Source organism: Chrysemys picta, chromosome 10, assembly GCF_011386835.1.
Source record: "Chrysemys picta bellii isolate R12L10 chromosome 10, ASM1138683v2, whole genome shotgun sequence".
Lineage (NCBI taxonomy): Eukaryota > Metazoa > Chordata > Testudines > Emydidae > Chrysemys > Chrysemys picta.
This window is the reverse complement of record NC_088800.1, coordinates 39555637-39623873: the sequence shown is the minus strand read 5'-3', so window position 1 is coordinate 39623873 and position 68237 is coordinate 39555637. Positions and strand designations below refer to the sequence as shown.

General features: G+C 48.9%; 2 protein-coding genes across 3 annotated transcripts; one reads left to right on the top strand and one right to left on the bottom strand.

Moving 5' to 3' along the window:
• Positions 1-3151: 3151 nt before the first annotated feature.
• Positions 3152-13814, bottom strand: LOC101948352 (cytochrome P450 1A5). Its single transcript, XM_005309233.4, has 7 exons — positions 13672-13814; positions 9243-10107; positions 8549-8675; positions 7922-8011; positions 7709-7832; positions 6852-6938; positions 3152-4944 (listed from the first exon to the last, which is right to left on the bottom strand). The coding sequence occupies exons 2-7, from the start codon at positions 10086-10088 to the stop codon at positions 4638-4640; spliced, it is 1581 nt and encodes a 526-aa protein (XP_005309290.3). The 5' UTR covers positions 10089-10107; positions 13672-13814; the 3' UTR covers positions 3152-4637.
• A 25399-nt stretch (positions 13815-39213) lies between these two features.
• LOC101945508 (cytochrome P450 1A5-like) lies at positions 39214-54211 on the top strand. Of its 2 annotated transcripts, none has more exons than XM_005309223.4 (7): positions 39214-39863; positions 45566-46430; positions 47295-47421; positions 47986-48075; positions 48167-48290; positions 48539-48625; positions 50491-54211. In XM_005309223.4, the coding sequence occupies exons 2-7, from the start codon at positions 45585-45587 to the stop codon at positions 50795-50797; spliced, it is 1581 nt and encodes a 526-aa protein (XP_005309280.1). In that variant the 5' UTR covers positions 39214-39863; positions 45566-45584; the 3' UTR covers positions 50798-54211. The 2 variants fall into 2 exon arrangements, with proteins under 2 accessions (XP_005309280.1, XP_042699640.1); XM_042843706.2 differs by having other exon boundaries at positions 39679-39818.
• Positions 54212-68237: the final 14026 nt, after the last annotated feature.

The following is a 68237-nucleotide window of genomic DNA, read 5'->3' as shown; positions in this document are numbered from 1 at the left end:
CCCTTTTGGATCAAGACCCCCAATATGAGAAATACTGGTCTCCCCTGTGAAATCTGTATAGTATAGGGTAAAAGCACACAAAAAAACAGATTTCAGTCTATTACATGTTTTTCATGGCTGTGAATTTGGTAGGGCCTTACTTATTAGTACATATGTGAGTTCTTTTATTGTTTTTAGTGTGCTCTCTGTAATGCTTTTTACTTTAAGAATAAAGTAGGCTTGCTTAGAAAGAGTTGGATGGCAACTTATATTTGCAGCAGTCGCGCTGTTTCTGTCTCTGAAGAGAAAGTAAGCAGGCCTGTTTTAGGCAGCCTGTCTTTGCTGGGAAATATACAGTGAAGGCAGGGAACTGTTCAGCTTGACATACCCTGGTCAGAAGGGAGAGAGTCGCAGGTCTCCACCCAAGAGAGGTAATATCTAAGGAACCAGGGGCCTAAGAGTGGAGACCCTTGCTGGACCACTGCAGGGAAATACAGGTGAAGTTGCTCGGAACTGTAACAGTCATGATAGTTTATTCAACTCTTAAGCATTTTATTAAGTTAGTCCAATAAAAGCTATCGCCTCCCCCACCTTGCCTCTCTAATATCCAACTAAAACTACACTGCATACAGCCATGGAAGTCAAAGGAAAAATTTTCAACAGCGGTGCAATTCACCCTGGACAGAGGGCACCAGCACAAGGCTTATGCACCACCTCAGTTCTCAAAGTAGGGCTTATTTGGGACCTGAGGTGATACATAGACTTTGAACAGACCATCTATCCAGAGGAAAACTTCACCTTATTGGAATAATGTACTTTTGGAATGAATTTTCAGTTGAGGAATCAACTGTGCTGAAATTCATGGATTTTTGGGGTTTGTACACAGTTTTGGGACTAGCTGGGGGTCATTTGAATATTGCTGACTAACAAGGGCTTGCCTCTTCAGCAAGAGAGGCCAGTTTAGCACTTTTCTTCACTACAGTGTTCAACTATTTTTTACTATTCAACTTGCTCTGGAGTTGATAGACTAAAGCATAGTAAGTGTGCTTGAGGGTGTCCAGTAGTGGTTTTTGGTGTCACTGCTTGGATGTGTTTAAGTATATACAGGGTCCCCATTCTTCCTTGGGTTAATACAAGTAACTTCCATTATTTACACTGAAGGTGTTGTATTACCTGTTTAAGGAACAGGTAGCTTCATTAAAGCAGAGTCTCATGTAACAACTGCGTGGCTTTGAGTTATCCTAGAACCCACATGGCTCTGAACAAGTACAATCTGTATGGACATTTTCATAGCATCAAGGGCTAGGTTTTGAGAAGGTGGCATATGTAATTATAGCCACAAAAAGTATGTGTACACACATTTCTAGTAGGATGTCCATGTACAAGTTAGATGCCACTGTGTATGTGCAGTTTTCTGAGAAATCTCTCATATACTATGACTCCTTGGGGCCTGGTGCAGTCTATATTTATGGCCAAGTTTCAGTCACTCTTGTGAGTTGCCTGTTTTGAGAAGGAAGTTATGCAGGGAGTAGGAAGTAATACATAGAGAAAGGGAAGTGCAGAGCAGTAGTTGCAAACCAGATTGTATCCCCTGAACCATGCAGATGTATCCCTTGGATTGTTACGCATCAGGGACAGTGTAGACAAGTATCTAAGAGGGAACACACAGAAGGATGAAGCATTCTGTGAAAGTCAATCATTCATAAACTATGGTCTTTGTTCCATTTTATACTAGGGTTACCATATTTCAACAAGCAAAAAAGAGGACAGGAGGAGCCCCGCCCTAGCCCCGCCCCTGCCCCTCCCACTTCCCGCCCCCCCAGAACCCCCAACCCTCCCCCCGTTCCTTGTCCCCTGACTGCCCCCTCCTGGGACCCCTGCCCCTAACTGCCCCCCAGGACTCCACTCCCTATCTAAGCCTCCTTGCCTCTTGTCCCCTGACTGCCCCAACCCTTATCCACACCCCCACCCCCAGACAGACCCCTGGGACTCCCACGCCCCATCCAACCACTTCCCACCCCCTGAGAGCCCCCCCCAGAACTCCCAACCCATCTAAACCCCTCTGCTCCCTGTCCCCTGACTGCTCCGATCCCTCTCCCCACTCCTGCCCCCTGACAGCTCCCCCCCAGAACTCCCAGCCCCCTACCCCCCCGCTCCTTGTCCCCTGACTGCTCCGATCCCTCTCCCCACTCCTGCCCCCTGACAGCTCCCCCCCAGAACTCCCAGCCCCCCACCCCTTGTCCCCTAACTGCCCCCTCCTAAGACCCCCCCCAACTGCCCCCCAGGACCCTACCCCCTACCTGTACCCTGACTGCCCAAAACTTTCTCCACTCCCCCCAAAAAGCCCCCCCCCCGTTTCTTGACTGCCACCTCCAGAACCTTCCTGCCCCCTGGCCCCCTTACCCTGCTGCTCAGAACAGGGTGTTGGGCTCTGTGCCAGCCGGACACATGGGTGAGCTCCCCAGCACAACAAAACCCGGTCCCTGGCCCTGCACAACAAAACCCGGTCCCTGGCCCTGCACAGGGCTGCGGGACCGGGCTGCAGGAGGAGGAGCTGCTGCCGGCTCAGAATGCAGGGAGGGGGGGTGGGAGGAGGAAGCTGCTCCGGAGTCCAGGCCGGGACTTTCCTGCAGCCCTCCCAGCCACTCGCTCTGCTCTGCCGGGGGAGGGGCGAAATCCCGGACATTGTGAGTGCTTTACAAATTCCCCCCCCGGACGCTATTTTTAGAACAAAAAGGAGGACATGTCCGGGTAAATCCGGACGAATGGTAACCCTATTTATACTAGTGGAACAGTATTGATCTCAGTAGGGTTAGGCCTGACTTTCAGTGAAAGCAGGAGCTGAACTGGCTTTATAGCTCATGGTACATAGAGTCAAAAATTCCCCACTGACCTCAATAAGTATTGGATTAGGCCTGAATATAGCTACATTCTCTGTATGCAGAGAAAAGGCCTGATCTAGTCTCAGTGAGGACTGCAAAATTCTCATTGTCTTTATTGGCAGGACTGTTCCTACAGTGAGGTAACAGCTGGTTGATATCAGAACAGAGAAGCTGGATGCAAAAGTGCCTAAATCAGGCCCCTGAAAATGAGGAAGAGATCAGTAACATGCGATTGAGTTTGTTGAAGTTACCTATGGCACACAGACTTTCAGGCAACAATCAAGAGCATCTCATGTTAATGATTATTATTTCAGAGATTTTCTACATGTAATTCTTAGATATTTTATCAGTTAAATGAAACTATTACATACAGATCACATTTCAGCCAGGTACAAAATAAGCAAGCTGTGGGCATGGACATAAGCTTCCTTTATTTGTAATGAAGACATCTACTCTGGATGGACATATGGAATGCAGCAGAGATTGTCAGTATAAGATAGAGTCCCACTTACTGTCCCTCCTCCCCTTTTACTAGACTGAATATATAACTCTATTACCAATTCTCTCTAAAAACTAGTTTTAAGAACAGCAATACACAGTTTGAAGGCAAATAATGTCTTTGGTTTCCCCTCGCACTGTCTGTCCTTTGTTTTCACCCATTTTAACTTGTGACTTTGAAAAAGGTATTTGTTAGATGAATAGACCTGGTCTAGTAAGACCGCTGAATTAATATTATTTTTGTGTACAACAGTATCAAGTTGTTTGCTAGGAGTTATTTACAAGTATCCAGACAATTGCCAAGTATTAAAGGAAATGCTCACAAATCCCAACAGTTTTATGAATTTTCTTACAAGATAAGCATGTTTCACTATTCTCCTCTTTAAAATATTTCAGGGAGAAGGATACCATGTGATTTAGCTGACCAGCCACACAGCAGGTGACATTCCTCTCTGCAACACTTAAGTTCACACAAGCTTTCTAAATAAGACTTAAGTAGTGCATGGGTATTGAGCTAGCTCTCTGCCAAAAGATGCATTTCAGCCAGCACAAATAGATTGGAAATTTCACAAATGACTCCTAATCTGAAAATTATTCATCCCAGCCATTTAGGAGAAGGCTGGTTATGTTTCTCCTCAAAACCTTTAGACAACTGAGATGAGCCAATGATATTAGAAATAATGGCTGCAAAAATGTGTTCTGTTTACATGTTATACATCTGATTCTATATTCAATATATTTCACAGCCATAGCCAGCTGGTTACATATCAGAGATAATCTTAGGCTAAAGTCGCTTATTCTAAACTAAGACACACACAAAAACCTGGGTGCCTGTCATAAAAAGACTACACCTCAGGGATGTTAAGGGAAGTTCAGCAGAGAACTCAAGATACTCAGTGTAAAACCTCTCAAGATCAGCTGCATGATCAAAGCATGTTGCCCGATTCTGTTGTTTCTACAGGTAAGAATGATGGAGTTGGCTAATTGAAGTGTCAGATGTCACTATAGGGCATGCTCCTCAGGGTATACTTGGCAGGCTTTGCCAATTTTTGAGTCATTTGTAATACAGTCTTTGAATGCCAATAGACAGCAGCAGATAGAGTACATTTACGTCAGAACCTCCACTATGTCAGTACAGATGCAAAGTCAACATGGCTTGTATTATCTTATGCTCTAGAGCATGTCAGCCTTCAAAGCAGTCTGGGTGGTAGTTTCCAAAAGCCAAAATATTGTGATGTTGCATTTCCCCTCCGTGTCCTAGCAATGAGAATCTGCAGCTCACCCAGATTTCTTTACTTCAAAGCGCTGTTTAATCTGGAAGTGCTCACACCTCTTGTGCTTCATGGTCAGTCCATACTGAGGTGTTATGTCTGCCTTCTCACCATCACATACGCTGAATTCCAGTTGCTGGAGCAGGGTGGTCAAGAAGAGGAAGACCTCCCACCTGCCAATGGACTCACCAATGCACTTCCTCTTCCCCAAGCCAAACATCATCACTTTCTCACTCTCTGCCCTGTTTACTTCAGTCCCTTCAGCATTGAGGAAACGCTCTGGGTTGAAGGTAGATGGATCTTTCCAAAGCTTCCTGAAATGGAAAGAGAAGACAGTAGTTGTACCATCATCTGAAGGATTACTAGGAAAGCAGGCATTTCAGCATGAATAGCATCAGAACAGACTCATGTGAAACATGGCAATAGTTTTCAACCTCACATCCCACTACTTTTACTATTCATTCGTGCTCTTACTTTTAGCACTGCAACAACAAAATCCTCTGTGCCAAATTCAGCTCTGGTGTTGCTTACTTGAAAGTTTATGAAGTTACACCAGGGATGAATTTAACCCATTATGTTAGTGACCAAAGGCAATATAGTTTCAGCTGAGGGGAAAACAAGTCATTAATGGGCTCAAATTTTTTTTTTTAAATGATGATTTGAGGTTTCATAATTTGAAATTTTCCTGGGAAAGCCAATTGAATATCAGACCATCCATAATGGACCTATCCATCACAAATCTATCCAGTTTTTTTTTAAAACTCAGTTATACTTTTGGCCATCACAACATCCAATGGCAATGAGTTCCACAGGTTAGTTGTACGTTGTGTGAAAATGTACTTCCACTTGTTGGTGTTAAACCTGCTGTCTATTCATTTCATTGGGAGACCCTTTGTTTTTGTGTTGCGTAAAAGGATAAACAACATTTCCCTATTCAGTTTCTCCACACCATTCATGATTTTATAGACCTGTCATATCCTCCCCCATTAACCATCTCTTTTCTAAGCAGAACCGCCTTAATATTTTTAGTCTTTTCTGGTATGGAAGTCATTCCATACCCTTTTGTCATCTTTATTGCCCCTCTCTGAAGCTTTTCCAGTTCTACTATAGCCTTTTTGAGATGGGGCAACCACAAATGGACACAGTATTCAAGGAGTGAGTGCACCATGGATTTATACAGCGGCATTATGATATTTTCCGTCTTATTTTTTATCCCTTCCTGAATAGTCTCTAACATACTGTTAGTCTTTTTGATCATTGCTGTGCATTGAATGGAAGTTTTCAGAGAACTATCTGTGGTGGCACCTAGATCTTTGTTTGGTGGTAACATCTAATTTGGGGGGGGGGGGGAGATTTTCCCATATGCATTACTGTGCACTTATCAACCTTGGATTTTATTTGCCATTTTGTTGCCCACTCATCCAGTTTTGTGAGATACCTCTAACTCTTTGCATTCAGCTTTGGCTATATCTTGAATAATTTTGTATTGTCTGCAAAATTGCCACTTCGCCCCCTTTTCCAGAAAAATATGTTGAATAGCACAAATCCCAGTAAAAATTCTTGGGTGACCCGCTGTTCACCTCTCCATTGTGAAAACTGACCAATTATTCCTACCCTTTCACCAGTTTCTGATCCTTGAGAGGACCTTCCCTCTTAGCCCAAGGAAACTAAGTAGCCCTAAGTGCCTTTGGTGAGGAACCTTCTCAAAAGCTCTGAAAATCCAAGGTTACAATATCGACTGGATCACCCTTATCCAAATGTTTGTTGAGTCCCTGAAAGAACTGTAAGATTGGTGAGGCATGGCTTTCCTTAAACTAGGTTAGTATAGCAGGCCCAGTATGAACAACATTAGTTACTGTGGCATATGGGTATGGGGAAAGGCTCAAACATTAGTATCTAAAAGCCACACAGGTCCCAGTTCTCCTCTCACAAGGTTGAAAGTCAGAACTCTATTCGAATCCATGGAATTCTACTAGTGTAAGTGAAAAGAATAAGACCCATTGTTTACCAGTCATACAGTAAATCCTCAGTGAGATCGCTCCTCCCCCCCCCAACCAGAAACTTCAACCTGTTTACAGGGTTTCTATTGAAATAATTTCTGCAGCATATTCCCAATAATCCAGAACAGTCATTTAGGACTCATCTAGATTTGGCTTATTGATATAAAGGCATTGGAACAATTTTAGCACCAACCCATCTTATTTGGTCTGACTGAACTTACTCATCATGATTGACTTGCCACTGGTTGACAAACACACAGAGGTCCTTCGGGATGAAGTAGCCATTCAGAACTGTGTCTCTCGTTGTGCTGAAAGAAACAGGGGTTGTCTTAAGTTTAAAAAGCTGCAAGGCCCCTTTCAGGTGAATCAAAGTGAGGTGACAGTTCTAGAGAAGTGTCCGGTTTTGTACATCTTATTTGCATTCCTCAGACTTGTGTTAGTTGATAGCCCATCCTTGTTTGTACTTGCAGAGTTAATTGTGAACATTTCTGGAAAATGGAGGAGAACTTCCAAACCCATGTTACTAGAAAAGAAAGTTCCTGTCACAGGAAATAAATGCCTGTTGAAGTGATCAGGTCACATGGTTTCTCCCAAGGAAGAGAAGAAAACATTAAGACACTATGCGATAGCTCTTAATGGCCCTGCATCAGGTGAATTGCAGGGTTTTAAGTGAAACTAACTGTACTTGGGATTCAGCAGCTTGCAATCAACAACCAGTGCAGCTACACAGATACAAACCCCAACTAAAGCCACCCTTTGCATCAATACAGCCACATCAGTTGCTGGATTGGAGTTAATCCCATGTATAGGTACGGCCACAGGAAGGGTTTGAATAACTAATTCAAATGTGCTGCCAAGTATTTCCCCCCCTATTCATCTTAAGGAGGGAGGGTGCCTTTTGCACTATTCCCACAGAGGAGTATGGTTTACTTGGCTTCATATTGGGAGGTGGTTAAGGTGAACAGGGTAAAGAATTCGGTGTTAGTCTGCACAGGAAGGGGGCTGAGTCAGAAGACCAGTCTCACCGAGCAGCACCAAAAAAAGGGCACAAACCAGCCTTGACAGTTACAGGACTTACCAGTGAGGAATGGTGAAGGGCAGGAAAGAGGAATGTCTGAACATCTCTAAGATAAAAGCTTCTGTATAAAGCAGCATGGGCCGGTCTGACAGTCTGGGTCTCCTCTCTCTGCCAATCGTCTGATCTACAGGTTAGAGTGGAGGAAGAAGTTGTTTGGAACCCAGCCTTTGAGACACAGACCTTGAAACTGTATATAACAAAACATGAACCTACCTAATTCTTCATGAATCTTCTTCTGAATTTCTGGATATGTCACAAGATACATGAGACTCCAGGACAACGCAGTTGTCACAGTGTCAAAACCTGGACAGACACAAAGGAAAAGCATTTAGTCATCATGTGAAGACAAGTCAAAGGAAATTTACAACCCCATGACTTTAGATTTTCATCATTTCTTGGCCAATTTTGCAAGTTGTTAATGTTAGTATCAGTGCGCTTTTTTTGTCAGCTCTGTAAGATTAATCAAAAATGTGGATGTGCCACAACTTAAACTCAAGGGTATTTGAACCCAAAATTTTAGTTCAGATCCATCTCTAGTAGCTTTATCATCCCAACTCTGGATTGTCAACACTAAACAGCAGTACACAACTGTCTCTTGAGAACTTGTTTCATGGTTACAGTTCCTACAAAGTTCTTCAGGGGGACTGAATTGCCAAAGACTCTTGATTCAAGAACTTCTAAGCTTTCCGTTTGTAAAAATTTAACTGCTCTGCTCCTAACAGTAGCCAACTGAAGTATCCTTTATGCCTCAGAATGAGAGTTGCATGAATCAAAGGCCTGGAGATAAATTGGAACAGAAAAATCTGGGATTGCTTTGGATTTGAATGCAAGTATTTTTACCAGCTCCAAAAAGGTCATTGACAATGTTGACAATCTTCTGATCAGAGAGTTGAATGTTGGCAGGTTCATCCACTTTCTTCTCCTGACAATGCTCAATCAGGGAGTCGGTGATGTCTCGAATATTGTCCTGAAATAGGAAAGTCCATAGGTTGTAAAGGGTACCAAATTCCAAAACACTAAGGCAGTTAAACAAGAACAGTCCACTGCTGGAGGGAGGAAAGTCTAGTGCCTCATTGCCACAGGTGTGTGAACTCCAAAGCATGATTACACTGCAGGTTCAGACATGCAAATAATCTTTTCTCCCCTGCAGTTATTAGCTAACAGATAATGCTATTTGTCCCAAGTTATGATAATAGAGAGGACTATATTGCTTCCTACAGAAGCTATGAAACTTAGATTAAAAAAAGAGTTATAATCAATTGAAAACATTTAATAGCAAAATATAGCAATCAATGCCTCTAAATAGTCTGTTTGTAAGAAGTAACTGGGTTTTAATTTGTAAGGTTTCGGTGGGGGAAATGCTATTTGGCTAGAGAGAAGAAGATGTTGCATGATCTCCACTACCTCTTCTCTAACCTCTGCTTCAACTGATATTTGTTTATGAGCCAGAAAGCAAAAGAGAAAAGACAATGAGCAGATAATGAAGGACAGAGCAGGAAAATGGATGCAAATGAATCACCTTCAAGCCTGTTACCTTATCAAAGCTGCTGTAGTGCTCCTTAACAATCTTCTGCACAAAGGAGTCAAACTTCTTATTGAGATCCTTGAAAATTTTCATGGCGCGGCTAGGGAGATACTGGAGCACTGGAATGAAATCTGCAGGGTTGCCAGAGGCAGCCACCTCCCCAAATTCATTGCTCAGGTTTACCATACTGAGCAGCTCCTGGTCATCATGGTTGTAACGCTTGCCAAAGCACATGGCACAGATTACATTGGTCACAGAGACCACCATGTACCGATAGGGGTCAAACCTCTTCTCTTCCTCCATCAGTTGCAGAAACTTTCTTACTAGGTAGTCAGCTTCTTTGGAGACATGCTCCTCGAGGAGGCAGGTGGACGAAGAGTTGGGGCTGGGCGAGACAGAAAAGGTCTTCAGGGCATTCTGGGCCAACTTCCTGCGAGCTCTCCACACCTCCCCTGAATCAGTGCTGAAAGTCAAGCTCTGGCCATCTCCAATATTGCGAAAGCTGTAGAGATCAGGGCGCCCCATGAAGACCTCCCCTTGCTTCACCAGGGCTTGTTTGATGGTGTCCAACCCACTCAGCACCAGCACAGGTCTGGTGCCGATCTGTATCTGCATCACATCTCCATACTTCTGGCTCATCCGAGTCAAGGTCAGGTGTGGATTGCTCCCCAGCTCCAGCACATTGCCAATCAGGGGGTAACCCCTTGGTCCTGAGAGCCTCTTCAGCCCCTTGGGGATCTGCTGCCGGAAGGATCTGATGACCATGAACGTCAGACAGAAGACAGCAGAGGCAATAAGGATCTCGGTGACTGAGATAATGCCCTGGCTTCCCACCAGTGACATTGCAGCCTTCATCTTCAAGGGACTAAGAACCCTAAAATTAAACAAAAGAAGGTACGAGGTAAAGTCCAGAAGGCATCTCAGGTTATAAGGCAGTGTTATCTGATGGTTACTTCATAAAGCTAGCAGTCAGGAAACCTGCATTCTAATCTTGGTTGGGGCACTTGCTTTATGACCTTGCGCTAGTTACTTGGGGTTACGTTATGATGCCCTGTACTCAGACTGAGTAATACTTTTCTGTGAGTTGTCCCATTGATTTTCCCACTTTGCAGTTGTGGGGTTTATTCAGTCACTGAGTTTGTGGACATCACTGCCTTTTAAACACCCCCACAAGATATATAAATGTATGTGCAGCAAAATAATCCTCCTTGATCTTTACCAAAGAGGAGATAGGATAGGACATTTAAGTGTTGCTTTCTAAACATTATGTGCTACATGTTGTACAGTCAGGTTCCCAGAGACAGTGCTTTTGTAGCTTCACCAAGTCAGTGGCATTAAAACAATTTTTATAGTGGGGGGGGGGTGCTGAAAGCCACTGAACAAAACGGTAAGCCCTGTATATGATGGAAATTACTTCAAGCCAAGGGGTTCCGTTTCCCCCCCGCCCAAGTTCCAGCACCTCTGCACTAAGTGACAATATTCATTGCCTTAACTCTAATTTACACAGTGTTCTTATCAAGATGCAGTTGCAAATTTCATTACAACATCTATTTCCCAGAGACTATTTCTACTTGAACCACATTACTTTAAATGACCATAGTGAAAAAACTTGCCACACTGATTTTATTCCTAAATGATCCCAGGACCAGAGATCTTGCTCCTTTCATCCCAAGAGTTATAATACCTTACATTTATATAGAAGCCTTTAAAGGGATCCTAAAACATTTTACATACTACATGCCTATGACAGTGTGCCATTAAACAGCTATAAACAGACCTTGTTGGAAGCTAGCTCCCTGGTCGCTAGGTTATGTCTACACAGGGATAAAAGCTGCAGCTGGTCCAGGTCAGCTGACTTGGACTCAGGCTTGTGGGGCTAAAACATGCTGTGTAGACATTCAGACTCGGGCTAGAGCCTGAGCTTTGGGATCATCCACCCTTGAAGGGTCCCAGAGCTCAGACTCCAGCCTGAACCCAAACATCTACACAGCAAGTGTTTAGCTCTGGAACCAGAGCCCTGAGAACCTGAGTCAGCTGAGCGAGGCCGCCTGTGGGTTTTCTATCCCTGTGTAGACAATACCCTTAGATAGAGCACCCAGGGAACGGGCTGTAGAGGAGGAGGGAGTTAGGTAGTTTGAGCAGGTTTGGAAGGTTAGAAGAGATCGCTTGGATCTGTAGAGAACCTGATGAGTTAATGAGGTAACTAGCTCATCAGCTGGATAGCCGGGAGAAGAAGGCAAGCCGTATACAAGATTGAACCAGGGCGCAGGAGGGGGACTCCTAGCTGCTGCTATATTCAGTTGGTGTTACACTTGGCACACAAGGGAGAAATAATACAGATGCTCTGATGGATTATGTATGCTGTTTAATTCACCCAGGCAGGGTTTCCAGGAACTGAAAGGGACCTGCTTACAGGGCCAAATTCTCCTCATCTTATTCATATGGTTAGTGAGTCCTATTGATTTTCTAGGGGTCACCAGCCCTGTAGCATTCCACCCCAGCTCATCTAAAGAATGCATGCAGGGTTTTCCTTAGAATAGCCAAGAAGAACTTCATTGCTGAAATGTTGCCATTTCTGGAGTGGAACATCATGGTTCCCTAAAAGGCTGTGGCAGTATTATACCAGCATTTACTAGGGGAATGAAGAGAAGGTGCCTTAATGACTTGGAGCTACCAAGGGGAAATTCTGGAGTATAGAAGGTAGTTACCCAAGTTAAAATTTGGCCCTAACACTGGGTCTGCTAGCTCTAGTCTTGCTGAGAGTATCACAGGATGCAGGTCTTTAGTGTTTGATCTCAGTTTAAGATCACCAGGAATATGCACATGTAGAAGGGAGAGATGGGGCTATCAAGATCTCTGTAAAATTCTTAGTATGACCACACCACATTTCTTTATGCCGGGGGGGTGGGGGTGGGGGAGTGTAATCTAAAGGCAAAGCCTAGTTCAGCTTTAGTCAAGAGTCTCCGTTATAACTAGTGTGTGCCTCTCTCCAGAAGGGTCTATTGAATGAGCAGCAGTCTCTCTACTTACAGCACCAGTACATAGTAGCGCACAGATTAGACACTGATTCCTTTCATGTGTTTGTTTCTGACACACTAGATCTTATCAGTTCCAAAGAGCACAGTATGGTTGTTAGTGTCACTATTCACCCATTAAAGATTGACATAGGGGAGGGAGTGCCTCTCATTTCCACGAAGGGAGAGATATAAGCTAGTGAGTGAGGAAATCAGTCCAGATTTTTCCATCTCCTAGTTGACACTGAAGGAAGAGAGTCTGCTCATTCACTGAGAACAAGGAGATGATGTGTAGACTCTTTAAAAGGGGTCAGTTCTCCTGGGTGGGGGGTGCTTTTTTTAAGTCACCAGGAAACCCAGACTGGACTTTTGTGCCCATCACTGAATGGACATTTGCTTATTTCATGCAAAAACAGGAACAGTCTTCCTAATTATTTAGTGAAAGGAAATAATTAGAGACTAGGAAAACATTAAGCGGTGGATTTCCACCCCTACAAGGAAGCCAGACAATTCCCAAGGAAGACACTGCTTCCCTGCAGAAGCGAGGCACAGTGGGCAGAGGTGGATCTGAAAATAAGGGTCTCTCATAAGATGTCCTCCTTTCTAAATGTCCTATCTTTGGGGACACTTAAATCAGACCATCTGAATTGATCTAAAGCAAATTTGTGGGGTTTAGAACAGTTTTGCCAGACACTATTTACTTCCCTTTGTCTACATTTCTTGTTCCTTCTATAGGAGATGTCTAGGTTTTGAGTCATCCCCCCCAACAAGCATCCTATATTGCTTACTCATCCAAATCTTAAGGAAGAGAGGTCAGAGCCTTAATATGGGAACCCTTTGGAAAACTCCTCTTGTACACCCACACATACAAACCCAGCTTGGCTAGAGTGCTCTTAACTGATGAGATTCCCATCCAGACAAATAAGTCAGTGGCAGAAGATTTAGGGCTCCATCCTTTTGCTGTTGAATGGAAGTTTTGCTAATAATTTTGACAGGAGCAAGACCTGGCCTTTAATTATTGCCAAAGATATATCAGTGCAGGATGTTGGAGATGACTGTTTGCATGACTTCTTGCTTGTGAATGTGGGAGACAGAGTTATAACTGACCCCATGGTATTTCATCTGCAAGCTACATGCTCAGGGGGATAGGGTATCATTCCAGCTATTAGGTTCCACTCTGATTTTCTGCAAACAGTTTTTAGCTTGACCTGATAATGCATCACACGATAGCTCAGGACTCCAGGTAATTTGAGCGCCTAAGAAGTTCTATCACTAGTGGGGGAGCGGGGAAGACTTTTCTACATTATATGTGCAAAGCCACCAGACAGACACATTTATCAGCCCCCGCCCAGCGTTTACACTGCGGCTGGATCTGCAGAGAAGCACTGCAGAGACGGGGAACGGGGGAAAGCAGCCTGCGGTACCTGTGCGTCCCAGATGCTTGGCGCAGCTTGCCGTGGAGACCTCTTCTAAGGAGTCGGGTGCTCCTGGGTGCAGCTTGGAGATGCCCGTGGTCTGCGGCTTGTGTGTGTGTGTGGAGAGATACAAGGTGCTCCTCCCCAGCAACTTGACTGAAGTGACACTTTCTGCCAGCTTTATATGCGCCTCCTTGCACCCTGATTGGCCGATCATCCTCCCGTCACGTGTCAAAAGTGTGCACAAAGCTTCCAACTGCAAAGTAATGACTAGCAGCTCCATCCCCATCATAACAACCGCTGTGGTTTGCAATGGACAGGATCCCCGGAGAGCGCCAGGGATTCGCTCCGAGCAGCAGCACAGACAGATGTCAGTGCAGTGCCAGAAGCACTAAGCAGGGGCTCTCCAGCGCTGAGGCCGCTGCGCCTGCTGGAGGAAGCGCGGGAGAAGGGGCGGTTGGCTCAGTCCATGCAAGAGCGCGACTCCTCCATCCTGCTTCTGGAAACCCGAATCCCCGGGTCTCGGCTGTTGCTCGTCCTTGAGCTCACTAGCGCTGGGGAGTCTTTATTGGCAGAGGGGGAGGCGGTCGGGTCGGGTGGGCATCTCTGTGCCCGGAGTCGTGAGGGCTTCAGGAGCTCAGCTCAGAGTGTTTCCGAGAATGCTGAATGCGCCTGGTGGCTTTGGTGCGCAAAATACCCAACCAGTCCTAACCCTCCACCCCAAGAACCCTGTACAGCAACACATCAGTATCCAGGGCAGAGGCTGGCGACAGCGGTGCCCGACAGCTTCTATTGCCCGGCGCAGCCCTGGGGGATGGGGGGGGGGAGTCACTAGCCTAACCCCCCACACCCCCCATGGCGCGGGGGTGCCATTCTAGCGGCTGTCACTGTGATCTGTGAGAGAAAGAGGTGGTGGTGGTAACCTTTTTATTGGACCAACTTCTTCTGGTGAAAGAGACAAGCTTTGGAGTTTACACGGAGCTCTTCTTCGGGCGATCTCTGTGCAGACACCCTTCCCCTTAGCACAGACAGCTTAGCGCTTCGCTTCTCGTCCTCCCCCGCCAGTGGCCCCAGAAGTATCCTCCTCTCCTGAAGTTACTGACCGGCTGCTCTGCTCCAAGGGACATTCTCCCCACAGGGCATTGGCCCCCAGTGAATAGGAGAAACCTCGTTGTTCTTTGATTTCTCTCGGAAGGGGCCAAATATTCATACCATTGCAACTGTAAAGAGAATCGACCCGGGTTGCCTTTGCGGAGCGCGGAGGGTGTTGAGCAAAAAGCCGACGTGAAAATGCCTTTTATTATTAGAAAAGCGGGGGCCTGATAGCCAGGCCAAAGGATTCCTAAAATCCCGAGGGCTGGGGCATACCCACTAATTAGCCACTGAGCCGATTAGGGGCAGAGCCACATCCCGTGTGTTTCTATAGCGTCTGTAACATGCCCGGGCGAAGACAGTAACCCTGGAAAGTGGGGTTCGTACTTGGAAAGTTTCATAGCGGGGGTATGGAAGGAAAGTCCCATTTACACACCTTCCCCCCACCCCCATCTCACCCTGGAGGGGACCCGCTGCTCTGTTCCTCTTTCGTTTGCCCCAGGCACTGCTCCATTTCATCCCAGGGCTGCAGAGTAGGGGTGTCATCCCTGATCACTGGGGAGCAAAGTTTTCCTGGCCCTGGAGCGAGGGTTCCGGGGAGTTGGGGGCCGGGGAAAGAGGGGCCGGATTGTGCGCCCAACGCAGGGGGTTAACGTTGTTCAGGCAGCAGCTTTCTGCCCCTGAGCCGGGCGAAGTTAAAGATTGGTGAGGTTCGCGTGAGAAGCGCTTTGGCTCCGTTTCACCACTTTCCCCGGGCAAACAAGCCGGGAGAGATTGGGGAGCAGAAGGGGAGGGGGAGCTGCAGGGGGATGAGGCGGTGGAGCAGGGGGAGGGGAGGTCACTGTTCCAAAGGCACCTTTTGCAACGTGGCAGGAGGGCGCAAGGGCAGATTAGCAGGAGCAGGGGACTGCACGAATGGGCAACCTGTGGGAAGCCCCCGATCCTCACGGAAAGCTCCCAGCAGCCACAGCAGCTCTGATCACGCGTGGGGGGGGGGGGGAGGAGATGACAGCACAGCCAGGTGCTGCTTCCACACTAGCCAGGTCTCTCTTAATTTGCAGTTAAATCGAGTGGGCAATGAAAGAGAGACAACGTACAGTAGGCGCGTCTGCAATATCGTCAGCTAATGCAGGGTCCGATCCGGATCCCCCTGAAGTCATTGGGTAAAAACACCCCGCGGGAGGCAGGATCGGGCCCACGGAGTATTCACTCCAATAGGCTCAGCCGAAGTCCCGGCACCAAACCGGTTAAAGAGGGGGAGAGGCTGGAGGGTGGCGGATGCGCTGCGCTAATGGAAAGTAACCTGGCTGGCTCCCTTGAGAACTCTAGTCCTGCTCCCTTTTAAGTCGATTGCAAAACTCCCTTGACTTTCCTTGGGAGCAGGATCGGGCCCCTGGGCAGCAGGGCTGGAGTCCTGCCCCCCTGACGGGTGCGGGTAGCCTGGAGGGAGGGCTGAGCTGCCTTGCCTCGCTCCCTATCCCCCCCCCCCGGGTTGTGCTGGGGAGGGGACAAGGGGGCAGCCTTCTGATGCAGCCACTGAGCTCCGGGGGATCGCGTGAGAAGGGGCCTCGAATAATTAAACTCTCCGGACAAACCTGTAACGCCCTGGTCACTCAGTCACGCTATGGGAGGACTCTTAAAGGGACAGCGCCCTGTTACAGTGTGTTCTTTATTCTCCCCAACTGTTTGTCCATGGATGGCTTTGGGGCAGGATGCTGGAGGGGGCGGGAAGGGGGAGGGTTGTAAAGAGCTAACGCATGTTCGCATGCAGAGCCAGGTGCTCACAAGAAAACAGCGGCGGAGGGGGGGGGGGGGTTACAGTCCCTGTGTATCAATATCCTGTCAACACCCCTTGAGCTAATTTCCCGCACGCAGGCACCTGCCAAATCACACTCCAGCCGCGACCCTTGATGGGGAACAATTACCCAACGCCCAAACTGCCGCTTAGCATGCAAGGAACATATAACCTGATGCCAGTGCTGATAGCCGCCACGCCACCCCCTGGGGGCTCGCTGGCTGTGCGAGGGCTGAGACATAGGCAGGCTGCAGCAGAACGAGCTCGGGCACCCTCTCCGGGCACTGCAGGAGCCCTCCAGGGCTGCAGAGTCAGTAAGGCAGAAAGGCCCAGCAGAAGCGTTTGTTTCTTGAAGAGACAGGCGCAGGGTCTCAGGCTGAAGACTGGCTCAGGGTGAGGGTGTGTTCAGGTGCGTGAGGCTCTGCTGAAGGTGCCTGGCACGCAAGGCTGATTCTTTGAACTTGTCCTCATTAACCCCGGCAGCCAGGAGCCACTCAGCTCTGTCTGGGCTTGGCAGAAGCTGTGAGCTGCAGCTAGCAGGAGGGAGCTGCTGATACTTCTTTGGAGTGGAATTAGGGCCGTGTGGGGGCAGTTTATCTCATTCCCCCCAAGACCCATATAAACTAGTGCTCTCCCATGCTGGAGAGCTGACAGTCCTGGCTAATCAGTCTGTGGCCTTCAGAAACCGTGTCTCCTCCAGCAGCAGTTCTCAACCAGGAGTCCGGGGCCCCTGTGGGGTGGGGGCAGCAAGCAGGTTTCAGGGCATCCGCCAAGCACGGCGGGTGTTAGACTTGCTAGGGCCCAAGGCAGAAAGCCTAAGCCCTGGTGCTGAAGCCTGGGGCCCCACCACTGCCACCCTTGTCTGAAGCTGAAGCCTAAGCAACTTAGCTTCACAGGGCCTCTGTGGCATGGGACCCCAGGCAATTGTCCTGCTTGCTACTCCCCCACACCCCAGCCCTGGCTTTTATATGCAGAAAAACAGTTGTGGCACAGGTGAGCCATGGAGTTTTGATGGTGCGGGGAGGGCCTCAGAAAGAAAAAGATTGAGAATCCCTGTCCTCCAACACTTTACCTCCTGCAGAAGGTTCGTTCTGCAGAGTAAGTGTCATTAATTCAAAGCATAGTTCTGACTGGCCTTGTGAGTAGTTAAAAACTACACAAAGTTACACATGCAGACATCACCACCTGAAAACTCTCACACTGATGCCTATCTTTGTTCAGCGCCAGTGTGTTCATCTCAGCCATTTCACACCTGCATGAATCACAATTTATTTGTACAGGGACAACAGTTTGGAACAGGTATGGAAACAAGATCTCCGATTCAAAGAGCTTTACTGTCTAAATGCAGCAACCCCAACAAATCTTTTTAGCTAACAAGACGCACAGATATTTGTGCCTGTACAAGTGACTTCATCTGCCATCGGTTACTATGACTACCATGGAGTGTAATAACTATCTTATATATTGGCCATGAATCCCATATTTGAATAACATTACATTTAGAATACTGACACACAACAATTTATGTAACTATATAGACATATTTCTACTAAATGCAGGAAGTAAGTGCATAGTAGAATTTGAGTTTCAAACACACACGTCAGGCAGAACACAGCCATGTAACCTTATCTGATCACCTTGATCCCATGAGGCAGTATACAGTAAAAGACAATGAATGCCCCAAAACAAAAAAAGAGAGAGATGTACTTTCTAAAATGCAATCTACAATCCATTCTTTTGTTACATGTACGATGCATATCAAATTGAGCATTTAGAAGTTACAGCTGCAAAATTCAAGTTTAAGATTGACTTGAGGGCTAAGGCCTAGATCTGTCTTTAAAAACCATGTAAGCATTGGCTGAGCAAATGGATGCATTTTTGGGTCAGTTAATCCAAGCAGGATCTGGAAGTGGCTCATATTTTTCCCAAACAGACTGATCTATTTGTTATAATACAGCTGAAAGTACTAAACCTGGTTTTCAAACATGGTTATAGCTGGGGTGATTTAAGTGTCTATTGTGGCCAGGGAATTATTTTAAACAAACACATTGGACCCAAACATGGTCTTAACATGGTTCTAACTCAATTTGGTATGATTTACTTCAACCACAAGTTGTTGGCCTAGAAGCAGAAACCACTAGAGGATGTTCTATGGTCTGTATCAAACAGGAGGTCATAATTGTCCCTTCTGGCCTTAAAATGTATGAACACATTGTAACCCTATTGAATGTGAAGGCCCTAAAATCTTGTGTGCACATGGTTGCAAACCTCGGGTAGTTACAGTGCAAGCTCTAATGTGCACAGGGTCTCTTCAGTCTTTTCCCCCTTTTGACTTAAAATTAACTTCATTCCTGAAAAGAAACCAGCAAGTGAACATAAAGGCTGGTAAAACAGATAGAAGAAGCTGCTTTGCTCTATTTCCATTCTGGTTCACTGGCTTCTGGAGCTGAGTTTGGTTTTGTCTGTTTCTCTTATGTCATTCATTTGTAAAGTCACACAAGCAATTAGTAACAGAAGAACTGATTATATGTATGTGCTGGGTTTCTCTCAGGGCCGGCTCCAGGCACCAGCTTGGCAAGCAGGTGCTTGGGGCGGCCTCTCTGGAGAGGGGCGGCAAGTCGAGCTATTCGGCAGCAATTTGGCGGACGGTCCCTCACTCCCGCTCGGAGCAAAGGACCTCCCGCAGAATTGCCGCCGCAGATCGCGATCGCGGCTTTTGGCAAAAACCCTGGAGCCGGCCCTGGTTTCTCTGTACCTCATCCCAGAAACTATATTATTAGATCCCACATCCCATGAACTATGTTATTATCTCATCCTCATCTTCCACAGGCCAAATCATCCAGGCCAATGGGATTGTACTTGATGTGCAGAAATGTTTTCATATATTGTGCGCATTCCTGGATTTAAAAAACATTCCATATTGCACCTATTTACTACAGTGCTGGGGGTTCCAACGAATGACTATCACAACACTTAACCGGTTGATTAAGAACTGCTGACTCCTAACTCTAATGTGATGCATTCTTCTGAAAGACCTGGAGATAAACAAGTGGGGGATCCAACTCTCAAAAGATGAACTAGACCAGAGGTTCTCAAACTGTGGTCCGTGGACCACCAGTGGTCCACGAGCGCCATTCAGGTGGTCCATGGATAGTTCTCTCTAAGGTGCGTGCCTGGGTGGCTGCACATGAGACAATAAAGGGCCACCCACCTAATTATTGGAGCTGCGTAGAGGGTGGGGAGAATTTGGGATGTGTAGGGCTGTAGCAGCCAGAGAGAAAGAGGTGACTTTCCCCAGCTCCAGGGCTATGGCTGCCAGGGAGAGACAGCCCTCCTTTCCAGCCCCAGCTTGGGGGCTGCCACAGCAGGGGAGAGAGGGCACATCCATCGCATTAGAAAGGTAAGACTACTGATATTAAAATATGAGTAGTGTGCTTTTAGCTGTAGAATAGAAAATGTTAATTATTATTATTTTTTTTATATAGCACTTTTATCCAAAGTGCTTTGCAATACTTAGCTAATGGTACAAACAACATTTGGAAAGATCATTAAGTGGTCTGCCGAGACCCTCAACAATTTTCAAGTGGTCTGCAGAAAAAAAAAAGTTTGAGAACCACTGAACTAGGCCATTAGCTCTTCCAGGATTCCATGCAAAGACATTGACCTCTCCAGCAGCAAAGGAGCTGTGGCAACTCTGTTTCTTAATGTGGTGTAGGCCCAGGCTGACATCTGACTGAGGATGAGGGGTGGATTCAGGCAGAAATTCTCCTTCAATGGGGAATGAATCAGGACCCTACAGTTCCTCTGTTTACTCTCTCCCCACTTCCCCCCACCCTTCAAATATCCCTTCCCAAAGTTTTTATCAGGACAGGCCTCTCTGCTGCCAAGGGGAGATACTGCTGCTAGCAGGGAGTGTTAGAATGTGCCCTTGCTTGGAAATGGCCAAATCACATTTGCAGCTGTGGCGAATTTACAGCCAGATTACTGCTCAAGTTGCGCTGTGGGTAAAAGAACAGGAGAGCAGCATGAGAACTACATTAGCACAGGGAGAGGTGGAATTCAGTCAGGTGGGGGGGGAAAGAGTTTATCGTGTTACCTATCCAGAATTCTGGGGCAGTGTCAGACAACATCTGCAGCAGCATTTTCATAGAAATCACACACACCTGCAGAGCCGGTGCAAGGAAGTTTCGTGCCCTAGGCGAAACTTCCACCTTGCGCCCCCACCCCCCCCCGCCCTGAGGCGCCCCCCCATGGGAGCTCCACCCTGCGGCAGCTCCCCCCCCCCAGCCATGCGGCAGCTCCCCACCCCAGCTCACATCTGCTCCGCCCCCTCCCCGAGCACGTGGCCCCCGCTCTAATTTTCCCACCTCCCAGGCTTGTGGCGCCAATCAGCTGTTTGGCACTACAAGCCTGGGAGGGGAGGAGAATTAGAGCTGGGGAGGCGTGCTTGGGGAGGGGGCGGAGCAGAGGTGAGCTGGGGTGGGGAGCTGTGGCACGGCTCCCTGAGCTGGAGGGGGTGGGGAGCTGCCGCGGGGGTGTGTGTGCCTCAGGGCGGGGGATGGGAACTGCCACAGGACTCCCCACCCCAACTCACCTCTGCTATGCCCCCTCCCGGAGCACGCTGCCCCCGCCGGCAATGACAATAATTGCATGGAGCAGCCGCTGTGCTGAGAGAGGGAGTCTGAGCATGTGTCAGTGCATCACTGGCAGCCCAGCCCAGGAATGCTGTAAAAAAAATTGGGGGCACCGCTTTTTGGCACCCCCAAATCTTGGCGCCCTAGGCAACCGCCTAGTTTGCCTTAATGGTAGCACTGGCCCTGCACACATGTACCACTGGTGGAATCTTTCTTACAGCATTTCACCCTGCCAGATTTGGGGTGGGAGCAGGCACCTCAGGAAAAGGGAATGTCCCCTGTCACATGTAACTCCAGATCGCATAAACTCGGGGTCCCCCTGCGGGCAGGACTGAGTGAAACTGACCAGAGATCCCCATGGCTAAATATGCACTGGTTTCTACGGACTATAGGCGAGTGTTTGTGAAACAAAAGGTTTCAGAGTAGCAGCCGTGTTAGTCTGTATCCGCAAAAAGAAGAACAGGAGGACTTGTGGCACCTTAGAGACTAACAAATTTATTAGAGCATAAGCTTTCGTGGACTACAGCCCACTTCTTCGGATGCATATAGAATGTATAGAGCTTATGCTCTAATAAATTTGTTAGTCTCTAAGGTGCCACAAGTCCTCCTGTTCTTCTTTTTGTGAAACAAAAATAACCAGGGCAGCAAAACTCTCTCTAAAGCACTAATCTCCGCTTGTGAAACGCTCGTCCCATTGAAGACCATTTCAAAACTCCCCATTGATTTCAGTGGGGCCAGGGTTTTTTCACCCCCTCTGTCTATAACGTCCGCAGAGAAACCGCACTCAAAAGAAGCAGTTGGAAATGGTGAGGGAGATCCCCGGGCATAGTCCCAGGGGCTGCCCTTCCTCCCCTGGCTTGTGTCCCTTTCTCACCCCCGCCCCCCCCGTGACTCCGGTGTCAGAGGCTGGGGGTGTGGGGGAGGCCCGGAAGGACAGAGGGACAGGATTGAAGGGCAGAGGGATGGAGTGGAGGGGAAAGCAGAGGGATGCGCAGGTACCACAGCAGCAGGTTAAAGTTTATCAGGTAGCAGCGCTTTCTGCCCCTGCCCTCGCTCGGGTTAACGATTGCCCAGGTTCGCGTGCGAAGTCGTTTGGCTGCGTTTCCCCGCTTTTCCCGTGCAGACACAAACAGGACCAAGGCGCTGCGTGTGGGGGAGACAAGTCAAAGGCAGCTGAGGGGCAGAGGACAAGGGAGGTCACTGCTCCAGACTTGGAGGCACTTTCTGAAACGTTGGCAGGACGGGGCATGGCGTGAGAAGGGAGATGGGCAGCGGCAGAAGGCCGCGCTGCAGGAAGGGCGATGCCAATGTGCAACCTGCTGGGAAGCCCTGGCTCCCCCCCCCCCCCCCGAGAACCCTCCACCCCCCACCACACACACACCGGACCCTGACACTCCCGGGGCTCCGCTCACACCCTGGGGGGTTCAGCTGAGCTCGGCAGGCAAGGGGCGAGCGCTGACCCCCTAGCCGTGCGATCCGTGTTCTCCCAACGTGAATGGGGACACGCGCCACGCGTGTCTGAAATGTATCCAGTTAGCAGCGCTGGACACGTGGGAGCCGAGCAGGGGAGACAGGAGAGGGCACCGGGCCGGCTCCGGGGGAGGTGCCGCGGCAGCTTTGGCTGCAGCCACTTGGCTCCGAGGGATCGCGTGAGAAGGGGCCGGGATGCCCGCACTCCCCGGGCAAACCTGTAATTCATGCCCTGGTCACTCAGTCGGGCGCTGAGCGCTCTTAAAGGGACAGCGCACTTTGCAGTGGCCTCTCAGGCACGTCCAGAACTCAGGCCGAGGCCCAGACGCCCCCAGAGGAGGCCAGCACCTACACTTTGGCGGCTGGACTACTGATCTCGCAGCCCATCGAGCCTGGGTTATAGAGGGAGCGGCCCAGGACAGAGCTAACAAAGGCAGAGGGCGAGTTACAACATGTTGGGGCAAGGGAAGGGCTATTTACAAGCCCTTGCTCCAGTCCAAACACCTTCTGTGGGCACCTCTTGGGTAGAGCTCAGCTGCACCACAGCCACAAATTAAAGGCCAGGTTGTTTATAGCAGGGGGTGGGAGCAATTTCATAAGGCTCAGGCAGCTGATTGGCATGCTCTGTAATCTTCTGCTGTTTCGAACAGTCACGCAAAGGTCTCCCTGCCCTGCATTGGCTGACAGACCCATTCCTTCTCTTCTGTTTAGGGACCGCGGTTAGCTGGGGCCTATTTCTTTAATACTAGAAAGGCCGGCTGCCTGAGGAGTCCCCCTCTGAGATAGCCCCTCTTGGAGGAAGCATGTTAACTCTAGAACTTAGAGCAAACCACTGGGATTCAAGAGATCTGGCATCTGTTCTCTACTCTGCCACATATTTCCTTTGTGACCCTGGCCACTTCTTCCAATCTCTCTGTGCCTTAGTTTCCCCCACTGTAAAATGGAGATTATAGTATGGGAGGGGGGAGCAGGGAATTGTATTTAATTAAGGTCTGTTGAAGAGCTTTTAAATCTTCATATGGAAGGGGAAATAAAAGCTCAAAGTATTGGTCTTGAGAGGCTTTGTTAAAATAATGGAAAAGAAAAGGGGCAGCATGGCCATGAGCAGTAGTTCTCAGCCTTTTGGGGGCTCAGGAGCCGTTTGTAAACTGCCAAGGCCGGTTGCTACCCAGTAAATAGCTTTAGTGCAAAACTATCTGGCTTACTGACTATTGCTTCCCCAGGATATATGCTATACATATTAACATAATAAGCACCAAATAAGGACACGGTATGTCCCATAGTGGCAGCTCCTGTTTTACAGGGCTGGCTGGGCTCAGCTCCCCACTCCAGGTGTTGCTTCCTCCAGTGTTGCAGCACCTCTTGGGTTTGTCCTGGACCCCTTGATGGCCAAATTTGTATGAGTGGCGTTGCAGTCTTGTGTATGGGGTTGCAGTGCCACTCACTCAAATTTGGCCTGATCCCTGTCATCCCAATGGAGGGCATCTGGGCCAAAACTCAGTTTTACAGTAAACCTGTGCACCAGGTCACAGTGCCTGGAGTGGGGAGCCAAACCTAGCCGGCCTCATGGCACCGGAGCTGCAGAAGCTGCTGCAGCTGCAGGATAGAGTTTGGGGCAAGCTCTGCAACCCCCCCCCCCCCACACACACACACACCCCAGGGGCAGGACTTGCCCCCTTCCCTTGAACTAAGAACCACTTAATGCCAACTGGTAAAGGGGTTACAAGACTATTCTGATTCTGGTATGTACATTCTGATTCATTAAGGAATGTCAGGTGAGGTCTTAAATGAAAGCCAGGTCACACTGATCATTGTGAAATGTATGCACAGATGCTATGTAAGGAGTTGTGTATGTCTACTGAAAATATGGTCTTAAATTGTCTAACACACAGCAGAGGTGGAGAAACAGGTTTTCTGTCAGACAAGAGATGTTTATTCAGTTGTCTCTCCACTGGATGTGAAGTAAGCATTATAAGCTAGCACAATGGATGCCCATTTCCATAGGAAATTACCAAAAGTTGTGAAGTCAACAGGAAAGCAGCACTCAGGAAAAATGACCCATGTGGGGGTTCATGTAGCCTCTGACTACAGACAATGCATTTGGGAGATATAGTAGGAGGCAAAGAAGCCACCCCCTTATCCTGCCTCTAAGATGTAAACAGGCAGTGCATTTACATTCATGTAAACAGGGTCATCACCAACCTTGGTTGAAGAAACTGTGGAAAACTTTGGGTGAGATAAGCTTCTTTAGACAGCAGAGTATGTTGTAAATTAAGTTTAGTCTCTAGAAAGCTGTTATGATTTTGTTTTGTATGTAACCTTTTGTTTCCCATTTCCTTACTCACGATCACCTGAATGTTGAATCTTTAATAATAAATGTATTGTTGTTTTAATTATAAATATATCTCAGTGCTGTGATAATAAACAAGGTACTAATCCTGAATTGAATCATTCAAGCTGGTGTGAACACTGTTCTTTTGGGTCAGCAGACCTGGTATTCCTGTGAGCGTTCAATGGATAATGGGCTGAGCACTACAGGGGATGCTTCAAAAGGAACTTGGGGACTGGCATGCACCTATTGTAACCTGCAAGACATAGCCCAGAGGAGAGTTCTTGAACGGCTAATGTGCTGATGATGTCAGAGACTTGATACCCAGTTAAGCACAAGCAAACATCCCTCACACTGGAGGCGGGGAGGGAGGAGGGGTAACAAGATGACTCCCACTACTGGGTACCCCAAGAACAACACTCCCCCCCCAGGCCTCCTATGTGATTTTTTTAATATAATTCTGATGTCACCAATTTGGATGGTGCTCAATGGGTTGAGAACCATGTTCTAGAGATCAGATCAGGAGGCTGGGAATCAGGAACTGCTGAATCCTGGCTCTGATAAATTTCTTATTTGGTCTTGGGCTGCTCACATCCTTTCAAAAAATGATCACTTATCTGGTTGTTTCAGCATTGCCCTTGCCAATCTGAGACACTTTGGCTCAGAATCTCAGAGGCTTTGATCTCCTGCCATTCCTTTTGCCTTCTGATGGAGTTGTGAGTACTCGGCACTTTTCTGAAAATCAGATCCATGGTGTCTTGAATTGGGCATCTAAATACAGAGGCAACCAAAATCGAGACCCAGCTGTTGAAAATTCTGGCCCTAACCTCTTTGTGGGCCAGATCCTGAACTTTGGTGAAAATCTCCACTCCACTGAAGTACGTATGGATTTACACCAGTATTGCCTGTGCTGTGTCTGTACTTATCAAACATATAATAAAGGTGAGGACCTTTAAAGTGTCCTTCAGCTGATTGTCTCTTATAGCAGTCACTTCACTGTATGCAGTGAGATCAGTAAAGGGGCTTTTGGAAAACAGGTGTTCTGTCACCTGGGCCAGGTCCCAGGATGGAGAATGACTCCTGGTGATATGCCTTTAACACAGGGGTGGGCAAAATATGGCCCAGGGGCCACATCCAGCCCTTCAAACATTTTAATCCAGCCCTCAAGCTCCTGACAGGGAGTGGGTTCGGGGGCTTGCTCCGTGCAGCTCCCAGAAGCAGCGGCACCTCCGCCCTCTGGCTCCTACATGTGGGGGCAGCCAGGGGGTTTTGCACGCTGCCCCAGCCCCAAGCACTACCCCTGCAGCTCCCATTGGCCAGCAAACAGGGCCAATGGGAGCTGCAGGGGTAGCACCTGAAGATGGCACAGTGCACAAAGCCACCTGGCCATGCCTCCACATAGGAGCCAGGGGGAGATGTGACATTGCTTCCAAACTCCTCAGTCCCACCCTCCTACACCCCACAGCCCGCATCCCCAGCCTGAGCCCTCATCCCCCCCACCCCTGACCCAGCCTGGGGCCCCCTTCCACACCCTGAACCAGGGCCGGCTCTAGCGTTTTTGCCGCCCCAAGCACACACACACACACACACACAAAAGCCGCGTTCGCGATCGGTGGCAATTTGGCGGCAGGTCCTTCGCTCCGAGAGGGAGTGACGGCCCTGCCGCCGAATTGCCACTGAACGGCCGGATGTGCCGCCCCTCTCTTCATTGGCCACCCCAGGCACCTGCTTGCTACGCTGGAGCCTGGAGTTGGCCCTGCCCTGAACTCCTCATTTCTGGCTCCACCCCAGAGCCCTCACCTCCAGCCGGAGCCCTCACCCCCTCCCACACCCCCAACCCCCAATTTCGTGAGCATTCATGGCCACCATACAATTTCCATACCCAGATGTGGCCCTTGGGCCAAAAAGTTTGCCCACTGCTGCTTTAACAACTGCTGCTCTGGAGTATGAAATTTACCTAAGAGTACCTGACAGTGGAACTAAGTCTGATTCCTAATGCCTGTCCTCCGCCTTTTTTCAGGTAACCAAGATTGGAATCATGTTCAGGGCGGTTACATTGGCAGATCTGTCTGAAGGAAGGAAACGTCTATATCCACTTGGCACGAACCAGTTTCCAGTCTGTGCTCAGCAGTGGCTTGACACTGGAAGAGCAGGGTGTGCTGCCGCACAAAATTCAGCTGCATGAGTAGAGCTCTGTGTGTCAGGACTTTAATCATTCTTGGCAGGTTGTAGCTAATATTACTGAGTCCCTCTTTCTCCTGAAATTCACCGGTTACCTGACCTCTCCAAATAACGTGGCAGACGGGTCCAGCATAACATTCGAAATCTCCCTCAGTCTTATCCTTTGCAAAAAGAAGAGTGTGTGTGGGGCGGAGTTTGTAGTTACACACCTGCAGCAAAACCTATGTCTTGGCAACCACAGTGGGGAATTTAGAATTTTTTTTAAAAACCTATCTACCTATACTGAAATGTCCAGAAAAAAAATCTAGAGTTGGGTAATTTGCTCTATATTGACACAATAGCAGATTACATTCAATTTGCTTTGAGTTCAGTGACGGTACACGTGCGCAGAGTGGGAACTAATAATTTTAACATCTGTTGTTACCCTGGCTTTCCTGCTGGCACCCCTTCTTGGGGCGCTGTGTGTGGAGGAGATGTACACCAGGAGTAATTGTTCTCTCACTGTCCTTTTGAGCTCAGATGGCTTTTTGTTCTGGAGGCTCTCAGCTCCCTGCGTGTTAGGGGATCACAGGAGGCTGAGATCCCTCCTGCATACAGCAGGGGTCATATTTTAATGTATACGGTGCCTTTCATCGCAAGCGGATTGACAAAGTACATGTAGCCTCCAACCGAAATGCAGCTGTCTCTGCGGTGGAGCAGCCTGGAGTAGGCATCTGAGCAAACGGCAAGGATGCGATGAGGGAGTTTGGCTAGGGCCCGGGGCCCTGATCCATTGCACGGGGAGTCGCCGCTGATTTCAATGGGCTTTGAACGGTCCTTGGGAAGCCTGTTCCTACTGTGTCTAGAGGAAAGAATTCAGATCTGTTAGGAGAAACGATTTCTCCTGGTTGTTGTACATTATTTTGCCTCTGGTTGCTCTTCTGGAATTAACCCGCTAATGCTGGGAAATACCCCTAACCCCCTGGTTACTAGCCGGCCCCCTGCTCCAGAGAAGGACCGATGGATCCCTGAGCAGAGTCGTCTGAGCTGTTTCGGAAAAGCCCGACAGGGGCCGATCCCGTGCGGGGCTGAGCGCCACTTCCCCTGACTTCTCGGGGGCTCAGCACCGTCAGCAGGATCGGGCTCAGCAGCCCCGGACACGCGGGGGTCTCCGCGGAATGAACAGCCACCAAGGGGTTGGGCGAACCACGGGCAGGCTTTATGGCTGGTACCGCGGGTGTGCTGGAGACGATATTTTGGCTTGGAAAGTCACCAGCACGAGGCCACTTTTGATCCTGTTTCTTCACCCAGAGTCCGCCCGAGTGCAACTGAACGCGAGGAGAAAGTGCTGCCAGCCCAGAGCAGAGCAGAGCAGAGGGGGGTCCCCACTCCGCCCCGGGCAATGCCCGGCCCAGGTGCAGCGCGCACAGGTGTCCCGTGTCCCCTAGGGGACTGGGGCGTCGCTAGTTAGGAGGTTTGGTAACAGCACCTTCACATTTCGTTTCGTGGGGCGGGTCTTCCACGAGTAAACCCTTCCCCGCGCGTTTCTGCTGGGGAGGGAAGTGGGTTTCGTTGAGGGTTTGAATCAAAGAGGCGGATAATCAATGGAGCGAAACGGGGCAGGTTGGGTAGTGGAGGGGAAAGAGATGTTAAAATAAAACCTGCCGTTAGACGAAGAAGGAAACACACACACACACTGCGATCGGTCCCTTGCACCAACACACACACAGCGGTCAGCCCCCACCCCCCACACCGATATACACACACAGTAACACACACACACACCGTGCGATCACACTAACACACACACGTACACAGTGATACATACACACACTGCGATCTCACACACACACACAGTAACACACACACACTGCAATCACACTGACACACGTACACAGTGATACACACACACACATTGCAATCTCCCCCCACGCTGACACACACACTAACACACACACAGTACAATCACACTGACACACACACATACACAGTGATACACACACACACACTGCGATCACCCCCACACACCAACACGCACACACACACAGTGACACACACACACTGTGAGCGGTCCCTCACACACACACTACTCCTGAGGGCATTCTGCATCAAAAAAATTAAAATTCTGTGCACAATATTTTAAAAAATCTGCAAATTGTATTTGTCAAATAAATATGAAGGCTCCAACATGGCATTGGGGTGCATAGGCCACTGGCTGCACAGAGGTGGGAGATCACTGTGCAGCGCCCCCACCCCCAGACACACTACCCTTAGCAGACCATCCCAGCTTTGTGATATAACCTGGGAGAGGGGACCCGCAGAAGAAAGGAGAACCCCAGAGAAGGATGGAATGTGCTGTGCAACAAAAGTGTCTCTTCAAGGGGCGGTGTTTCCATTTGAAGTCTGCCTCAAGGGGAGGAGATAGTCACGCAACCAAGGCTCAGGGCATGCAGGTCTGATCCTTGTCTCTCCCCCCATAAACCTCAGCAGCCTGGCCTATCTGGGCTTGGCAGAGATTCCCTGCAGCAGCTGACACAAAGGAGCGAAGAGTACAGCTGTTGGGGTGACTGTGATGGGGCGGGCAGAGCAGGGGATATGCCTGGTGATCCTTTACAATCATGCATCCACATTCACTGGAGAGAGAGGTTTATACCCCCCCACATCCTGTCTCACACAGCCTGCCTGCAGACACAATTCCATACATACCCATCTGCACCAACCTGAAGCCCCCCCCTTCAGACCTCTCTCTCCCCTTGGACTCCACTTGGACATGATTAAGAGGCCTCAGCTGTATTTTCAGCCCTTGACAGCCCTAGTATCTGACCATTTGTTTCCTTTAGTTTTACTTTTCTCTCTACCTTTAGAATAAACAAATCAACCAAGGAAATTCCATGCCAAGAAATCTATGTTAATGTTAAGTAATGGCTGCACAATTATTCACACAAACTCCTCGAAATGCAGTTAATGTGGAAATGCAGCTTCAACTTGGTCCCCTTGGTCCTGTGCATTACAATACAATCTCTAATTGTGTGAACACATCCCTTTCTCAAATAATGAAAAATACATTTCCCCCTACAGTGTTAGATATACAGATGTGCTGTATTTGTCTTTCTGTGCAATACTGTGCGTGCATTATGACCAAAAAAGAAAATGCACATAATTTTTATAAAAAGATGATGGTAAAATGCACTTAGAGTGCACTACAGCAGTGGTTCTCAGCCAGAGGTTTGAGTACGCCTGGGGGTAGGCAGAAGTCTTGCAGGGGGTACATCAACTTATCTAGATATTTGCCTAGTTTTACAACAGGCTACAGAAAAAGCACTAGCAAAGTCAGTACAAACTAAAATGTCATACAGACAATGACTTGTTTATACTGCTCTAGATACTGTACACTGAAATGGAAGTACAATATTTATATTGCAATTGATTTATTTTATAATTGTATGGTAAAAATGAGAAAGTCAACAATTTTTCAGTAACAGTGTGCTGTGACATTTTTGAATTTTTATGTCTGATTTTGTAAGCAAGTAGATTTTAAGTGAAGTGTAACTTGCGGGTACACAAGACAAATCAGACTCCTGAAAGGGGAACAGTAGTCAGGAAAAGTTGAGAGACATTGCATTATAGCACACTAATGTGAAAGAGAGTTTGTCAAAATAAGATCAATATCACTATAAGATAAATTATTTCTTTTTATGTAAATCAATCTATGTATGACTAAGATTATAGGAAAAAATCTCTTGTGATAAAGTATGATTTGCAAAACATTGTGAACCCAGTTTCTCCTGTCACTTACGTAGGTGTAGGTTTGTTTGAGTCAATGAACATATTCTGGACTGAGATTGGTTTAACTGAGATCAAACTCTAGTCCCATGTGCCTTTAAAATGAAAGACTGTACATTTGTAATTTATAGGCACAACGTTGTTTAGTTAACCATTAACACTTAACAAAGTAGTTGCTGGCTCTGTCTGCTTTAAGGGCAAGATCCTGATCCCAGTTAAGTAAATGAGCAAACTTGCATTGACTTCAGTGGGATCAGGATTGGGCTCTAACTGTGCAAACTTTAATGTTATGGTTACTTCTTATTTGTGTTGTTGTTATTGTTTTACTTTTGCACTGCAGACTCTGTGCCAGCTATTCAGCAGGTGTAATGTGGCATAATTCTGTGGCCCTATGTCTTTTGTCTAGATGGGGATAAAAGCTGTGTTGTTAGAATATGCTAGCTAACAAATGCTAGCTAACATGTTTGAAAAGTCTCATGTAGACAAGGGACACTGCTTTAAACATGTGCTACCATGGCCAAGTCAAAGCTTAGGGTTTAACTCAACCATTTTAGCGTATATTAAGCTGTACACTGCCTTGTCTGCACTCGACTTTAACTCCTATTCTAGACAAGAAGTCATAGTCTGGTGTTACAGAGTGACATGTGCCATGAGGTTATACAACTGTACATATGTTAATTAACTCTTTAGGCCTTGTGATTGTTCCCATCAGCAGGTAACTATTGTGTAATGCACAAAGAATTAATCCAAGAATTGTCCTAAGTCTGATCATAATACAGTGTTACCTGTCTGTCCCTCTCCTTGATCCTGAAGTCCTTACTCATCTGAGTAGTTCAATGGACTTTGTGGGACTTCTTAGGTGAGTAAAGGCTGCAGATCTGGGCCCATTGTCCCTTGCCTCCTCTTTTGAAGTTTCTGTCTCTGATTTTTGGATCATTTTTGGCTTTTCAGTTAGTTTGGTTTACCCTTAAGAGCCCATTGGCCCTTTAAGATCTCTCCAACAGCATAAATAATCGGGAGGATATTGCAGGTTTGTCCGGAGAGTTAAATCATCTCCGCCATTTCTCACACTGTCCTCCAATGCCAGGTAGGTACACTAAGAAGCTGCCCTTTCACCTCCCAAGGAGCTGACAGCTGGCCCTGCAAATCCCCGAGGGCCATGAGAGGCAAAGGCACTGGAATACACACCTCTTTCCAGCTCCTTGCTTGTGCCCCTTCCAGACTCTCCAGTTAACTAGTTATTCACTTTTTCTCTCTTGGGAAGTAACAGCTGTCATTCTCCCACCTCTCTCCTTGTTTTATTGCTTTCATTCTTCCTGTGGGCCTGGTGCCATCTATCTACCTTGCTTAAAAATACACCCCCTGCCTGGGGATCTGCTGTGTGGAATCCCAGCAGGCTGTGCTAGTAAATCCCAATGCAGGATCAGGGCCACATTTTGCAGCTAGATCAAATGAAAATATTTCTATTGAAATAGTGCATTGAATTTCTCTCTGTTTTTTCTCTCCTTTCAATTCTTCCTTTGTCTTCACGAAATCACAGGTGCCAACTCATGTATTCATTGGTATTAATTATCATTATTAGGCCAGATCTGTAGCCAGTTTTTAGTCGGCCCTCACTCAGGCAAATTCTCACTTATTTCACTGGATTTGTCATGAGCCCCTCGTATCTGGGGCAGGGACTGGAGGAGCAGGCCCCACAGATGAAAGCGGATCCCAGGTACACAGAGCTGCATGGAAACAAGAGGGTGTTTGGAACAAATGGGATTTTAAAAATGTGATTAGAATCTGAAAAGTCCAAGCCCCACCTGCCTCCTGTAATTCCTTCACTAAGGGAAATGAAAACGACAGAATGTTCGTCTGCTGTTCTGTGCATGGGGTGGGAAATCCAGGCCTTAGAGTTTTGCCATTGACTTCAGGAGGGCCAGAATTTCCCCCAGAATTTCACTGTGCTTGAGCAAGGGAAATCCAGCCCTGGTGGAAGCCCACTGAAGACATGGAGAGATTAATAGTGCTAACCAAGAGCGACGGTGGGGGATGGTCAAGGGCTTTCTGCAGGCTGTACATTGTCCTGGGCTTCCCCTCTGGGTAGCTGCTGCTAATCTGTCCCTGCTCCCTTCTCACCCACTGGCCAGCCCTACCACATTTCAGGCAGGGTTGTTGGAGGAATGAACTCTTCTGCTCTCTCCCTGTACTGCCCCTTTCACCTCCCCTATCTCTCCAGCTCACCTCCTGCTGCTCCTCCTCCCCTCCACACACACCCTTTGCCAGGGAACAGGTCGGGAAACTCCGCCAAACAGCTTCTCACGCAAACCAGGGCAATCGTTAACCTGAGTCTGAGCTGGGGCCTGGGCAGAAAGTGAACTGAGGTCTCTGAGAAGCTTTGACCCCCTGTGGCAGGTTTCACTCAGAGGCCAGCTGGCCTGGGGGGCAGGCTCTGGCCCATCAATTCCCAGTGCTCCAGAGTTCTCCTGTACGGAAAGGGAGGTAGGTCCCTCTCCCTTCTCTCTCCACTGGGTCTCAGCCCAGGGCCCAAGCAGGAGAGGCCTGGAGTGCCTTGGTCACTGCAGCTGACCACCAGCCTGGGCCATTTCCTACCTCCCTGCTCTCTCTTCAGTCTGAGGAGTGGTCAGAGCCTGCTATCCCCACACCTAGACTTTCCAGCAGCTCAGTCCATCAAACAAGCATTCCCCAGCTCTCTTCCTATGCCCTGACATCCTCCCTCAGCAGGGAGTGGGGGACGGGAAAAGGGGCAGACCCCTACTCTCCTGGTTGGGTCTTACCCATGGTCCAGACCCTCTCCTGGGGATTGCTTTGTCCCCAGAAGCTGCAAACTGGCTTCCTCTCTTCGACCAGCCTCTCCACCCTCCTTCCCTGCTTGATTGTCAGAGAGCCCCCCTTTGGAGCAGCTGAGGGGCCCAGCACTGCTTCTTCCCTCCCTCAGTCACTGTGTGGAATCGGGAAACCCCATCACACACACACATCTCTGCCCTTGACATGGACAAGAGAGGGGCCATGTGAAAGTTTTCCTCGCACTGGCTGCTCAGGCAATTCTGCTCTGATTCCCATTGCAGACCTGGTTACCTGTTACCTTAGGTGCTGCTGCTGAGGCCTGGCATGAACATCACACATTTGAGCAGCAACCCCTTAAGCCCCTATGGGCACCAAATCATTCTTCGCCCTTGGGCTCTGTTTCCTTCACATCCAAAAAGAGCTCTCCAACCTGGAGACTTTCATAAACAACCAACCCGCCACACAAATGGACTTTACTAAAATAAGACAGGAGATCTACATTACACACTTCACCTCTCTACAAAGGAAAAAGGACCGTAAGCTGTCTAAAATCCTACCTGCCACATGGGGCCACAACAGTGGTACCCCTAACTCACCCAGCAATATCGTCAATTTATCCAGCTACACACTCAACCCAGCAGAAGAATCTGTCCTATCTTGGGGACTCTCTTTTTGTCCCAGCACCCCCACGAACATGATACAGTTCTGCGGTGATCTGGAAGCCTACTTTCGCTGCCTCCTACTCAAAGAATACTTTCAAGATAACACTGACCAGTGCACTGATACACAGATACCCTCCCTCCAACAACACAGGAAGAAGAACTCCACATGGACTCCTCCTGAGGGTCGAAATGACAGTCTGGACCTATACAGAGAATGCTTCCGCCGACGTGCACAGGCAGAAATTGTGGAAAAACAACATCGCTTGCCTCATAACCTAAGTCATGCAGAACGCAATGCCATCCACAGCCTCAGAAACAACCCTGACATTATAATCAAAGAGGCTGATAAAGGAGATGCTGTTGTCATCATGAACAGATCTGACTACCAGAAGGAGGCTGCCAGACAACTCTCCAATATCAAATTGTACAGGCCACTTTCCTCAGATCCCACTGCACCATCTACTCAGGACACTCCCTACACTAACATAGGAACAAATCAACATACCCTTAGAGCCCCGACCGGGGTTATTCTATCTACTACCCAAGATCCACAAACCTGGAAATCCTGGACGCCCCATCATCTCTGGAATTGGCACACTCACTGAAGGACTATCCGGATATGTAGACTCTCTGCTCAGACCCTATGCCACCAGCACTCCCAGCTATCTCCGTGACACCACTGATTTCCTGAGAAAACTACAATACATTGGTGATCTCCCAGAAAACACCATCCTAGCCACCATGGATGTGGAGGCTCTCTACACAAACATCCCACAAACAGATGGAATACAAGCTGTCAGGAACAGTATCCCTGATGATGACACAGCACAACTTGTTGCTGAGCTCTGTGACTTTATCTTCACGCACAATTATTTCAAATTTGGTGACAATATATACCTCCAGACCAGTGGCACCGCCATGGGCACCCACATGGCTCCACAATATACCAACATTTTTATGGCTGACCTGGAACAACGCTTCCTCAGCTCTCGTCCACTCACGCCCCTTCTCTACCTATGCTACATTGATGACATCTTCATTATCTGGACCCATGGGAAGGAGACTCTGGAAGAATTCCACCACGATTTCAACAGCTTCCACCCCACCATCAACCTCAGCCTGGACCAATCTACATGGGAGGTCCACTTCCTAGACACCACAGTACAAATAAGTGATGGTCATGTTAACACCACCCTATACTAAAAACCCACCGACCACTATGCCTACCTTCATGCCTCCAGCTTCCATCCCGGACACACCACATGATCCATTGTCTAAAGCCAAGCGCTGAGGTACAACCGCATCTGCTCCAACCCTTCAGACAGAGACCAACACCTACAAGATCTTCACCAAGCATGCTCAAAATTACAATATCCGCACAAGGAAATAAGGAAACAAATCAACAGAGCCAGATGTGTACCCAGAAGCCTCCTGCTACAAGACAAGCCCAAGAAAGAAACCAACAGAACTCCACTGGCCATCACCTACAGTCCTCACCTTAAACCTCTCCAACGCATTATCGGAGATCTACAACCCATCCTGGACAATGATCCCTCGCTTTTACAGACCTTGGGAGGCAGGCCAGTCCTCACCCACAGATAACCCGCCAACCTTAAGCATATTCTCACCAGCAACCACACACCGCACCATAACAACTCTAACTCAGAAACCAATCCAAGCAACAAACCTCAATGCCCACTCTGCCCACATATCTACACCAGCAACACCATCACAGGACCTAACCAGATCAGCTACAACATCACCGGCTCATTCACCTGCACGTCCACCAATGTTATATATGCCATCATGTGCCAGCAATGCCCCTCTGCTATGTACATTGGCCAAACTGGACAGTCACTACATAAAAGGATAAATGGACACAAGTCAGATATCAGGAATGGCAATATACAAAAACCTGTAGGAGAACACTTCAACCTCCCTGGCCACACAATAGCAGATGTAAAGGTAAAGCCATCTTACAGCAAAAAAACTTCAGGACCAGACTCCAGAGAGAAACTGCTAAACTTCAGTTCATCTGCAAATTTGACACCATCAGATCAGGATTAAACAAAGACTGTGAATGGCTAGCCAACTACAAAAGCAGTTTCTCCTCCCTTGGTGTTTACACCTCAACTGCTAGCAGAGGACCTCACTCTCCCTGATTGAACTAACCTCATTATCTCCAGTCTGATTCTTGCCTGCATATTTATACCTGCCTCTGGAAATTTCTATTACATGTGTCTGATGAAGTAGGTGTTCACCCACGAAAGCTTATGCTCCAATACATCTGTTAGTCTTAAAGGTGCCACAGGACTCTCTGTTGCTTTTTACAGATCCAGACTAACACGGCTACCCCTCTGATACTTGACTATAGTCCGGTGATCTCTGTAGAAGATCATCTGTTGGAGCCTCGATCTCCATGTTACTCAGACTCCTTTCCTCCCTGGGGGTAAGCGCAAACATCAGAACATCGACTTGGGTTCCTGACTGCACAGGGGTGCCCTGGCTAGACCTGACTAGGGGGCTGGGCAGCGCCTGTGGTCAGGAGATATATAAGGAGGCTTGGAAGCCAGGGAGAAGGAGAGTCAGGCCAGGAACAGGGAGGCCTGGGTGTTGGAGACTCAGGCCAGAGAAAGGGCCAGGGGGTGCCGCTATCCTGTATAAGGAGCAGACAACTGGGAGAGAACAGAGGCTGAAGGCAGCTAAGGGGCTGCACAGTGGTAGTGAGGGCATTTCCTGCCAATCTCTAGGAGTGCCTGGGTGAAGGCCCAGGAGAGCGGCCATCTGGCCATTGTCCCAGGAGTCGGGAGATGAACCCAGGAGGGATATGAGACTTGAATTAGGCTCATGGTGGGTGGATGTGGTTTGCATTACTGCTGCCTTTGAGTTCTTGAAGGGGATATAGGGGTACACACAGGAGCCCTTCATTTGAAAGAACATTGGGGTCTGGAGAAGAGTCTAAAGTGACGGACGGTGGCAGAGCCAGCAGTGTTCTCAGTTGCAATGGGGGACTTTCACCTGTGAGATTCTCAGCCTGAGAGAGTATGGGAGGAGTGTTTGGCAGGACCCTTGGGAGTGTGTGTGGGGGGGAAAGGACTGTGGCAGGGTGCCTGAGGGACATATGTCTGCTATGGGGGGCACTTGAGTTGGGCCTGATCTGTACCACTTGGAAAAGCTCACTCAGTGAGATATAACCAAGCAGAAACCTTAAACAACCATCTGATTTTGTAAGACATCTTGGGTCAGATTTCCCCCCAAAAGAGCTGAATTGGAGTCATTTGAGCTGCCAGGGATCAGCATTGTATTGCGGTAGCACCTAGGAGTCCCAATCTAGACTTTGACCCCTCCACCCCCGTGCTAGGCGCTGTACAAACTCAGACAGTCCCTGCCCCAAACCACTTACACCAGTGGTCCCCAAACATTTTTACTCATGCACCCCCCTTACCTTGTCCCTTGGAACTGCGGTCGGGAGCCAGGGCTGGATGTGGGGCCAAAGCCACGGTAAGGAGTTGGGGCCAGGGCTAGAGCGTGGTCAGGAGACAGGGACTGGGAGCGGGGCCATGGCCAGGAACCAGGAGCTGGGAACTGGGAGCCGCGTCTGGGAAGCAGAAGCCAGGAGCCACGGACAGGAGCGGGGCCATGGTCGGGGCCAGGAGCAGAGCTGGGGGCAGAGCAGGGCTGGGGGGCATTCCCTCCCCACCCCCTGTGGGGGCTGGTCTGGGCACCACCGTGCCTCCATTAATGTTCCTCCTACAGTTTGGGGACCACTGCCTTACACTCTACCTCTGAACAAATCAATCACAAGATGGCTCAAGCTGAGCACCCAAAATATGGAGATGTTCAAAGCCAGAGGCTGCTCCCGAGAAATTTGACTCACAGGCTGCAGTTCTCACATCTGTGTTTCCTCTAAGTTCTCCATCAAATAAAATCAATATTCGTTCTCCCCTCTGCTGGCCTTTCCCCAGCTGATTCCAGGTCCCAAAACAGCACATGGCCCAATCAATTTTTAGAAGCCCAGGAGTGGAAGCTAGTTTTTGGAGACCTATCCACAGGGTTTACAAGTATCTTATATCTAACAGGCAAGGGAAATCTCCCCTCTCTGTCCCCACATTACATCTACCCATTTACATGGGGGCTGTATCCGTGTAGCCATATCAGACAAAGTGGGCGAGTCAGCCCAGAGACTGGGGCTGAAAACCTGCCCCTCTATGGAGCTGGAGGCTGCAAAGTCACCTCCCCTGTGCTCTGGGGGAATTTCTTCTCCTATAAGGAATGTGTCAGGTAGGCGTCTTCTGCTTCTGTGTCTGCAGTGGGTTTTCACTCCATGTGTGAGAGGCATGGACGAGTCAGGGTCTTTCTGCTGGTTGCACATTGCCCTGGACTTTCCCAAAGTGCAGTTCTTGCTTATCTGCCCCTGCTGCCTTCTCACGCAATATCACATCCTGCCATATGTCAAAGGTGCTTGCAGAGGAACGAATGCCTCTGCTCTCTCCCCCACCTCCCAGTCACCCTTGAACTCTCCCCCCTCTGTTCCCAAACTCACCCTGTTTGGCTGCAGGGGAAACAGTGGTGAAATTCAGCCAAATGGCTTCTCACGCGAACCTGGGCAATCTTTAACCTGATACTGAGCCGGGGGCAGGGGAGGGCTGCCTCTGAATGGGCTCCTGATACGCTACACTCTCCAGTCCTGATTGCAGACCACAAACCCCTCTGCACCGTCCTGTCCTCTGTCTCTGCCATCCTGACCTCACCACCCCCCCTCGCTGCCGCCCCCACCATGCTCACTCTGCCCTCCAGCACCACAGCCACTAGAGTTGTGTTGGGAGAGAGCAAACTCTTCATGAATCAGTTCAAAAAACCATATCCAGAGAATATGGTCTTTTAATGAAGTTCTTTACTGAAAAGAACTGCCTGGCTGGGCAATGGGCAGGTGGCCATATGCCTGAGACAGGGGACATCCTGCCAGGGCAAAGGAGCATGTTCTGGTCCTCTCGACCACAGTGCCACGTGCACCCTAGTCTCTGCCATCCAGCCTTTGCTGCTGAGGGTGAAATATGCATTGGTCAGCTGGAGGCTGGCCATGGCCCCTGCCCATGCAGACTAAGGGTCTGCCCCACAGCTCACTGAAGTCAATGGAAAGATGCCCAGCTGACTTCTCTGGTGGGCTCTGGATCAGGTCCAGCACAAGGAGGAGACTCTATTAATTATTTTGTAGCTAATCATTCTGGAGTTCCAAGACAAGTGGCTTGGAGGATACTTTTGCAGTGCAACAGGAGGAGGGTTGACCAACCAGGTTTCAGGGGAGGTGCATAGAAAGCTGTCTGAAAGTGATCCATCAAGCTGCCTGGGAAGGAGAACGTAGTTCACTGTCCAGAAGAGCGAGTTCCAGACACATTGGGGAGAGACTCCTCATGCCATCACCAAAGAACTTCTAGCCACAGGTGGGAATTCCAACCTAAGCACCATCCCTCCTTTGGGACACACAGGTACTGTAGGCTGCTTCACACAGCTCCTTATCTTTGCAATATATTAAAAAACAAGGGTTAGTTTAAATGCTTGTGGGGGACGGTGGGAAGTGGCTGTCCAGGGTGGGTCTCTCTCAGATGTGTTGTATGTGTGCATCGCTGGCCCAGGTATTCCAAAGCAATTTTGGGGTCTTCCATTTTACAGGAGCCCAATTTGAGACTTCTTAAAAGGGGGTCTGATGTTCAGAAAGTGCTGAGCACCCACGCTCTGAAAACCAGCCCTCCAGGGCACCCAAAACCAGAGTCCACCAAAACCACTAGTCACTTTGGAAAAGCTTAGCCAGTATTCTGATAACAAGAGTCCAAATAACACTAACCGTTCAGCTCAAAGAATGTATGTGAAGGCTGTAATTATGCAATAGCCTAAATAACTGGGGCTCTTTCAAGACAGAAAATTTACTCAGAACTCAGCAGACCTGTCTTTATGCAAATCCCTATAGAATTTAACAGGGAAAAAACTAATAGGATTCTATAGCAATCTAAGAGAGTTCAATAAAAATCCTTGTAAAAACCAACAGAATTTAAGAGAGAGAGCTTTTCTATAGGTTTTTGGGACTGCCCCCCATACAATTCTCTAGCAGAGATCTCATTTTGGATTAAATTCTAGAGGATGATCCAAAACCAATGGGAAGGAGATCATTTGATAATAGAGTCGACAGGATCTTTCCATAAGCGAGGTAAAATAGGTTTTACTTTTAGTCCTGTGTTAGACAGCAGGAAATCAATCCTAGAACAGTCAATACAGTTCAATGCACTACTCTGCGCAACAAAACATCACTTTTCATGGGATTGGCTCATCGGTCACCCAGGCGTTTCTCCACTCTTCCCACAAATATCATTGCAATTCCTTCCAGGCACAAAACACCCTCCCTGAACTGAGTCACAATCCTTTCCTCCTTCACCCTCTCAGCCCGGGCCACCTTCAAGAAACTAGCCAATTTTAGATGGCTTGGGGTCATTGACATTCATGGAGCCCTGAGATTATAGAGCTCAAACAAATCAGCTTGCTGAAAAATTTCAACGGCTTCAAAATGTTGACCAAAAGCGGAGAACATTTTCTTGGATTTATTTGTTTAATTTGATTTGCAATTTCCCTCCCTCCTCCATTTTTCAACCAACGCACCTTGTTTATAACTCAGGTAAGAACTATCTGGTCTATGTAATGGTGTGATCTTCTCATTGCTCCACTAATGCTTCCTCCCCAATTCCCTCATCTGGTTACTTTCACATCTTGTTTCAAACTAGTGAACTCTTTAAGGCAGGGGCTGTGTCTTTCTGTACTAGAGCAATAGGAACGTGATCCTGACGACAGCTGTTGGGTGCTCCAGCAATGCAAATAATAAATCATTAGCATTAATTCTGATAGTGAAATACACGCCCAATTTGGGCACAGAAAACACTTGGATTAAGATCCCTTTGAACTCAACAGTATAGTGGCCACCTTCAATATTGGTTCTATTGGCTCTGCAAAAGGGGTGGGGTAGAGTTACAGTTTCAGTAGGGTGATGGTATCCGAAGCGCTCTCGGTTTCCTAGAGCAGTGGTTTTCAAACTTCGGGTTGCGACTCAGTACTGGGTCGTGGAATGGAAGACACTGGGTCGCAGCGGCTCTGGTCAGCACCGCCAACTGGGCCGTTAAAAGTCCCATCGGCAGTGCTGCCCGGCTAAGGCAGGCTATTCTCTACCTGTTCCGCACTGTGCCCCGGAGGCCCCTTCCTGCACCCCAAACCCTCATCCCTGGCCCCACCCCAGAGCCTGCACCCCCAGCCCTGAGCCCTGACCCCCTCGCACACCCCAGCTCCCTTCCACACTCTGAACCACTCATTCCCAGCCCCACCCCACAGCCCTCACCCCAACCCTCTGCCCCAGCCCTGAGCCCCTCCCACACCCCAAACCCTCATCCCCAGCTCTGTTGGATCCTGGACATTAACAATTTTCTTCAGCTACGTCGCCAGAAAAAAAGTTTGAAAACCGTGTCTTTGAGGACTGTTAGTTATCAAGGGAGGTGTGTTTTCCCAGCTAGAGAGAGTGTGTATATCAATGAGTGTCAGTGCAAATACTTCATCTCAGCTGTGTCTCTTGTGGGCCATATCAGGAGATCAGGGCAGGCAGTAGGTGGATTTGGTTCCAATTCTCCCTCTTTATTGGATCCTCCTTCCCAGGTAAGACCAAGGTACAGTTTCCTCTTCTCTGTCAAGGGCTCCTCAGTGGATTTCACCAGGATCCCGGCACCTGCAGTCCCTTGAGTTCAGAGGTAGCTTCATTTGGTTGAGGGGGATCTGGCTATGGAACAAAACTTCCAGGGAAGAGCAGGCAAATCGGAGTCTGATCACCTATAGGGAAGGCTAGGATTTTGTCAGGGATGTTTTTAGTAAAAGTCATGGACAGGTCACTGCAATAAACAAAAATTCAGGGAAGCCCTGCCCTGTCCCTGACTTTACTAAGAACATCCCTGACAGAATGGGGAGGGAAGAGGGTCCAGCTCCCAGCCCCCCCTGCAATGGCTGGGAGCTGCGGGGAGCCCCCTGCCAGCTCTGAGCAGCTCCGGGGTCCCTCTGCCTCCGGCGGGGGAGGCTGGGAGCTGCGGGGGCTGCTAGCTGCAGCGGGGGAGCTCCCTCCCCCCCCGCTAAGCAGTTCCGGGATCCCTCTGCCACCGCAGGCTGGGAGCTGGGGGGTGGGGGCTACCAGCGATGGTGGCTAGGCAGCTTAGGGGTCGCCCCGGATGGCGGTGGCCGGTCAGTTGCGGGGGTCCCGCCACCCGCCACTGCTGGACAGCGGCGGGAGGGTCCCCTGCCGCCCGCGCAGGCTCGGAAGTCGCTGGAAGTCACGACTGCGGCGGCAGAGGGACCCTGGAGCTGCTCAGCGCTGGCAGGGGGCTCCCCGCAGCGCCCAGCCCCGCAGATCAGCAGGGGACTCCCAGCCACTGGGCAATGGGGCCCCTGCAGCTCTCAGCCACAGCGGGGGGTGGGGGTGGGGGGGTGATAGACCTTCCCCATTTTGTCAGGGATGTTTCTAGTAAAGTCAGGGACAGGGCAGGGCTTTCCCGTGTTTTGTTCATTGCAGTGACCGATCCAGGACTTTTATTAAAAACATCCCTGACCAAATCTTAGCCTGCCCTTACCTATAGGAAATGTTGCAAAACCTTCCTCTCTGAAAATGCCTTTCCGCCCTCGGAGTGACCTGCATTCTGAAATCCCCTTCTGCCGCCAAACTCCTGCCAAAAATAGACACCACAACTTACCCCAAGCAGAGTTTTTACTCTGTAAAGAGAGAAGTGCCAGAGACGCCATCAAATCCACTGGAGACTTTGCTACTGCTAGTGACTTTATGGCGTTCAGATACTACAGTAACAGGGGGCAGCATAAAACCCAAGGGCCCCTGACTGAGCTCTGGGTTTTCACTCAGCAAGCAGCCCCCTGTCAGGTGTCCCCCTCCCAGCTGGGAGAGGGATAAAGAGACCAGTTAGTGAGACTCCAGGCCAGGATCACCAGTTTCAGGAGTGCAGCGCTATGTCAAAGCCACCAGTTGCACCCTGGCTCTAAGGAATAACTGTTGTATCTCCTGTAGCACTGGGGGTAAATGTTAGGGGCAGATCCTGGGCTAGCTCCATTAAATCAATTAAGCTGAACTGATTTATCCTAGTTGAGGATCTGGCCCCAACTCTTTAAGGGCAATCAATGGAAGGATCTGAGTGTTCTGCTGTAGAGAGTCTAGGACCTAGGCCCGGGGAGGCCCTGGCTTACAGACACTGCTGCATTACCACCACAGGAGACAGACAGACAAAGGAGCCCCTTACTGCTCCTGCAAAGTCAGGCCCCACAGGAAGTCCTAGAGGGACTCCCAGGACAGACCCTGGATCACCTGATTGGCTCACATCCACTACTTAAGCCAGGCAGTATAAGCGACACATGTGGGTGGTGGTGGGGCATGTGAGGTCAAATTGTGTCCCCTCCTCCCCCCACCCAGATTTCTGCTCGGCCTGCCGGGGGAGAGGGGCTCTGTTCTTCTCCTGCTGTGCCTGTCCCCTGGCATGCTCGGCCCCTGTTCCTGGCAGCTGGGCCCAGACGGGGAGTGGAAGGGGTGGGATGGAGTCAATTATCACACTGTCTGAAGGTGGTGGCTCTGGGTCACTGCTCTGTCCAGTGCGGTGGCTGCCTGCGAGAACCCAGCTGGGGACTTGGCAGCGGCCCATCCCTTCTACTCTCCACCCAGGCCCGGTTGCCAGGGAGAGTGGCTGAGTGAGCCCTAAACTTGCCAGTGGGAGGTGCAGTGGAAGGACAGAGCCTCTCGCCCCCCTGCAGGTAACTCTGGTGGGGTAAGGAGAGCACGGTGGTCCCCATGCTGGGCACAGGGGTTGCTGGGGAAGGTGCTGGGAGCAGGTTCCCTGGCTTCTGCTCAGCTGGAGGTAGGAGCATTGCCTGTGACCTGCCCCGCCCCTGCTGAGGTGTCTGTGAGCTCCAGGGACACTGGTGCTGTGAGTCTCTCTGGGCTGGGGCTGGCCCTGGTCCCAGCCAGGCCCAGAGGCACATGCTCCCCACTCCTGTGGCCCCAGCCCCCCAGAAGCAAGTGGGAATGGCTACCGTGGCCCAGGGAGGTGGGGCTGGAAGTTCCTCCCGGAGGCGACACCAGGGCCTCACGTCACACCTCCCTTTACATTGTGCCCCCCCCCCACCCCCAGTATCAGGAGGAATGAATCGTCTATGGCTGAGTGGATTGCCTAAGAAACTATGCAGACTCCTTGTTGCATCTGCATTGGACACTGCTCCTTGCCTCTCTCCTGCAATCTGCATCCAACCCTGCTCCACTCCTGTCTTGTCCTTGGCTCCTGCCCCTGCTCCCAATTCCTGCCTTGCTCCTGTTCCTTGCCTCATCTCTGTTTCCTGCCCCTGTGTCCCGCTCCTGATCATTACCTGTTAATTTCCGCTCTGATCATTGTCTCAGCTCCTGACTCTGACCCTTAGGCCAGATTGTCTATGTCCCGATTCCTAACAATCAGTGGCCAGAGAGGATAATGATGGAGCAGTAGATTCCTCCCCCACTTCTCCCAGGGTTCAGATAATGCTGACAGGTCCTGTGAATTTCAAACTGCCTGTCAATTTCTCTTCACTCCATGGCAGGACCGCAGTAAACCAATCAACTCCACAAAGAAGAAAGTGAAATGTTAATTGGCACCTCAAGTCTCTGCAGTTCTTGAGCTCTTTCTACCTGCAGATCCCCAAGAGCATCACAAACATTTTGTTAATAAATTTATCTCCACAACACCCCTTAGGTTATAAATATGATTATTCCCATTTTGCCAATGGGAAGCAGAGGCACAATGGGATGAAGTGACTTGCCCAAGGTTCCCCAGGAAGTTTGTGGCAGAACCAGGATTTGGACCCAGATCTCCTGACTCCTTTCCTGTGCTTTTGGAACTAGAACTAGTGTAGAAGGAATGTCCCAGCAGGTAAGATGCTCTAGGGTCAAAGGGCTGGATCCCTGCTAATGGCCAACCTATGGGAAGGGTTTATGAAGAAGGAATCCCCCAAAGTTCTAATGCAAGGAGGCCTGAGTGTGTCATGGCTCTGTGTGGAGTCTGGCTCACTTGAGGCATAAGGCTAGTATTTCCTTAGCAGCCTGAGGAAGTGAGACACCCAACACCCTCCCTTTGTTTAATTTTCTCAGGCTTCTTAGGACCTTGAAGATGAAGGCTGCAATGTCACTGGTGGGAAGCCAGGGCATTATCTCAGTCACCGAGATCCTTATTGCCTCTACTGTCTTCTGTCTGATGTTCATGGTCATCAGATCCTTCCGGCAGCAGATCCCCAAGGGGCTGAAGAGGCTCTCAGGACCAAGGGGTTACCCACTGATAGGCAATGTGCTGGAGCTGGGGAGCAATCCACACCTGACCTTGACTCAGATGAGCCAGAAGTATGGAGATGTGATGCAGATACAGATCGGCGCCAGACCTGTGCTGGTGCTGAGTGGGTTGGACACCATCAAACAAGCCCTGGTGAAGCAAGGGGAGGTCTTCATGGGGCGCCCTGATCTCTACAGCTTTCGCAATATTGGAGATGGCCAGAGCATGACCTTCAGCACTGATTCAGGGGAGGTGTGGAGAGCTCGCAGGAAGTTGGCCCAGAATGCCCTGAAGACCTTTTCTGTCTCGCCCAGCCCCAACTCTTCGTCCACCTGCCTCCTCGAGGAGCATGTCTCCAAAGAAGCTGACTACCTAGTAAGAAAGTTCCTGCAACTGATGGAGGAGAAGAAGAGGTTTGACCCCTATCGGTACGTGGTGGTCTCTGTGGCCAATGTCATCTGTGCCATGTGCTTTGGCAAGCGTTACGACCATGATGACCAAGAGCTGCTCAGCATAGTGAATGTGACAGATCAATTTGGGGATGTGGCTGCCTCTGGCAATATAGCGGATTTCATCCCAGTGCTCCAGTATTTCCCCAACAGCACCATGAAGAAATTTATAGAATTCAACAAGAGGTTCCTCAGGCTCCTGCAGGACATTGTCAAAGAGCACTACGAAAGCTTTGAGAAGGTAAGAGCCTAGGGGGGGAATTCGCTCACACCTGAGATGAGCTTCTATACTGTGCCCTTCAGCTTCTGCGAGTACTTTTCCTCTTGCAGCAGGCTGTCCTGTAGCAAATCTAAACACTCACCGGTGTTTCTATGATGGCCATTCAAAACTTCATAGAAAGAGTGGGATAGAATGTATACCCTTGTCCAAATACACAGGTCCCTACCAACTGAGCTAAAGAAGAATATCTATTAGCTGTTAGCAACACAAGGCCTAGTACCTATGACACACTGTTGAGCAGTACTGATGTCCATCAATAGAGGGCAATGGTGCACTGACACACTAGCCAGTTCGTTCCAGCATCCACCTAAATAAAACTCTGGAAAGGCGCAGGGTGAAAGGTTATGCTGCTTTTTAGCCAACCTGTCTAGCCAAAATGGCATTTTATTACCTCTATGAATTTTACAAATGAATCTTCATCTTATCTATTATAGGACCATCTTAGGACACAAATTACCCTAGTTTCTATACTAATAAGTTTCTCTCCCTAGGCACATATTGAGAATTAATTTGCTTAGCATGTTTGTCTTGTATTTTCCAAGAAGAGGATCATTCTGACATCCTGCACTTTCAAGTTGTATATTCTCATCTCCTTATTTTTATGGCTCAGTGAAATGTTACCTACTGACTGTAGGGGAAGAAAATATTTTCCTGACCTCCTATTCCTGTCATGATTGGAATTGACTTGCACTTCTGTGACATGGGGATACTGGACTTTCCAGCACAGCGTCCCTTCCGTAGTAGATTGCTCTTTGTTACCTCTCAGTTTACCTGCCTAGTGGTCTGGAATTTCATGCCATCTTCCTCTGGACTTTTCTCTTTCAGGACAACATTCGAGACATCACTGACTCCTTGATTGAGCAAAGTCAGGAGAATAAAGTGGAAGCCAATGTCAACATTCAGCTCCCGAAGGAAAAAATTGTCAACCTGGTCAATGACCTCTTTGGAGCCGGTAAGAACATTCCAATTCAGACTTTCAAATCTGAAACCACTTTCTATTTTTGCATTCTGATAAATATTAGACCTTTTTTGTCCCCCCCCATAAGAACACTCCATCCAGATGCTCTCAGTAGCAGAAAACAGATCACATTAGTTTTTTCACCCTGACACCTACCAGCAACGACCCCAAGAGGCTTCCTACTGTTCGAGGAAGAGTTTGTAGGAAGTCAGCGCTCAAGGAAAATGAAGCTCCCAAAAGACAGTTTTGTATCCCTATTTACTGGTACTGGTCCTGACACATCACTAAATTACACTGGGGAAACCCCATTGATTTCATTGAAGTTACACCAGTATAAAACTGAAATAGCACAGTGATGAATCAACATCACTATGCACAGAGTGGAGCAAGTGTAAAAACTCTTAACTAGGAACTTTCTTATCACAGCTTTCTGAGTTGGACAAAAACTTAGGAAGTAAGCAAGGAAAATCTGATGACAATCTAAAGTCCGGGGCTTGTATTTTTCCCTTGAGTTGTCTTCATCTAGTTAATATCTGTCTTTCCTCTCTGTCTGTCTAGGTTTTGACACTGTGACAACAGCTTTGTCCTGGAGCCTCATGTATCTTGTGACTTATCCAGACATTCAGAAAAAGATTCAGGAAGAATTAGGTAACTGTATGTTTTCAGTCACAGAGTTAAAATGCATCTCTCTAGAAGGCTGGATTCCAACCATCCTTTTCCTCCTCTTTATAACCTGTAGATCAGACCATTGGCAGAGAGAGGAGACCCAGACTCTCAGACCGGCCCATGCTGCCTTACACAGAAGCCTTTATCTTAGAGATGTTCAGACATTCCTCCTTCATGCCCTTCACCATTCCTCACTGGTAAGTGCTATGGATGCAGAGGAGATGTAGGGGCATAACGCATTGAGTAGTACTTTTATTCAGCATGTCACTCCATTGATGGTCCTCCCAGTGTGAGACAGGCAAAACCCAGCCCTTAGAAGTACAATAACGCTTATGAAAATGATCTCCTCTGGGCCCAATCCTGACTTAACCGGGCCCAGGAATTGATTGATATGAGAACACAGAGGCAGCTTTTTAAACTTAAGAATCTCACTCTCATCCTTCAGCACAACGAAAGACACAGTACTGAATGGCTACTACATCCCGAAGGACCTCTGTGTGTTTGTCAACCAATGGCAAGTCAATCACGATGAGTAAGTATATGCAGAGTCCCTTAGGGTAGTAGTGTGCAATCCGTCCATATCAATGTACCAGCCCCCATTTAGTCGCATAGAACATGTCACTACCATGTACCTTGAGTATGACTGGTTGGCACTTGGACAAACAGATCAGGATGATGCTGTTTGTGTGTGGTGTCATCCATGATGTACTAGCCACTTTCCAAGCACACGAGAAGGAATGTTTCCTGCCCCATTGTATCAAAAAAACCAAACCTAGATGAGATGGCTCTGGCTGTATTTCTGTGCTTTCCCCATTCTCCACAGGACTGGGAATTTCTGCTGTGGGAAGACACAGAGATGGCCAGGCAGGGGAGGGGTGAGTGTGTAGAGCATTGGACCTGTGCTGCCAAGGAGCACTGGGTGGGCTGATGAGGCCACAGATTTCACGCAGATGGCCCTGGTCCCCATTAAGCTTCTACCTGGATCTGCTGGGTCTGTACGCCTAATTTGCACACTAGTCCTTGCTGATGAAAGGATCAGGAAGAAATCTCTTGTGAGACAGGACTAAGACCTGGGAGTCACTGCAGACAGCTCAATGGAAACCTCTGCTCAGTGTGCAGCGGAGGTGAAAAAGGCAACCAGAATGTCAGGGTGCATAAGGAATGGGGTCAGGAAAAACACCGAAAGTTTGTCTACATGTGGAAATTGACTGGCATAATGGAATAACTATTGGCCCATAGTGACTAATGGCAATTATTCCAGTCAGTTTCCCCATGTAGAAAACATTGGGATGATTATACTGCTCTTCTGTACATCAATGACACCCTCTCCCCTGGAATACTGTGTCCAGGTCTGGTCACCCCATCTCCAAAAGGACAGAGCAGGGATGGAAAAGGTCCAGAAACAGCTAATGGAAAAGGTTAGAGGGCTAGACAGATTTGTGTATGGAGAGAGACTGAGAAAACTGGAACTATTTAGTTGAGAGGGCAGTTGTATAGGAAGGGGACATGGTAGAGCGTACAAAATAATAATTGGTACAGAGTGCTTCTATTTACCCTCTCATAATAAAGGAGGAAGGGGATATTCAATAGCATCAGAAAGCAGCAAATTTAAAACTGATCAGAGGACTTGATCACAGCCTGCAAGTACCTACCTGGGGAGCAGAAATTTAATAATAGAGGGCTCTCCAATCTATCAGACAGAAGTACAACAAGATCCAATGGCTGGAAGCTGAAACTAGATGCATTCAGACTAGAAGTCAGGTGCAAATTTTAACGGTCAGGGTAATTAATCATTTGAACAGTTTCCCAAGGGTTGTGGTGGATTCTCCATCACTGGCAATTTATAAATCAAGATGGGATGTTTGTCTGTAAGATCTGCTGTAGTTCAAACAGGAATAAATTCAGGGAAATTCTAGGGTCTTTGTTATAAAGGACATCAGACTAGATGACCACAACAGTTCCTTCTGGCCTTATAATCTGTGGAATACACAACTGACCTGTGGAAAGCATTGCTACAAGATGCTAGTGAGGTCAAGGGCTTAGCAGGATTCAGAAAAGGATTAGACATTAGTGGATAATGAGAACATTAACCATAACTTCAGAGAGGAGTAAAAACATGTTTATAAGGGATCTAACCCCTCAGGCTTCAGCGCAAAAGCCAACCAGTAACATCAAGGCCTTACAGCAGAGGTTAACTTGGCCCGGTGCCTTCTGATGGCTATTTTAAAAGGAAAAGGCATTCTTGAGTGATAAAGGTGCATGGATAGCAGTGGGTCCTAGGCCCAGTTCTGAAGCTGTTCCTGACACCCATCCAAACTGAATTCCCTGCTCTCCAGCATCCCCTCTCCAGGCAGCGGTAGAATGGAAGTTTCAGGAGCTTTGCTCTTGCTATTCTAGGAAGCTTTGGAAAGAACCATCTAAGTTCGACCCAGAGCGTTTCCTCCATGCCAGAGGGACTGAAGTAAACAAGGCGGATGGTGAGAAGGTGCTGGTCTTTGGCCTGGGGAAGAGGAAGTGCATTGGCGAGACCATTGCCAGATGGGAGGTCTTCCTCTTCCTGACCACCCTGCTGCAGCAGCTGGAGTTCAGCGTCTCTGATGGAGAGAAGGTGGACATCACGCCTGTGTACGGCCTGACAATGAAGCACAAGAGGTGTGAGCACTTCCAGATTAAGCAGCGCTTCCCAATCCAGAGTTCAGAGTGAGCCACCTCTGGACACTGGATGGGGGAAAGCGAAGATCCCATTTGAATTTTTACCCTTAGGGGCCATATGCTAAGATAAATTGGACCCAATATAGCTTCTATCTGATTAATCTGTATTGATTTGTCTTACCCGTCTGTTAACTAGCTCCATCACCCTCACCTGTAGAATCACAACAGACATGCCAGGGTAGCCTGGCTTGTTCACACAGGTGTAACTGCTTTCGGGGGTGATGCATGATAGCTGGGGTTCTCTACTGAATTCCTCTTCGAATGCTACTAAGGTGTATTCCCTTAATGCTTCCTTATAACAGACAGCCAAAAGTTGAAGGCATCGGGACCACCCATGTGCTTAAAGTTATACATGTGCTTAAGATCTTTGCTAAACTGGAACCTAAGCCTGTCCCAAATGTCATGATGACCTTCATCCAGGTAGAGTATTAAGGTCCACGGACATCTTAGGAGGCAGATCCTCACCTGAAATAAACACCTTATTGGAGCTAGGACAATTGACTTGACAACTGACGACTAACCCTTGTGTTCAGTCTTGTCTATTACATTGTAGAAGAAGGTTAGGCTTGTCAAGGAGAGTAAAAAGGACTTCAGCAGCTCACTCCCAGCTGAATATAGATAATACAACAACTTTGTTTACATGGATTAGCTTTCTGGATTCTTGGACCTGTTTGATTTCCTCCAAAGAGCCCCAGAAACTGAGGCTGCCTCGATGAATGAGCTCTGTGCTGTAAGACAGCCCATGAACACATGGTAGATGAACCTTTTGATATTAGCAAGTAACTATTGCTCAGACCCATGTCTCACGTATGCTAAAAAGGTCACATGACCCTGCTGCAGGTTCCAAAGAGCCTTTGAAATGCTATGGGTGCCATGAGAAGAAAGTGGGGATGAAATTATACTGCATCTTTGAACAAGTGAAAGGAAATAATAGTCAGCCCTAGCTTATATCATCCATAGATCCCAAAGCACTTTGCAAATGAGATCAGCATAAATTTACAGCTGAGGAAAGGAGAGCTGGATAGTGACTTGCTCAAGATCACCCAACCAGGAAGCAAACCCAGGTCTTTTGAGGCCCAGTCCAGTGCCCTATCCATTAGGCAACACTGCCCGACTGGAAGTTGCATTTGAGAGCAGAGCCCAGGTAAGCTAGCTGCTAGAATCCAGCAAACTTTATTGTCACTAGGAGTTTCAAACTTTTCCTTAGCATGGGCCCCCTCTTATTCGAGAGATTGTCTCCTGAACATCATTGACAACCCTCCCTGCCAAACTGGTAAGAGGTTTAATCAGGTGTCTGATGAATCTGCTTATGGCTGACAAGCCCAATTCGAGAGTGACATAGCTTGGTACAAATTTCACAGCTCCAGATGTTGTCTGGGTTGGAGTCCAAGATTACAGCACGCTGCTTTCTTCTTTCTTGCTCTGCTTCCATCCTCTTACTGAAAGCCACTTCGTGTTGAGCTCCACCCAGTGCCAGATGTTCCCTCCAGATTGAATGGGCTTCTGCACGCTCCTCCTAGCTGTCTACATTGATGTTGAATGACTTAATATCATTTTTGCACATGTCATGGTACCGCCATAAAGGGAGACCCCACTTTCTAGAGCCGTGCCAAATCTCACTGTACAAAATATTCTTGGGGATACGGTCTCCTGTCCTCCCATTCTCCTGACATGACCAAGCCATTGCAACCTCCTCTTCTTAATATGGTTTCTAAGTATGTCAGTCCTGTGTGCTCCAGCACCTTTGTTTGGTATTTTGTCTTCCCACTTCATTTTCAGAATCTTATGCAGGCATCTCATGTGGAAGCTGTTCAGTCTCATGATGTGCTTAGCATATGTATTCCGAGTCCCTGAACCATAAAGTAGGGATGACAGCACACAGTCTCCTGAACACCTCCCCTCCTAATCACAGTCCTGGACAACACTTTTCCCTTAGCCCCACCAATTTTGCATCAACCACCTCCTCTGCCCTTTGGAGTTGCGTGGGTGATCTCTCTTCCCATATGCAATCATGTAACACGCAGCAATTGGTCACGGTGATGACTGGTATTAGGAAAGCAGTTACATTTGTTTGACATGTTAAATGCAATATGTATTCAGTTCTTTGTTCTGGCAATAAAGCTGGTGGATCATCTTCACGAGGCGGGCACATTTTTCTCCAAGACTTCATTCTTGAGCTGCAGGGCCTGATTTAGATCTTGTTCACACCGGTACAAGCAGGGCCAGCTCCAGGGTTTTGGCCGCCCCAAGCAGCCAAAAAAAAAAAAAAAGCCGCGATTGCGATTGCGATCTGTGGTGGCAATTTGGCGGAAGGTCCTTCGCTCCAAGCGGAAGTGAGGGACCGTCTGCCGAATTGCCGCCGAATAGCTGGACCTGCCGCCCCTCTCCGGAGTGACCGCCCCAAGCACCTGCTTGCCAAGCTGGTGCCTGGAGCCGGCCCTGAGTACAAGTCAAGAGTAACTCCAGTCAATGGTGGCATGAGAATGGGATCAGGCTCTTTGCATGCATGGGTTATAACAAAAGTGTTTTTCATAAATATATAAAATGCAACGAAAAACATTCAGGCTACAATGCGGCCTTCTAGCAACGAAGTGTGGGACGGCCCTCTAATGCCTCGGGAGTTGCATTTATAGATGTCCCTGTGAGTGCCTGATTGGGCCTTCAGTCCCCAGGGGGGCTCAGGCAGGGTCATGTGCCCCCCCGCCCCCGATTTGCAACTCTGTCCGCATATTTATTCAGGGGACACCATCATAGGATCTAACCACATCAGCCACATCATCAGGGGCTCATTCACCTGCACATCTACCAATGTTATATATGCCATCATGTGCCAGCAATGCCCCTCTGCCATGTACATTGGCCAAACCAGACAGTCTCTGCGCAAAAGAATAAATGGACACAAATCTGACATCAGGAATTATAACATTCAAAAACCAGTAGGAGAATACTTCAACCTGCCTGGGCACTCAATAACAGACTTAAAAGTGGCAATTCTTCAACAAAAAAACTTCAAAACCAGACTCCAACGTGAATCCGCAGAATTGGAATTAATTTGCAAACTGGACACCATCATATTAGGCCTGAATAAAAACTGTGAGTGGATGGGTCACTACAAAAACTAATTTTCCCATACTCATTTCCCCCTACTGTTACTCACACCTTCCTATCAACTGTTTGAAATGGGCCACCATCATTATCACTACAAAAGTGATTTTTCCTCCCTTGGTATTCTACTGTTAACTGAATTGTCTCGTTAGACTGATCCCCCACTTGGTAAGGCAACTCCCATCTTTTCATGTACTATGTATATATACCTGCTACTGTATTTTCCACTCCATGCATCTGATGAAGTGGGTTTTAGCCCACAAAAGCTTATGCCCAAATAAATTTGTTAGTCTCTAAGGTGCTACAAGGACTCTTTGTTGTTTTTACTACTGAAATTGTCTGCCTCCCCCACCCCACTATCTGCAGGCACAGGTCGTCTCTCACTCTGCATGCTGGTAGAGTCAGCTCTGCTGGTGCACTTTAGTGCAAGAGATTACTATGATTGTTTGTATTCCAGTTACACTCAGAAACCCTGGACTGGGGCACCTTTGTGCCAGGTGCTGTACACACATAATAAGAGACAAGGCCAGATTTTTAAAGCCATCTTGGTGCCAACAGATGCACATAGGCACTGAATGGGATTTTCGAAAGCATTGAGGTGCATAGCTGCCTGTGGGAGTTAGTCACCTATGCACTTTTGAAAGTCCTACAAGGCAGCCATCTGTTTCTTTAGGTCCCTACACATCTCTAAAAATCTGACCCGTCGTCCCTGTCCTGAAGCGCTGGTACTCTAAATGACAAACACAGGCACAGCAAGGGGAAGTGACTTGCTCAAGGTCACACAGCAGGTCAGTGGCAGAGCCAGGAATGAAATGCAGGTCTCCTGACTCCTAGTCCGGTGCCCTGTGCTCTAGGCCATACCACCACCCTTTCTCTGGCTTCATAGTTCCAGATCAATTATGGTGGACCAGCATTTTGCTCAAGGTTGTATTTTTATCGGACTAGCTGATATTAGCTGAAGTGGCCACTTACCCAGAAAAACTGCCTTCTAGCTTAGCTATTGCAGTGAAAGGTGTGGTTAGATGTTCGGCTGTGTGTGTGTGTTCTCCATGTGTAGGGTGACCAGATAGCAACTGTGAAAAAACGGTGCAGGGGGTGGGGGGTAATAGGTGCCTATATAAGAAAAAGTCCCAAAAAATGGGACTGTCCCTTTAAAAACAGGACATCTGGTCACCCTATCCATGTGTGCTGCCCCAGCTCTGCGCAGCCAGCCAGCACAGAAGACCTTGAGCGAATCGCCCAATGACCACAAGATCCGTTGAGGTATGAAGGCACCAGGCCAGGTTTATTGTCGACAAAGCACAGTAATAGCACCTGGTAGACTCTACAAGGATACAAAGACATATATGCCTGTGACAATGGACCAGCTCAGTGAATGGCGGGACTTTCCATTCCTCCCTCGGCTGGGCAAACCTCCTCCCTCTGAGATACATCTTTATACACTGATACAAACAAGTTATGTACTGCCTCTGACATAGTTAGTCACTGCCCCCAGGATAGTTATCACCTTGTACATATTGGTTCAATCAAAACATCTCTATTACATACTGTTATCCTGACCATATCTTTTAGGAGGATTAAGTGTGTTCCTGTTATCCTGGGGGAATATTTTTGTACCACCCTGGCTATCGGGATGTTCTGGTATCACTTGATATCAGGATGTGTTTGTGTGAGTATTCTGTGAACTAGCACTTCTTAGGAATGTGTTTTTCTGCAATATCAGCCCTGTTCTTGACAGATTTTGTGAGCAAGTCCTGCCTCATACCAGGCCTCTGCTACAAAGGCTTATGTCTCAGGCTCTATTCCTACTACAAAAGGAACTCTGAAATATGCTGGCCTTTCCTTTTTCAGGCTTGGCTTTCTACCCATATTAGATATTTTTGATCAGATACATCTGTTTTGTTTAGAAAAGTAACTGAGCAGCAAGTATTTATTTATCTACAGCACAGGGAGGACAAAATAATATTAACAAAGGACAGTTTCCATGAAAATGAACCCCCATCCTAATTTGAACCTGGAGTTTTCAGTCATACGCCAGAAACTTTCTCCACCACACAGCTTTAAAAAACCAGAACACGGGAATTGTCATCTGACCACTAGAGGGAGCGACTGCAGCCTCATGAATATAATAAGGATTTATTGGGGATAATTGAAATTTGCAAAGATAAAACAGTTCAGACTGCACTGTGTATCCCAGGGCTTAGCAGGGTTTAGATGCTGGCAATTCAAATGTAAATTATGTTCGACTTGTTCAATCAAAACAGAATGAAGAAGAAAAGGAGTATTCCCAACCCTGTTCTGCTGCATTAAGGCCCAATTGAGCAACACATTTAAGCTTGTGTTTAAGTCCCACTGATTTCAATTAGACTTAAGCACATGCTTAAATGCACTGCTGAATTGGGGCCTAAATTAATTGTGGCCATGCCCCAAGTCTTCCTTGTCTTCTTCATTAAGTTAATTGGGGTTGCAAGGGTGTAAATGCGAGCAGACTTTGGCCCTTTGGCTATAGAGTAACAGCTATTAAAAGAGTTTGGGGCATATTATGTTACAATAGATGAAGGAGCTCTGCACCGAACCACAGAAAGGTTCCAATTATTGTACAAGAGCAGTTTATATTGTGTTTTCTTAAAGTAAAGTGTGTCTAGGACTAGCAGCCCCAATGTTGCAGTATTAGCATTAGCTCCAGCCTGTTGATCGGTGTTTGGTTATTTATGCTTTATGGCCATAGCTCTGTCTGGAGGGAGATTTCTGAAGGTGCCTGCCTGCAGGAGATACAATTGAATGCAGCTGCTGAGCATCTGCAGTGGCTGTTCCTGCATGTTAGGTGGGACAGAATCACAACGCATGGCCCGGGGTTCTCAGGCTCTCTCATGCTGTGCCCCACTGGAACTTCCTTGCAGTCAAAGGAGTGATGGTGATTCACACCAGCAGAGGTTCTGACCCTTTAAGCTCCATACATTTCCCCCTGCCATTAGCTATGGGGCCCAAGGGAGATATGGACCTTCTGTGGGGCAAAATATGGATGGGAAGTATCTTAAAACTGCTTGCAACCCCTTCATCTAGGCCATGTCCATTCTCTCTCTCTTCCTCGATACTTGTGTAACCCAGAGGTGAGTGTGGGTTACAGGTTTCCCTCTGTGCTGATTCGCAGAGGGTATGAGTCTGTTACAGCCCCCAGATAGGCAGCCGTGGAGTTTCAGCCCAAGATGTAGCAGCTCATACTTTTAGCTTTGGAGGTCCCTGGTGTGTTGGCTATTGCACTAGATTAGCTCTTGGTGTCTATCCCCAAATGCATCCTCTGCTGAGAAGCTTGTGCTCATGGCCTCTGCTCTGTGCACCTGTGTGTGAAGGACAACAGTGGTGATCTCATGGAGGGTTAATGGCAATGTCCGATAAGCCTGAGTCTGAGAAGTCTTCTGTCAATGAGGAGTAGTTTCACTTCAGCAGCAGGAATTCATGCCCTTCTTTGCTTATCTCGCCTGCAGCAATAAAACGACGCTTATCTTGCCTGCAGCAATAAAATTCCCATCAAAGAACACAGCTGCTTTCTTATCTGCACTTGTGTCTCTGGGGCCAGAGGCAGGAGGGATAATGCCTGGGCTCCCTTATCAGCAAATGCAACCATCACTGGGTTCAGTGAAGGCATCTGACCTAAGCCAGGTAGATGAAGTGAAGTCGCACACTGGCTCCAGCGGACAAGGCCTTTTATCCCAACACTCCTCAGTCTTCTTTGCCCCCAAGTTGGAGGCTTCTGCACTGCGATCCAGTCTCAGCTTCAGTGGGAACTGCAACCCGAGGAAATTTGGTTTCTTACGAGGCCTGTTCCTTAGTGCCTCCTGAGAGGCATTGAGTGACCTCAGATCCCTGGGAGCTGGGGGGCAGTCAACACCTTGCAGCCAGATAGGGACCTAACAGGGGAACTGAAAGACTACGTTTAGTTACAGAGGGTCCTTTGTTTTTCATGCTGCACGGTTAAGGCTGCATCACTGGATGGTTAAGACCAGTCTCTGAATGGGCTCAGTGAAGCGACGTGGCCTGCTGAGCTGACCCCATGCATGGGCAAGTTCAGCTGCAGCGTGCTGGAGTAGTTTGTGTTGCGATGTTGTACCACCAATTGGTGGCACGGGCTGAAGAAGAATCCTGGGTCTCTTTAGGGTTCCCCACTTTCCAACTTGTCTGTGTTGACATCTTTATTAACGTCCCCAGCGCTGCTCCGGCATGGGGTAGCTCCACTGATGGTAGCAATGGTGTGAGCTGTGCATTTATTTTAACTGCCCAATCATCATCTACCCCAGGTAGTGTAGACAAGGTCATAGAGGCTGCACCCGGGCTTTGATTTTGCCAAGCATGAAGCATTTCCCTGTCTTGGGTTAGGCTGGGTTTGCGTGATGCAGAGAAGGCAGGGGGTGTGTAAATTCTTCCTCCTGTGTCTGGAATCTCCTTAGGGTCCTAGGCTATTGGCTTCCACACTCCCTCCCCGCACCCTGTTGCTTCATTCCTCTTTGTTCGAGGAAGCTGTCTGTGCAATGCATGTTGAGTGATGGAAGGAAGGATGTGAAAGGAGCCCTCGCTGGCTCTAACTGCTAGGGCGTGCGGATATGGCTGGGGAGATGTGAGACGGGGCGTTTGTCTCTGGACTGGAGTGTGTTGCGTGAGCCCTGAACCATGACTCCTCTCTCCTGGTTAGACTCGTTCCCGGGTTGTTCTCTGCCCACTGGTGGGGTTGGCATGCGAGTGAACAATGAGCCTCACTGGGACAAGGAGATGAGCCAGTTACCCAGACACAAGCTCAGTCTCCAACGACGCGGATTGCATAAGAGCCAGTGTAACCCCCTTATGCCCATCAGTCCCTGAGCTAGACCCCGCCTTCTACTGCTCTGTCCCATTGTGAGGACCACCTCGTCCCAAGCAGGAACTCCACTGGGCCCACCACCCAGACAAGAAGCAGGCTCTGAAATTAGGAGCTGGGTGCTTTGGTTGGTGACTGAACCTGAGCCCAGCTGTGCTATGGAGTTCGCAGTGTGGAACTGGCAATTTACATGCTCATGATGGGCCTGGGGCCTCTCCCGTGCATTGCAGACCCGGTGTCTAGGTGCTCAGATATTATGGTGATGGGGAGCAGAGAAGTAATTAGATAGAATTTCCATGTGGCTTGTACTTCTGGGCCACCACAAATAACACCACGATCAAGGCTAAATGGAGTCTGGAGACACCAAAACTCTGACCCACCTCCTGCCCTGCCCAAGACTCCTCCCTCTAGATGAGTGCACTGCCCCCCATGCCCTTCCCTCTTCTCCTTTCCCCTTGAATGGACTCTTGTCTTCTGCTCACTCCTAAGCCCTTGGTCTTCCTCCCAAGTGAGGTGCCCTAGCTAGTCCAGCAAATGCTGCATTCCCCTCTGCTCTTCTGCCCCGACTCATTGCTGTCTGGGACCCATCCAATCACACAGCCCTTGCCTCAATACAGTTTCCAGCAAGCTTGTTAATGGGTGTGTGGGGTACACTAAGGGCCAGATTTCAAAGGTATTTTAAAGGTATTATGGTGCTTAACTCCCCTTGGCCCTTAGACTATAAACACTCACTGGTTTGCTGGAGGGGGTGAGGGGTAGCTCCTTTTCAAGGTGTATAGACCAGCCCTAGCTACAAAGGCCTGTAACTTCAGAGGGTATGTAGGCTTCTGCTTGGAAGTGCTGCTGTACTTTCCAAACATGCCCCTGGGATCTCACCAGTGGCTGGATCTTCTTCTGTAAGGGATCCATCAGAACTCAGCCCTCATCCCAGCGGCCCAATTCTCCCATCACTATGTACGTGAGCTAGTCCTCAGAGGTCAGGCAATGCTAGGGTTACCATATTTCCACAATCAAAAAAGAGGACACTGGTGGGGGAACCCCACCCTAGCCCCGCCCCCATCCACTCCCTCCCATTTCCCACCCCCTGACTGCCTCCCTCAGAACCCCCAATCCCCACTGCTTCTTGTGGCCTGACTGCCCCCTCCTGAGAACCCCCCACCCTAACTGCCCCCCTAGGACCCTACTTGTCCCCTGACTGCCCCCATGGGTGGCAGGTTTGTAGAAATTTGGTGGTGCTGAGAACCTGTCCCCCCCCACCTGCCTAAGGCTCTGGGAGGGGGGTTGGGTGGGGGGAGGAGGTCTGGGGTGCAGATCCTGGGCTGGGGATTAGGGTGCAGGAGGGGTGCAGGGTGCAGGCTCTGGGATAGAGTGTGGGTGCTGGGTGCAGGCTCCAGGCTGGGGCAGGGGGTGGGTGTGCAGGAGGGGGTGAGGGGTGCAGGCTCTGGGATGGAGTTTGGGGGTGGGAGGCAGTGCAAAGGGAGGGGGTGCAGGCTTTGGGAGGGAGTTTGAGGGCAGGAGGGGGTGTGTGGGAAGGGGGAGGGGGTTTGGGATGGAGTTTGGGGATAGGAGGGGGTGCAGGGGTGAGGGCTGTGGGTCTGAGGATGAGGGGTTCATGATGCAGAAGGGGGATCAGGGATGGAGCAGATGATTAGGGTGCAGGGGGATGAGGGTTGGGTCTGAGGATGAGGGGTTCATGATGCAGGAGGGGGCTTACGGATGGAGCAGAGGATTAGGGTGCAGGGGGATGAGGGTTGGGTCTGAGGATGAGGGGTTCATGATGCAGGAGGGGGCTCAGGGCTGGGGCAGAGGATTAGGGTGCGGGGGGATGAGGGCTGGGGATGAGGGGTTTGGGGCGCGGAGAGGCTCAGGGCTAGGGTGGAAGGGCAGGGTAAGGGCAGCCTGCCTTGCCATTTGTGGATGGGGGCCACTAGGACCCTGGGGCAGCAGACAGCAGTTGCTGCCGGAAGCAGGCAGCACAAGCAGGCAGGGGAGAGGGGCACGCTGCTTTCTTTCAGCCAGGGACGAGGGGGGACCCGCAGGGGGAGGATGCGTGGAAGGGGGGTGGCAGGTGGAGGCCAGGACCCGTTCCAGGCATGGCCGGGGGAGAGACCCAGCTCCAAATATTGCTGGAGCAGAGCCCCCGGCCCTGGATATTGCTGGAGTTCGGGCACCACAAAAGAATATAACCTGCCACCCCCCACCCCATATTCACACCCCCACCCCCAGACAGGCCCATCCAACCCTCACCCTGATCGCCCCCCGGGACTCCCCTTACCATGCCCATGCTGGTCAGATGCTGGCTCCACGTGTAGGCAACACATGCTGTCGGTGGGGCTGTTTGTGTAGTTACACCAGGCTGCAGGCAGCAGGGGGGGGAGCAGGGGAGGGGCTCTGGCTGCTGGAGGCCAATGGGAGCGGCTCAATCAGGCCCAGCCACCCAATCACCACGCCGCACTCTGCATGGAAGGGAGGGGAGGGGGGAAAATCCAGGACCTTTTAACCTTGTTACCAATTCCCCCTGACGACTATTTAAAGACGCAAAAGCCAGATATGTCCGGAGAAATACGGACGGATGGTAACCCTAGGCAATGCAGCCATCCTTGCGATTGCTGTGGTGATTGTAAGAGGTGCGGCACTGATGGCTTTTGGTGCTACAGATGCCCACCATAGTTCTCAAGACTTGGCTTAAAACACCCCAAGAAGGTTCCCTCCAGATACCTGAGCCCAGGATTTTATAAAATCTGAAAAAGAGTCATTTCCTAAGGAGTCCTTCCCAGGTTTTACATTGGCTCCAATGCCTGCTGAGAAGGGTAACTGAGTGGTGTTAGGCCTTGTCTATGTTGTGTTGCTTTAACTATACTTAGAGCCGTACAACCTCCCTAGTGTGGATGCAGTTATACTGGTGATAAGGTATTTATGCCAGTATAGCTACTCCTGAATGGGAAGGGGAAATCTATAAGGCACGTTATACTGGTATAACTGTCCACTCTGGGGGTTGCACTGGTATAACTATATCAATTAATAATCACACCCCTAACAGACATAGTTATAGTGGTACAGAACGGTGAGTAGAACAGATCTTAGTCATGTTTCTTAAGGCACCATGGGAAGCTACTTAAATATTACAGTGATGAACGTGGCATAAGAACCGATCTAGAACAGAATAAAATAGTTTGATGACTTACAGGTGCCCTGCATTCAAAAATGTCACTAGTTCTATAGCATAAGGATGAGTCTTGTATTGTTAGTTAATAATGATGCTTCATTTTCTGCTATAAACATCTATAGCACTTTATAAGGAGCATTATTATCCATAGCCAGCCTAGGGATACTTACGTTGCTGTGTCAATGGGAATTGAGCTGCTCTGGAACTCTGCCCCAAGGGTGGGTGCTGGTCACTTTAGAGAATCTGGTCCTCTGCCTGGGTGGTAAATGATAAAAACATAAAGGAAAGAACTAACTATGTTGTTTGCAGCATCCAGCTTTGCTTGCAGATGCTACCAATAAGTAAGCAAATTCTCCCCCAGATCACAGCAGTAAGTGTTCTGAACCTGCCTGAGCGTCGCACCAGTTCTTTACAATTCACTTCCAGTATGAATCTTTCTGTACAAGCCCGACTCAGGAGTCCTTCACCTGGCGTTTTTGGGCAGGGACTGTCTTCTTTGCTGCTTGTCTGTACAGTGCCTAGTACACTTGGACCTTGATCTGTGAGTGGGTTTCTAGACACTACTGTAATGAATACTGGTCCAGTCAAGGCCCATGCTCTTTCCACCAGCCCAGTGGCTTAGTACGCAGAGCTAGAAAGAGGATTTCCATTTCCCAGGGTGCTCTCTGATTGCTCTATTCCAGGATCTTAGCCCTTTGCCACCTTCTCAGTCAGGGACTTGAGATAAACAAATCCATTGATTGTTCTCATGAAAGCCTCAGTCACTGTTCCTAGATAAGAGATGCCCTCCCCCTGGCTTTGTCTTTTCCTAGTGATCTTTCTCATTAAACCTTTCAATCCATAATCCCCGGTGTACATTGCCAGCTCTATTATTTCTTTACTGGAACTGGCATTGTGATAAGGAGGAGGAGCCCTTATCTCTCCAAGGCTGATTGCTTTTACTGCTGGCTTTGAAATGAATTGGCTGATAGAGGATCATCATTCAATTCAATAGAAATGTCTCCAAGTTCTCTTAACAGGGCAACACTCCCTGATCCCTAAGAAAATGTCTCAGAACCCTCATAACACCCTGCCTCCCCACAAACTAAACCCACCTCCCCCATGGAGCAAGGCAGGATTCAGCATGCCTTCTTTTTGACACAACCTGTAATTAGCCTGTGGAACTCATTGCCACAAGATTAGATGTTTATATGAATAATGAGAACATCCCAAGTGTAACTAGATAGGTTAACAAGTAATTCAATTTTTTTAAAATTAGAAGGGATATAAACCCTCATGCTTCAGGGAATAAGGGAACCATTGAGTGATGGGGTCAGGAAGAAACTTCCCCTATGGGCAGGTCATTCCATAGTTGTCAATTAGGGAGTTTTGTGGAGCATCTGGTGCTGGCTGCTGCTAAGTCTAAATCATCCCCTACGAGAGGCTCAAGGAGGAGGACAATGCCAGGGAAGCTCCTGAGTCTCTTTCTGAGCCAAAGAGGAGCCACATGAAGATCTACAAGGCCTGGTCTGTCCCTGGCAGGATGCAGGACTAGCTGGACCACCGGTCTGATTTGCTGTGGTGATTCCTATGTCGCTGTGTTCTCACAGAGGGGGAACTGAGGCACACAGAGGTGACATGGCTTGCCCAAGGTCACCCAGCAAGTAAAAAAACCCTTTACAAATGCTTCCTGTGAATGTCCTGTCGGTGCAGGGTGCTGGCTTCACAGCCCTGAAGAGCAAAGTCCGCAGGTCTTATCAATGATTTGTATTACTTTAGGGCCAGCTCCTCAAAGATGTGTAGACTCCTCACTTCCACTGAAATCAATAGGAGCCGAAATACCTCTGAGGAGCTGTGTTGAGACCCCAACTGCAAACAGCCCCCTGCACTAGGCACTGAACAGATACATAGTACCAGGCAGTCCCTGCCCCAACAAGCTTAGAGTCTAAGTAGGCAAAGGGATCATGCTTATCCACATTTTACAGAGGGGGAATGGAGGCCCAGAGGGACTAAGTGGCTGGCTCAAGGTCACACAGGAAATCTGTTGGAGAGCTGAGAACTGACCCCATATTTCTTGGGCTGGAATCTCCATTGCCCTGCACCAGGTGTGGTTATTTGCTGCATTGCAAAGTGAGTCAGACTGGTAACAATTGTAAGTTCTTTGGGCAGGAACTGTTTGTACAGCGCCTGGCACAATGGGGCCCTAGGCCATGACTGGGGCTCCCAGACACTACGGTAATACAAATAAACAATCACGATCACCGTCGACACCCACATTGTACGAGTCCAAATGCACAAGGCAGCAGAGAACCAGCCCCTCTGGATACGTCTACACCACATTATAAACCCGGGGCTGGGGGACCCGGGTTAGTGACCTTGGTTTTCCAAGCCTGCACTTGAGCAACCACATTGCACTGTAAACCTGGGTCTCACAGCCGTACTAACACGTCCATACTGTGCAGAACTTCTGACCCAGGTGTGTGGCTTGAGCTGCATCCACGCTGCAGAGTGACAGGGTTCTGATCCCCCCACCAGCAGAAACCTAAGACCCAGGTCCTGAGTGTTTGCTGATCCGAGGCAGGCTGATTTGTGTGTGGACAGAAGGGGGGGTTGGGCTCAAACCTAAGTCAGAACCTGGTGTCGGTGTGCAGTGTAGACAGACCCTCAGAGTACCAGCCCAATGCCTTTAACAATACATCTACAGAGCAGGCCCAGCGGGGGCAGCTGCAGCTGGGGGCCATGCAGGGCAGAGGCTGTGGGAGAGCCTGAAGGGCAGCTTCTCCTGTCATCCTTTGCCCAGGCCTTTTCCACCCCTGCACGGTCTGATCGCCTGGCTGTTTATTCACCGCTTGCACGCAGAGGGCTGTGCATGGCAAATGCTACTCCCAGGGCGTTGCAAGTGGAGCAACAGCTTTCTTAATCTTTCCCCACCCTTTTTTTTTTTCCTGCTTTGATTTCTAACCAGCCCCTGGGGAGGAAGTGCGGCGGGACTGGGCGGGAATGCTGGGCACGCCACCTTTGTCTCCCAGGCACGCAATGTCATTCTCACGCTCCTCTACGTGCTGAAATGGAGCCCTCCTCACCTGAGCTGCTCACCTGGCTGGGAGGGGTGGGAATGAAGCAGGCTTAGCTTATTCCTGCCGGCTTCTCCCCATTTCCCTCCCAGATGCTTCTGCTTGAGGAAGGAAGTGGATAGAAGCTCAACAGCGTCAGGTACTATGGGCTGGTCAATGAGCCCAGCTGGGCTGCGGCAGACTCACCCCATTGGCTGCAAGGAGCCAACAGGCCTACATTTAAGCTCAGCAGCAGGTCACTAGCTGCTCTATGCTTATGCTCCTGGCGGCAATCTCTCTTGTCTTGTTCCCTGCTCTGCTCCTGTTTGTTCCTGTCACACTCCAGTCTCCTGTGGCCCCTTGCCTGGCTCCTGACACCGGCTTTCTCCTAGTTCCTGACTCTAGCTCTGATCTTTGGTTCTGACTCCCGGTCACCATTCCTGGTTTTAACCACTAGGGCAGGCTCCAGCTCTAACCGCTAGGTTAGATGGCCCACGTCCTGGTCACTGATAATCAGACAACGCAAACTCTTTGGGGCAGGGACTGCCTTTTTGTCCTGGGTTTGGCCAGCACCTAGCACAGTGGGTCCATGATGGAATCCTGCAATATAAATAAACTCAGGAGATGTAGATTAAATCCATGGCTCTGCCACACATTCCTGTGTGACCTTGGGCAAGTGACTACATCTCTCTGTACCTCAGCTCCCTGTCTGTAAACCAGGCATAATGGTATTTCCCTTGTCTATGCCAGTTGTGAGGTGTTTGGGGCAGGGACTGTCTGTCCCTATAAGTCTGTACAGCGCCTAGCACAAGGAGGCTCTGATCTAAGACAGGGTCCCGAGGTGTGATGCTACTCACAATAGAAGGGTGTTCAAATGAAAAACCCAGCCCATGGGAGGTAGCAATCCAGACACAGGGGCCAAGCACCCAGTCCGGGAGCTGGACCAACGGTCCATTCTGCTGGTTATGTACCTATGATTCCGCCCTCAGGGGGATGATGCTACTTTACATGTGCAAAATCTGCCTGCATGTCTGCTGGGCAGAGCTGAGAAGCATTTTCAGGCCTGAGCCCCTTATAGGGCTAGGCAGTAGTATTGTACTACGTGAAATGGATCTGAGGGTTATAATGGGTCACAAACTGAATATGAGCCAACAATGTGATGCAGTAGCGAAAAGGGTTAATATCATTGGGTGTTGTGAGGGGGTTTCCACCCCACACTTGCCCTGAAGGGATTAATGGAAGCCAGATGGGCCAATTAACCTATCAGGCTGAAGGCTGAGAGGAAAGCCCTAATTAGGGGAAGCTCACCTGTGTGGGAACAGATGGGGCGGGGCTTCTATAAAGCCAGGGAGCTGTGAGGTGGCAGGGGGCTAGTCTGCAGTCACTCCTTGGGAGAAGGAAGGTGTGTTTGGGGGCTATAGAGAGAAGTAGCCCATGGTTGCTCCATGGGAAGAGAAAGTAGAAAAGGCAGCAGACCCCAGAAAGCGGGAAGTGCTGGGGTAGGACATAGCCCAGGGAGGAAGCAGCAAGGTTGAGGACTGAACTGACCTCAGCTGCATGTTGTAGGGTCCCTGGGCTGGAACCCAGAGTAGCAGGCAAGCCCAGGCTCCCTTATCTGCCACTGGGAAAGTGGCCCTGGTAGGGCAGTGAATGGGAAGACTGACTGTGGGAGTGACAGAGACTTTGAAGGGTAGGGTCGGAGGCTGGAGGCCCAAGTCATTAAGAGGATGTAGCAACTCCTGGAGTGAGACAGAGGCTGCAGACCAGAGAGAGAGGGAGTGATGGCATGCAACTGCAGGAAGGGGCATTGTCCTGGGAGCTATTCCCCAGAACGGCCAGGAGGAGGCACTGCACCTGCAGTGAGTGGAGTGCCCTGTCATAGGTGTAGGAACAGGAGTGTCCTATGTCAGACACAGGCAGTAACTGTCCTGCTCTGCTTAGCACTGGGGAGCCCTCAGCTGGAGTATTGTGTCCAATTCTGGGTGCCATGTGTTAGGAAAGATGGGGACAAATGGGAGAGTCCAGAGAAAAGCAACAAAAAGGATGACTGGTTTAGAAAGTCTTCAGTGAGGAAGATTTAAAACACAGGGGTAAATTTAGACTTTGTCTACAGTAGAGATGCTACAAAAACAACGAGGAGTCTGGTGGCATCTTAAAGACTAACAGATTTATTTGGGCATAAGCTTTTGTGGGTAAAAAACCCACTTCTGCAGATGCATGGAGTGAAAATTACAGATACAGGCATAGATATGCTAGAGATGTATTAGATATACTAGAGATGCTACAGCAGCACAGTGTAGCGCTGCAGCTGCACCCCTGTAGCATAGACGCTACAGGGACGGAAGGGGTTCTTCTGTCACTGTGGTAAATCCACCCCTCCGAGAGGTGGGAGCTAGGTCGACAGAAGAGGTGTTGACTTAACTACATCAGACAGGGTGAAATTTTTAACAGCTCTGAGTGGTATAATTAAACTGACATATCTTTGTAGTGTAGACTCTGAGGGTATGTCACCACTACAAAATTAGGTAAATTTTATAGAAGTTGATTTTTAGAAATTGATTTTATACAGTCAATTGCATATGTCCACACTAAGTTCATTAAGTCGGCGGAGTGCGTCCTCACTATCGTGGCTAGGATCGACTTAGAGTGGTGCATTATGGGCAGCTATCCCACAGTTCCCACAGTCTCTGCCACCCATTGGAATGCTGGGTTAAGCTCCCAATGCTTGATAGGGCAAAAACATTGTGGCAGGTGGTCTTGGGTACATGTCAGTCGCCCCTCCCTCGGTGAAAGCAATGGCAGACAATCGTTTCACGCCTTTTTTCCTGGGTTACCCGTGCAGATGCCATACCACAGCAAGCATGCAGTTCAACTATAGGCTGAGCAAGTGCAGAATGGTGGTAGAATGTGCCTTTGGACGTTTAAAAACTCGCTAGCGCTGTTTGCTGACTAGGTCAGACCTCAGTGCAACCAACGTTCCCATTGTTATTTCCTGTGTGCTCCATAATATCTGAGAAAGTAAGGGGGAGATGTTTATGGCGGGGTGGGAGGTTGAGGCAAATCGCCTGGTGTCCGATTTTGAGCAGCTAGACACCAGGGCAATTAGAAGAGCACGGCTAGGTGCACTGCGCATCAGAGAGGCTTTGAAAACCAGTTTCATGATTGGCCAGGCTTCAGTGTGACAGTTGTATGTGTTTCTTCTTGATGCTAACCTGCCTCCTTTGCTCATTTTAATTCCCTGTAAGCCAACCACCCTCCCCCCTTCGAAATAAAGTAACTA

What these genes read in the sequence shown, in the direction of transcription:
- LOC101948352 (XM_005309233.4), bottom strand. Translation starts at nt 10,088, where the DNA reads ATGAAGGCTGCAATGTCACTGGTGGGAAGCCAGGGCATTATCTCAGTC. An exon ending in ACTACAGCAGCTTTGATAAG is followed by an intron (nt 8,676 to 9,242) that starts GTAACAGGCTTG and finishes TTCCTATTTCAG; the next exon opens with GACAATATTCGAGACATCAC. An exon ending in GAAGATTCATGAAGAATTAG is followed by an intron (nt 7,833 to 7,921) that starts GTAGGTTCATGT and finishes TCTAACCTGTAG; the next exon opens with ATCAGACGATTGGCAGAGAG.
- LOC101945508 (XM_005309223.4), top strand. Translation starts at nt 45,585, where the DNA reads ATGAAGGCTGCAATGTCACTGGTGGGAAGCCAGGGCATTATCTCAGTC. An exon ending in CAATGACCTCTTTGGAGCCG is followed by an intron (nt 47,422 to 47,985) that starts GTAAGAACATTC and finishes CTGTCTGTCTAG; the next exon opens with GTTTTGACACTGTGACAACA. An exon ending in AAAGATTCAGGAAGAATTAG is followed by an intron (nt 48,076 to 48,166) that starts GTAACTGTATGT and finishes TATAACCTGTAG; the next exon opens with ATCAGACCATTGGCAGAGAG.